The 71,806-nt window shown below is 34.3% G+C and overlaps 1 protein-coding gene across 1 annotated transcript; it reads left to right on the forward strand.

Moving 5' to 3' along the window:
* Positions 1-17,800: 17,800 nt before the first annotated feature.
* LOC147074258 (glucosylceramide transporter ABCA12-like) lies at positions 17,801-60,676 on the forward strand. Its single transcript, XM_085944054.1, has 16 exons — positions 17,801-17,907; positions 19,755-19,891; positions 21,454-21,661; positions 23,026-23,325; positions 26,858-27,076; positions 27,473-27,595; positions 31,858-32,049; positions 35,146-35,258; positions 36,593-36,686; positions 37,998-38,099; positions 38,802-38,905; positions 40,365-40,512; positions 50,567-50,777; positions 52,795-52,958; positions 58,986-59,089; positions 60,436-60,676. Exons 1-16 carry the CDS (start codon positions 17,886-17,888, stop codon positions 60,628-60,630), a joined length of 2,436 nt encoding a protein of 811 aa, XP_085800180.1. The 5' UTR covers positions 17,801-17,885; the 3' UTR covers positions 60,631-60,676.
* Positions 60,677-71,806: the final 11,130 nt, after the last annotated feature.

The raw sequence follows: 71,806 nt of genomic DNA on the forward strand, positions 1-71,806 counted from the left end.
GGAATGCTGTACTTTTGTCCTCTCATAATGTGGTCGAGGTACTGTAGTTTTCTGGTTTTGATACTGCGAAGAACTTCTCGGTCCTTTCCCATTCGATTGATAACTTCAACAATTATGTTACCCGGTCAGTCCAAGGAATTTTGAGGATGCATCTATACAGCCACATCACGAAAGCTTCAAGTCTCCGTGACATCTCTTGGTTTTGCGTCCATACATCCATACCATATAAAAGAATTGAGAAAACATAACAACATACCAGACTAACATTAGACTGACAACGTAACAGTCTCAGACCCAGGTTAAGGTGTCAATTGCTAACTTTTCGCCTCGTACTGAGCACGGCGTCGGGTAAAGCCGCCAATTTCTCCTTGGGTTGATTTTTTTTCCGGTGGATGGTCGTACTTTTTCTATACCTGTCCAATGTTATGTGATAATATTTTATAATATTTCTTCACTCTAAATCAGGGGTTCACAAAGTGTGCCCTGCGTGACTTTTTGGATGTGTCCCGCGAGATTAATGCTAAATCTGTCTTGTTTTTTATTCTTCATTACAATTAAATATTTTCTGGGAAGAATGAGGACTTTCGCTTGAGGTATATCGAAGTATAGTTAAACATGCTCATCAAGTGGCTTCTTTATTAGGAAGTACCTATATTGGTGAAAAAAAATTTTTTACCATTAGCATTAATAAATTGTATTGTATAATAAATAATATCGCATCTGTTTTGTGTATTCACACCACAAAAATTGAGCCTAGATTGTAGGATTTAGTTTTAAGCAAACAATTGCATAAATCAAGTGGTGAAAAAATTTAAATATTATATTAATAAGAGTAATAATAATGTAAGTTTACATAATGGAATAGGATTTTAATTTTTTGCTTTAGTTTTTTAAAAACAGAAAATATGGCGGCCCGCCAAATATTTTTGATTTCAAAATTGTCCCTTTGACGAAAAAATTGGTGAACCCCTGCTCTAAATTATGGCTGTTAACTAAAACTCAACTTAAATTTCAATATTACGTTTATTCTGTGGGTAAATAGCAATTTATAGGGTTTACTTACCCTCTTGCGTACGCCGTAAAAAAGCACGGAATGGGCACATGACAGTAATATTGAATTTATTTACAGGTGATATTTATTCAACATTCGCAACCCTGCAGTTGGCAATTGATTCCGCATACATCGAGGAGAGGTCCAAGACGACAATCATCAAGGTAGATTCTTATAATATACAAACTTATACATAATTCATTCATTCACTCGTATGATGGCAGAAAATAGCAATATAAAGTCGGGTACTCATCAGCGAGACATAATTGTAACCGTTCCAGCACATCTATTCTATACACAAGACTGCTATCGGCTGCTATCGAGGGTAGTTTTTCATATTTTTGTATCGAAGTACATATTAGCCCTTATTGTAACAATTACATTGTTGTTAAATTAAACTATCGCGATAATAACTGTTTACACGCAATAGTACTGACTGTCTCGTCAATCCCATTCTTCAAGCGTAGGCGACGCGCAATGTTATCATTGTATGGTGCTAATTCATAGGTTGTGAAAAATGGTAACTGGTATAGTTATATATAGTTAATATTTTTTCCGGCAGGTTTTTCACTATCGTTCTACTGCACATACGCATACATCATAACTATTGCGTGATAATTCAGAAGCCGCTGAAGTTTTTTGATCCATGCATGCAATCTTGCAACTTGCACGATGATACTTGTTTACGCGTGCATTTTCTTGCAATGGCCGCAATTATACATATCCACTGTCAGCAGTATAATGCATGCACGTGTAAACGGGGTATGAGTATCTATAAATAATCTTATAGGTAATTGAACACTTTAAAACGTTGCTTGATATTTCTAATTCATGGAAAAATTGTTTTTTTTTCAGCAATTCATGGTGCAGCGTTTCCCATATCCTTCATACACGATAGATGATCTTTTGGGCATGAAGTATGATACCTTATTGCCAGCTTTCGTCATAAACTGCTTTTTGTTCCTATTTCTCATCAACTCGTCCAGGATCATCATAGAGAAAGCTTCAGGAATGCGTGTAAGTTCACTTCGTATAAATAATATTTTTCCATGTTGTTGATAGCTGGGTTATACATTTATGATAATAGTAATTAATAGATCTACTTATAGTATAACGCACTCCGCAGCGCAGTACGCATTGAGAACTACACATGTAGGTATTGGCTGATTGTAATAATAATTGTATTGTATTGTGCATGAATCGTGATGTTCAGAAATTATATTTTCTTGGTTTAATGACATGTTGAACGATTTTGTTGTTCATGATTCCTTTTTTACGAACGTTCCTGTTATATTAATTTATTCTCTCTGGTTTAAAAAAATATATATATTTATTTCATATTTGATATGCTACTAATTGTTTCCTGCTTTTTTCACTACTTCTACTTATAATGATTTGTGAATAAAATATCGTACGTAAATAGTAAAATATTGTAAGGCCTATTATAGTGAAATATTTATGTTAAAACAGTATATGTATAATCTCTGTGATCCCAAATTTGGCATTTTGTTGGTAAATTGGCAATGGTAAATTTGTTGTTATTTTTCCCTTTACAGGAATTTATTCGAATTCAAGGAGCCCCGAGAAGGATATTATGGCTATCACATTACATAAACTGCGTATGCATACAATATGTTGTGGCTGCATTTTTAGTGTTCATCATCAAGTTTGGTGCTGATCCTCTGATCCCGAAAACTAGCATCTGGATTCTAATCGCTTCGCTGATGCTTTACACAAATTATATTGTACTGATGACCTTCGTTGTCAGCAATCTTTTTACCAAACGTATGTTATATAGAATTATTATGATAATAATTATGAAGTAGAATCCTGATATCAAGTTTCAAAAATTGCATAGATTATTCAAACAACAATGCAAAATGAAAGCTCATATATCTATCTCTTTTTTCTATGCTAAATCTGTTTGATGACCTTAACCATATTTTCTCTGTCTGTCGCTGACCCAAATAGAAATGGAGTGCACACATAATAAAATTAGAGATAAAGATTTCCCGACTTTTTTTTAAATCCTCGAAGGTTGTGAATTAATAGGTACTCGAGAAATTTATATGTTCCCAAAACAATTTTTTTGATCCGAAATTAAATCCCAGAACTCTAGCTCTTCCTTCCATTATTTCTAATCTAAAGTCGAGAGATTTTTTTTCTCTGGTTTCAATTCCATTTAAGTTAAGTTTTATTAAACTTTTAATTTTATTTCCCGTAAAAATCAACTTTTGCTTGAGCACTTAGGCCTATCGCGCATGAACGATTTACTATCGTACGGTCAACAATCGAGGAGTTGTAACCATCGTATTGCAATGCAACCCCGCGCATGGACGATCGAGCGAACGGCCGAATTGAAAATCTGTGTTCAGACACAAAATTTTACACCGATTCGAACCGGCCGGGGCCCCATTGGCAATGCTTTTAAATGAGAGCCCGCGCATGACACGTCATAGCCGGCCGAGAGTGCACTCACACAAGCATGCACAAGTGACGCGGTCGTATGGAGCGCACGCATACATCGAACCTTTACGAGATCCACATTTGACAGTTCATCGATGCGTACCATTTGGCTTTGCATGCACGTACCAATACCATTTTTACAGTTTCTTTCTTTATAAATTAATAATATATACACCCACGTTTTAAAACAGTTTGATAATCTATACAAAACCTCTATATATATTATATAAGCTCTACAAAATCCATTTTGACGTTTCTTATCATATCGCGTGCGCCATTTTTTGGTGCGGACGCATACGCATTTCTTCAGTGCGCGCGCATCGCCTCCAATGTATATCACGCCATGCGCGCTCAAACATACTGGCCGGTAATAAATTGGATCATGCGCGAGCAAACCAACGATTGTCCGAATGCTACCGGCCGGTTATGTAATCAATACTAATCATCCATGCGCGGTAGGTGCTGCTATTTTGTAAATAATTAAATAAATCTTTTGTAACATTTCGATATGTTTGTTCGATCCCTATATTGATATGAATGTAAGTATTTTAATATGATGATATATTTTATATGTCCACAGCACTAACGGCCTGTCTCGTGATGTCTCTATTTTGGATGCTATTTCAAATTTCATCGATATATTTAAATTTTGCGTTATCAAGCTACTGTTGGTCTTCAGTTTTATCAATAATTAACCCTAATGTATTGATCTACTGGATGTTTAAAATAATCGGCATTTATGAAATAAAAAGTAAGTATTCCTTATCATTTTTTCATAATTTCAGTTGTATTTTTTTTTTCTTTCTATTATTCACAACATGGGTTTACCCAAAATCGACTCAAAGAAGAGCCGAAGCATTCGGAAACTTCCGACAGCGAGTGGTCCTACCACTCTTGTCACTCTCGCTGCTGTCTATGGGTGACCTAGTATCATTGTTCTATAATCTATAGAGTCCTTATACTAACGTGTCCGCCGTATTCACTTGTCAGAGCATTTTTATTGATTTCGTTAAAAACAGATTATTTTAACGTATCTTGGAGACTCGGAGTTCATTCGATTAAGTGATTCTGTGTTATTAATAGTTGTAAATAACAATCAAAGTAAGTAAACTTATTTTGTGTATAATATTGCTTGCTAAATTGACAGTCAGTTCAAAACGACAATAATAAATAATAACTTCTTTATACTCTTCATGAGTTACATGATAAATAACACACTAACATTAACACACCTCCTACAAACGTACTGTATAACTCAACGCTACATAAGACAATGTTTAGAAATCGAAATTAGAACCAGTTTTTTTATGAAAGAAAAGTTTGACTTTGACAGCTGATGGATAACGGGATTGTATAATATTCATGAATTACACTGATAGGTAATACATTTGAAACGAGAAATGGATTATAATCATGTGGTTTTGCAAATCAATATGTCAGGCAATCTAGGATCTGATTTTGACAGACGAACGGACCACTCGTTTGAGAAATATGTTTGTGCAAAATCATGTGCTCAGGCTTTGTATCTTAAGATGGCGCTTGTTTACTCCTTACAGCACTTTCACAACTACATCATAAAAATAACAGAAACCGTGCTATTCGCCATGATTTGTAAATAAACTTCTAAAATATCATGCACCCACCCAAATGGTGTCATATTGGTCCGAGTACAAGAAATCATTTTTTACAGATATAAATTATTATGATTTTTTTTATTAAGTACTTGCTTTTCAAGCATCCAAATATTTTTTACTACCAGATAAAGTAATCTCGTATATTAATTGCATCTAAAAACTAAAATTAGTTAATCATTTCGTTATTCTATAGAAAGGGTAAGAAATAAAATATAATGTCAACAGGTATATTGACATATTATGTTGAGTCAAATTTAAATCAGTATACCCACGATTACCGAGCGGCTTACGCTCCTGCTTATAATTTCGTGGGACCCAGCTTCGAATCCTGGGTTTGATGTCATAGTATGGACCTAATAGGTTGATCAAGCGGCTAAAACCCATTTCTCGTAAAAAATCTATTAATATAAACCTTTACTCTGTGGAAGCACATATGATCCTATTAGGATCGTAGATGGTCAAAAGAAAAAGAAAGAATACTCTTAAATCTGGTGGAATAAAGTTAGTAGATATAGAAGAAAAAGTGTTGTACTTACTATATTCCTGGAAAATTAATCAGTACCATCTTATTTATAGGGGATATTTAATTAATGAATGCTAGTGATATGCTAACATGGGTATGTTTGTTGTACAATGTATAGTTTTATAATAAATGTCATTAGGTATTCATACCGTATACTTACTTAATTGCTAAAGATAATTATACGTATACGATTAAGATAACTTGCGTGAAAAGTGGAAGGTGTTTTTCTAATAAAAAATCGTTTTTAAAAACAAAATAACTAATTTTCCTAAATAAAAACCATCTTGATTGAAATATTCAAGTAAATTGTTACATATTTACGTAAAAAATATTTTTTTATCATATCCGATCCTAAGAAGATTGGAAGAGTGGGGGTTTAATTATGATTTAAACATATATTTCTACTATTTTACTATTCACACTGCTATGTAAACCCCTCTCCCGTAACCATTTTTTGAATGGGAATATGATACCTATACCTACCCCCATTTGCGCCTCGTACCTACCTAGTGGCCCTGCGTACATGCTGTACCTACCTACTTAATAACCATTATGTCCGCCATCATTACAGATGAAGGTGTGCAATGGAATAACATTTTTTCAACACCGAATGAGGACACAATTGTCTCTCTTGGATTTATATGGATCATGCTCGTTGTGAACAGTGTGGTATTTTTGTTTTTCACGTGGTACATGGATGAAATCAATCCAGGAACATATGGAGTGCCGAAATCCACGGTGCTCTACAGCCAGGTAAGAGCGAGACTCAATAGTTGAATTGTTTTTTTCTTAGCATGACAATGATTTTACAGATTGTTCCAATCATGTTTCCATTTTGACCAAAAAATCTTCTTATAATCTATTCTAAAATGTTGTAAGAGTAAGTTTAGTAGGTATATTAATAAAAAATAGGATTTCACGATAGTTTTAACAGAAGTTATACATACCTATAGAAAGAAATAAGACATTTTTATTGACTGGTCAACATTTTACGAGAAGGAAACAGCCGTTTTATATTTTGCATTATTACTGGCACTGATTTCTCAACTTTTTTCGATTTTCGAGATTAGAGAATAATTCTCGATCTCCTTCAAAGAAAATGTTCTCACTCAATACCTTTCGTCGATGCTCTTCTCGAGATTGTCATTGGAGATTTCTCAGGAAATGAGTCTCGAATTTTCTAAAAAAAAATTCGAGAGAGATGAGGATGATGATCAACTTTTCTCATTATTTCTCAACAATTCTCGAGTCGAGAAATCTCGACTACAACAAATAGTTGTAATAACTATACTAACATATTAGCATATTACCTATAACAAAAATACGGCTTTCACACCGTATTGGTTGCTGATAACTTGCGGAATCGTGCGATAACGTTTGTCTGATGTCTGGGCTGCAGAGTGAATGATGCTTGCGATTCATTTACTGATCAATTAGGATATCTTGTGACTGCAATCAGCATTCGTTTTGTCAACTAAAAATAGAAAATAATAAATCTATTTTTTACATGATTGATTTCTCTTTTGAATAGTCACGTCGCTAAATTTAATTAATTAGTTATGGAGAATTGTAAAATAACCTATTCAGTTTACATAATATTGAAACAACAAACAATAATCATAGACCACTCGCTGAAAATAATGAAGATTGGTACAATTCCAGGATAACCTGGATACAGCTGCAAACACATTTTGAAAATAGATGATATACTGGAATATTTGTTAGGATAACCTAACGTAACCTAATTTAACCTAACCTAAACTAACAAATAATCCAGTATATCGGCTATTTTCAAAATGTGTTTGCCGCTGTATCCAGGATAAACGTTTAGAACCTAAAGATTTTACTCGAACATTAACTTTACTATAATAATATAGCACTTTTTTATACACTTCTGTTACCTATTTATAATATTAATTATTCTTATATTATTATTATGTTTTGTCAATTTAGGATATACTCTCGCTTCATAAAGCTAATAAGATTAAACCAGATGATGCTGAGTCGAGCAAAACAAATTGTGTTCCATTATTGGCTAAACCAAAATTTGCTGTATCTTTAACAAATGTAACAAAAGTAAGTACATTATTATTATTTTATATAAAAATTAAATGTAATTATCATTTTGAGTAGCTACACCATCATCACGTAAAATATTACCCGAAGCATAACAAAATTCCTGCATTTATTATTCAGAAAATTAAAAATAAATTGTCATTATTTTATTGTATAGTGCCTCAATTTCAAAAAATATTTTTGTCATACTCAACTAACTAATCAAAAATGCAACTTTTAAGTGCTTCGCGTATCGAAACGCAGAAAAAAGTTCTATCGGACACCCTAATATACATAAGTGTAGGTAGGCATTTTTACTAATTTTATTATATCTTCTAAGAATGTACCTGTTGCCTTCAGAAAAATATATATAAATATAATGTATGTACTTGGGGGTATCTTGTATTGGTTAACTGCTCCTGAGACATTCCCAGGCATAAAAACTGCTGATGCTTCCCAACCAAACGAGGGCCTCGTGATACGCTCGATTAATACCGAGTGTGGTGCGGGGCGATTGGTTTGATGGTTCATGTTTGTAGTGGCTTCTTGGTCCGTTGTAGTGTTTCACCACAAACTGGATTTTGGTATCCCGAAATCATGGAACAACACCCGTTTGGTTGATCCCTAAATCTTAATATCGTGGGATTTTGGGATTGCGAGATCTAAAAAAAATGATAATTTTTAACCATAATACCTTAATCATAATAAAAACTTGTCACTGAGCTTGAAAATGTAATCTTTTCATGCAGAAAAGGTCGTAATCATGGAAAATGTTCATATGGTTTCACCAATTCCAGGATAGCGTGACCTGGGACAGGATTAAAAGTACTAATCTCAAATTTCTGAGATAATATATTTCTGTCCAGGATTAGAATCCCTAGTGTAAATCCAGAACAGCTCACCATTTTCAGATACATTTTTCTGTTTGCGTTTTCAGAAGTATAGTCCTCAGAATTATGTTTTATCAGATGTATCATTCAATCTCGACAAAGGGAGTATCACAGCACTTATAGGTCACAATGGCGCAGGGAAAACCACCCTAATGTCAATTATAACAGGTAAATAAACACAGTAACGGATTCATTGAACTTTTTGAGCCGCGAACCGTAAGGGTAATAGATTTGTTTCACAACACAAGCTAAAAATCGAAGTCGATAGCTTCTTTTTTTCCAGTTTTTTTGTCCGAGCGGTTTTTCGGCAACATACATTTTTTTCTCCAGAATTAAAGTTTATGGCCATTTATTTTTTACCTCTTCCGGCTCAAAAATCTTCAATGCAATAACATTTTCCATTCAAATTGAACAATTCCTTTTTTACTTCTTCGATCCGAAAACTTTCAAAGTATTTAAAATGATGTTTGTATATTATATTATGTATACAGTGACGTCCCGTGGGGGTAGGCAGATTGAGCATCGCTTGGGGGCGGCAATTACTCGAAGGGCGGCAAATCGAGGAGAGTTATTTGGAATGTATTGAAATAGCTACCTAAACTTAGTAATAACGAAAATATATTTCCATTAAAAAATTCAGTTCACTGGTTTTATCGGGTTCGCGATACCTAATTTACTTCCATTGCCCTTCGACGTCCTTGGTAACCAGAAACGACACATGCAGATTTGCGAATAATAAGTCTAATATTTTGTTAGTAGATAATGTATCCATACAACAAATTTCTTAGATATTGGACTCATGAAAGGATGATAAAAAAATACTGTATAAAAAATGAGGCAGCATTTTGTCGCTGGCTAGGGGAAGCATTTCATCTAGGGACATCACTGTATGTATAAACGTACCTATGCTATTTATTATTATCTCAAACGATTTCTTATTGTTGAAAGCGACCCACGTGTTGAGAACCCTTGAATTTTAAATGATACTGGATAATCAAATCAAAAGTATGAAAAAACGGGAAACATTATAATAAATTTTTGCTGAATTATATTATATTAATGTGATAAATACAGAAAATAACACTCGATATAAATAAAAAGGACTTCAAATTAAATGCATTTTTATTTTTTTTATAAAAATAAATACATAAGTATAAAAACAATAAAAATTTTATTTATCCAAAAATCTTTTCAAATCATTAAAGAACCAAATCATAATAATAAACATGACCATAAAATACGATGTAGTAATAAGATGGGATCCTTTAACGAATAAATATTTTATATAAAAAATAAATAATTGCAAATTTATCTTTAACTCAAAAACGTATGTTCCTTTGAATATTTTAAATAGCTACGTATCGATTAAGTAAAACACTTAAAAATGTAGATTATCAATAAATTGTCTCAAATCACTCAAGCTTCATATATTATTATTCCGCTATGGTAGGCTTTCCATGAATCATGATACCCACATAACATTCTTCTTTATCATACACAGGTATGATGACTCCAACAAAGGGTGATATTGAAATTGATGGCAAGAACACGAAACTTCACATGGATGACATACGTCAGTCAATGGGATTTTGTCCACAGAATAATCTAACATTCTCTAATCTGACAGTTCAAGATCACGTGGTACTTAATGCAAAGGTAATGTTTTATTTATTTCTGTGCCTTGCTATTTTATAGGAAATGGCGGATTCACGCCAAATATTTATTCAAGTTAAGTTTGTTGCAAATTTTAAGACAATCGTACTTAATAAGTGACGTATAGTTAATAATAGTCAACCGATAATGTGTAATATTGTGTCCCATTGACATGGTATCCAGGATCCAGGAAGGGGCAGTTTCGCTACCTACAATAACAGAATGAGAACCAAGTGTGAGAAATAGCTTTTGGTTTACTACTTAAATTTTGAACACTGACACCAAAATATATCCAACGAAAATGTAAGATTTTTCATGTTTAAAGTAAAAAAATTATCATGTATTGTGTAAAGCAGTGGTCTCCAAACTCAATAAAGATGTGAGCTACTTTCAGAAATTGAAATTGTATGGTGAGCTACTGATACATATTCCTTTTTTATAATTTTTTATCATCGTCCTTTAGCGTACCATACATAATATTATTATATTACTTAAAATAAATTAGGACATCGAACATCCAATAAAACATGAAATGCGTACATACTTTAATTATTTATTTATAAACTAAACACCCACGGTGGCCGCGCGGCTTAAACGTTGGACTATCACGCCGTGGGTCCCAGGTTCGAACCCTGGGTCTGGCAAGTGCACATATTGTTTTTCAATTTGTGTGTGAGTCAGGGTATGGACCTAATAGGTTAAGCAAGTGGCTGACATCCATTTCTCGTAAAAAAACAAAATCTGTTAATACAAACCTCTACTCTGTGGAGGCCCATATGATCCTATTAGGATCGGACATGGTCAGAAAAAATAATAATTTAAAAATATCTTGAAATAAGTGTGAGTAAAAGTAAAAATAATTAGTGAAAAGGATGGCATTCACTTTACTCTACATTTTTTTCAATTTTCGGTACCTAGTTACTCCCATCCGAATGCATTTATCAAGATGTACAATATTATTATGTGAGTCAGTTCAAGAAATATTTCATTTCGGAATCCAATAATAAAATTTTAAACATTTTTTCAATTCTCGGTGAGTACCTTGTCACTTCCATCTGAATGCAATTATCAAGATATACATCTGTGAATCTGTTTCTATATTTATTTTTAACCACTTTCATAGTGGAAAACGTTGATATACGTAGGTAGAACAAAACAATGCCTTCATTTTGAGCACAATTCGCAAAACTAAAATTGGATACTTTTCTGTTGGGACGAATGTGCCAAAAATTTCATATTACAACGGCAACTTGTTAAGCATTTCATTGAAACGTTCAAGAATTATTTCATTTCGGAGTCCATTAATAAAATTTGGGGGGCAAATTTATAAATAATATTATAAAATATCCTACAAGAGCTACCGTTTGGCGATCACTGGTGTAAAGTATAGTGTCATTATTTTGTCTACAGTTTAAGGGAATGAGTCATAAGACAGCCGTCGAAGAAAGCGATCGCATTTTGTCTCGCCTGAGTTTGGTGGAGAAGAAGAATGCAATGCCAGGAGAACTGTCAGGCGGCATGCGGAGGAAGGTGCAGTTGGCAATGGCGCTGGTTGGCTCGCCGTCTGTACTAATCTTGGACGAGCCCACGGCCGGCCTGGATTTCGAGTCCCGCAAAGAATTGTGGAAACTTCTTCTTGTTAGTATAACTATATGTTACAATATCACTATCATTAACCCATTTCATGTATACTTTAGCGGAGACAGGTCGCGCCGACTCGTAGGTGAATAAGCATATAGTTATTGCTACCTATGGGCCAGCTGCTCATTGCTAAATTCAAATTTCGTAGTGTCTGTATATGGGAGTAACCGAACAAAATAGAACATGATATAACAGAACACGAATAAGCAGAACATGAAAAAACAGAACAGTGACAAAACAGAACAGCCAGGGGAAAAAATAAAACATTCATTTTTGTCGTATTTATTTATAAATTAAATATTTTTAAAACTTAGGTTTATAAACGAAATACATAAAAAAATTTAATATATTATATAATCACTGCATGTTGGCCATTTGGTGTAAAAACCTCAATTTATCTGCTTGATTTTTAAGAATTATTAAACTCATTATTTCGTTGTACCCAGTCACCCAAGCATTTTGAACATATTAGATTGATTAAGACGAGATATACCTAATATTTCCACCATAAATTGACAGTTTACACAATAAAAGTATCTTTAGATTCTTACCAAATGTTATGAACGAAAGAATTTTTGATTTTTCTTTATTGACTTATTAATTTTCAATTGCGATTCGTCTGTTCTACAAAACTTTTCAATAAACTGATAGGTACATTTAGGAAAATAAATCACAAACTCGCATTTTACAACTTTTGTTGCTAAATGAGACTTTTAGATTTGAATTTTGAAATAATAGATTTTTCTGTATGTATTTAACACCTGTACCTAGGTTTAATGATGTATTTTTAATTAGTATACCCCACTAATAGCCCACTATGCCCGAGCGGTAGCGGATCAGCTTATAATCTCTTGGGTCCCGGGTTTAGCAAATTCTCGTGTTGTTCTTTCAATGTGTGTGGACCCTGACTCCTGAGTATGGACCTAATAGATTGAGCAAGTGGCTGACATCCATTGCTTGTAAAAACAAATATCCGTTATGGTATCTAGATCTGGGCAACCATTACTTACTAATCTCAGACAATGGAGCCGCATGTTGGCATGATCTGGGAAGACTTGCAAGCGTCAGGAATTCTTAGACGTGCCTCATGGTGTCATATGCTTCATCTAAGAATATGCGTATATCAGAGTTGAGTGAGGGTTTTTGGCCTGATGACTCCGGACGTCTTGAAAATCAAGCAACGATAGGCGTCCAAGAACATAGGGAGTCTCTAAAGCTTAGATCAAATTTGACAATCTTTAGATGATGATGGAGGTCTTGATTCCTTTTTATATGACGGCTAATTGTGCCCTTCTGATATGCCTGATTAAAAGTCATTGGACGCTAAAGACGCACCTAGCGCGTAACGATCAGGCGGCCAATCGATGCAATTAGCATGCTATTTAAATGTGATAATTAAAAAGTAATTATCTACTCAGCAGTCAATGTGTTGACCGGGAGTGGTTCGGGGTGAATTGATTCGTAGGGGGGCCTCTATTTGTGTTGGCTGATGGTGACGAGTCTTACTCGAATAGCTTTTCTTTTTAAACTGAATTTCGTTTACAAAAATGCTCTTTTTATTGTTACAGGATTTGAAGGAGCGCTGCACAATTTTGATTTCGACACATTTAATGGAAGAAGTGGAAGTACTCGCAGATAAAGTGGTCATTTTGAAGCAAGGAAAAAAGCAATACGATGAAACAACGATGGATCTCAAAATGAAATTGGGTCGGCTCTTACTTCAATCATAATTCTTGATGTTAATGTTATAATTAATAATTAAGAGAGTATGGTTCTTGTCAATATTGAAATTCTTTTTCATAATTATGAAAATGGTGTCCCATTAATGGTTTCTAATTCACCATCTTCATTCGTTGTGCAACAACCCGGAGTGCGTATTGCTAAAATTAAAGGAGGTGGTCTTTTAAATCTACCGTGCGGCACTTTGCCTACGAATGTAACTGGTCGAAATGAAAATACATATATTTATTGAAGTAGTAAGGCTACATTTACTTAAATGAGTACGACAAAAAAATAAAAATGGCTTGTATGAATAGTATGAATAATAGGTAATAATCATAATTCTCTCTTTTAGGTACCGGTTATAAGCTATACATTTGTTTAAAAAATGGAGATACTGACACCATATCAAGAAATATGAGAGAAATGAAACAAACTCTTGTTGATAAATCATTTGGCTCGATTATAGAAAACATCAAAACGTTTGGAATTGATGATCTGGAGCTACATATAGCAGAAGAGAACAAACACGCCCTTCAAGGTATATTTCGTTTGATACAAGAAAACAAAAACTGTTGGGATATCGAGACAGTAATCTTATCATCAACAACGCTTGACGATGTATTTGTAAGGTCAGTTGTGATCACGTTCTGTAAATAAGTACTAAAATATAAAATATAGATAGGATCAGTAGCGAAACACTTGACCGTCCTGAGCGTAACCCGGGTTTGAACCCGGGACTGGAACTTTTAAAAAATATATTTAAAAGAGGTTTTGCAGAGAATTTACGACGTAGATACCGAATGAAGTAACCAAACTCCTTTAATGAAGATGGACCGGAATATACCCCGTATACAGTAGTCACTGGACGAATTCGATGATTCAGTGATCTTGCTTGAGGAGGTCTTCATCTAGTGGTGTATTAAAACAGATCAATAACGATACAAAGAATCAAACATGATCATTTGCATTATTTTAACAATAGAAGTCGAAAAAATGTCAACATTAATTTCTCAAATTGTGTGAAAACCGTTTAACTTACCAAAAATATGTAACATACATTTTTGTGTAAAATTGAACGACTTTAATTAATTTTGGAATAGTTTTGTTTTTTTTTTGACCGATTGGAACTCGAACTCACATCATTCATTTACCTGGTGAGCATTGAGCACTGAGGTTTTTTTTTAAATTGGGTTTTTTCTAAAGAAAGAAGTGTCAAACCTTTCTTTTTTTTGGTTGTCATCAATAACAATATTCTACCACATAGCAAAAAATGTTAATTTGTTAAATTTAAAATAAACACTATTAATTACCTGTAGGCAGTAGCTAATTAATAAAAACTATATATTATTACAGAGTCACGAATAAGAGCTGCGAGGAGAAACCGTTTATACCGGTTAATCCAGGTAATTGCAATGTGTAGTAATACCTATTATGGAGATGGCTTAAAATATTCATCATGGTTTTTGTCACGTCATGGTATTGTTATGTTTTTTTCTGTTTTTTTTGTTTCTTCATTAAATACCTCAACAGGCTATGAAGCCTAATTACATTGGCAAAACTCCCAGACTGGAGGAATTTGCATATTAAATTAGGTAAATGTATTGTGAACTCACCGGGCATCGAACCCGTAGTCCCCGGATGAAAGGCCAGCGCTTTACGCACTGGACTACGATAGCCGGCAATTTTGTGATATGATATTATGATGTGACATGATAATATAAGTATCCCCAAGTAACGTACCTACCTATGTTTTTAAATAGGTAACATCTGTTTTCTGCCTATGGTGTTGCCATCAAAGTCAGCGTTCAAAAAATAACTAACTTGTAATTCATTTCTATTTTTTTTTCATTAATAGAAGTTAATGGAAGGCATCTCGTTCACTTCTTGCGATATTTGGTCATTGCGAACAACTGTTTGTCAGTTTGACATACCTCCTCAATGAACTCTCGGCACTTCTCTATTTACCATGCCTATGATCTCTATTTGCGACCAATCACGCAGTCAAATATAATTCCTATTCGTCCATACATCACATTTCAAAAGCATCCAAATGTTGTTTTATGTTTTATGCTTTCGTGCTTTCTTCGAGTGTCCACGTTTCACATTCATACAGAATCACTGGTCAAAACGTAATTTTTCACCTTTTGAAAGTTTTCTAGTGCGGTTTACATCCTCTGTTCGATTTCCTGTTAATATAATAATGTTATAGATATTTGCAATTTTATTTCCAGTCCTTCCCAGAGACTGTCATTTTTAAGGGAACGTATGGAGTGAAGTAAATTAAAGAATTTAAACATCGAAAATACAATGTAATCAAATATTGCAGAGCACAGTGGTCGGGGCACACACGGCGCCTTAGCTGTCTCATATTTAAACGCATACAGAGAGGAACGCGAGCGTCTTTTGACTTTGTAGCACAACAAGAAAATGAAAATACTACATATTCAAATACGTCAAGCCCATTGAATGCGACAAGCACATGTGCCGCGCACTTTTTTATTTATCCGCTTCTGAATGCGTTGTCATTCTATTAATAACAATAAAGTCATTGTTTAGTTGCTGGTGTGCGATATATCGCTAGCAGAATTATGTCATCGTGAATAGCCGGGTCTACACTCGGGACTTTTCCATACGTCTCACGAATTGAACTCAGGGCATGCGTCGTCGACCTTGAAATCGGTTTGAAAATGGCCGCCATTTTGTGATGAAAGTACTAACGCACTGCGATCCGACCGGCTTGGATTTCTGTTCAACACCCCAGCAGCTTCGTATTTTTTCGGTAAGATTCGGGTCGTTCGTGCATTTGGCTGTCAGTTGCGTTGTCGATAAATGTATTTATTTGAGTCTATTTGGTCATATTGGATGCATTTTAATATTGGAATATTGCGATTTTTTGCAAAATGTCGACTGAAATGATTACAATGGATTTTATTGAGAGTAAGGGCACATTGCGCATTATGGGATATAACCATAAAGACTATACGAACAAACTGAAGCGCAATGATGAATAGGTACATAGTATTGGCAGGAAAATTTGGAATGTCAGTTTTAGGGGTAAAAATAAAATGCTTACGGTTCTACTTTTCCAAGGAGCACCATAAAACAAAGGAAACAAAGAGTGGCGCTGGGGCTGACAACAAGCATGAACCCTCGTGGTTTGCATATGAGTCAAATGGCATGTCGATAATAGGGGTTAAAAATAAAATTGAGAGCTTGAGTTCGTATTTTTCAAAGGAGCTCCACAAGACTAAGGAAACAACAAGGAGTGGAGCTGGGGCTACAGCAAAAATGAACCCTCGTGGTTCTCATACGAGTCACTGTTGTGTTGTATCGAATATAATATTATCTAGTTATTTATAGTAGGTAGGTATTCAATGACATATTGTAGTATAGATGTGTCGTATTATGTATAACGCCCACGGTGGCCGCGCGGCTTAGCATTGGACTATTATGCCGTGGGTCCCAGGTTCAAATCCTGGGTCTGGCAAGTACACATATTGTTTTTCAATTTGTGTGTGAGTCAGGGTAAGACCTAGGTAATAGTTTGAGCAAGTGGCTGACATCCATTCTGCCTTTGACATCCGTGTAAAGTTCTGAAAAAGGACGTTTTCATTCGATTCTGTTGCCCTCATTATTCCGAACAATAGTCAGAAAATATATTATATCATTAAATTTAAATCTCTTAAACTTAAATTGATGTAATTACAATATACCTAGTGTAATTATTGTAATATTTATTTTGACAATCAGAATTATTCGTATGACGTTCGGGCATAGAATCTTTTATTTGCGAGGGTGAATATCCATACAAGAATAAATATCATTAATGTAATACAAAGTGCACCGATAGATGGCACTAAACTAGTTCCATGACTGGTTTTGTCGTTAGGACACACTCAATTATGCTTATTTATTACAAATATGATTGTGATAATAAGTTTAAAAAAATAACTAATATAATTAAGTATTTGTTATTCCAAATTTTACTGTTTTCTTTTAACTTTTTACACTCGTTTCCCGTACGCTCCGTGGTGGCGCTCTATTACCGTGAATAATTTTATTCATCACCTGCGAATCTTTTTCGATGTATAATCTATGACTCAACGAAGTGTAAGCTGTGATGAACGAATGTAGACAGTAAAACAGATTCATCTCCTCTGCGCATGCACAAAACGTCTCGGTGTAAAACCAGAATTTAAAAGTTGAAGAGGAAGTCGGCGTTGTAGTGACTAAATGGGGACGTAGCTAATATGGATTACAAGCCGCCGACAAGTAAAATAATATTTTTATTACTTTGTTATGAAAGGCGCTGATAATAATAATTATTTTGTGCTCCTCGCGCTCCTTATTACATAGGTGAAGCGTAATGCGCGGGTGGAAGGAGTGTCATTTTGGTTGTATTCACGCTTCACGGACCTACTTCCTAGTAAGCACCCTGATTCGCCGCTTTTGGTGGGCTTTGTCATTAAGTATCGGAGTATAAAACAATTTAAGTTAGGAATCTTGACGATATCAGATTAAATTTAGTTAAAATTAAGATACCAATTAAACTAAAACAATTCATTAACAATATTGCCATCATCATAATTATTCATACATTAGTTTTGCTAAACTATTGTATCGGCAGCGACTGGCATTGTGTTCTAAATTCAAATGTTATGAAAATTACACTGATACTAGTAGGTACCCAACAAACAGTTATAATGATGTATTTTTGACAGGTTAATCAATCGTATTTTATTTATTTATATTTGAAATCATTATACTCAGTAAAGAAAAAATGTAGCAAATTCTATTTTTGAGATTAATATTTCAAATTAATACTTTAATATTTTCACTGTGTGTATTAAATATAAAGTTATAATACGAGTATCATATAATAGCTATCGCTTAGCGCAGGGGTCGGCATTTTGTCAAGTGAGAAGAGCCAAATTGTCAAGGAAACAGGATAACAAAGGAACCAGGGAGCCGCATATAAATTATGTAATATACATTTGGCTTCCATGCATCGCTCTTCATAGCATCGCTTTTCATAGCTTCTGGCAAATAGCTACATATTTTTAATTGATTGTAATTTTTCATTCGTTATTCTGCTTCGAACTTTATTTTTTATTTGGTTCATAGATGAGAATGTTTGTTTGCATATATATGTAGAGCCAAAGATTGTGAAACTAGTTTTTTTAACGCGTCATATTATGTTTCAGGCAAACTATGCCACGTAGGTATCAAATATTATTGTTTCTATTTTAGGTAGTTGTTTTATAGCTGTCCACTTGTACTGAGAAATCAAATTGGATTTATCTCTTTCGAGTTCTTCCTGTTCAGCAGCTCTATCTCATAAACTCATAAGTTATAGATAAGGCTGCTTGAGATCAGGTGAAATTGGAGTTTATGTCTGAAGAGCCGCATGTGGCTCGCGAGCCGCTTCTGCCGACCCCTGGCTTAGCCGATGCAACAAGAAAACAGATATTATGTCAAATTATTAATTAAATTTATCGCTAATGTCTCTCCGTTTTTTATGTCGATGAAAAAACAAACATCAATCATTGAAGAGAGTGACGGAAAAATCTCTCTCCTTCGTTGCTTTTCACAAGAGTCTAGGTCTAGAACGATTCGGTGACGGCGATTGAACGCCAAGACAACTGAACGACGGACATCTGAATGCCGCACATATGAATGAAGTGTGCAAAATTAAAACACGTACTTACGTTCCGACGTGAACCAGCAATTAATATACTAGAATAATTTATCTACCAATAATGAAGTGACGCAAATGGTAATGGTTCTGAAACAAAATTATTTTTATTAATTCTACATTAATTAGGTCATTTCAACGTGTTTCGGCCAATAAACCCATCTTCAGATCGGTCGACTATATTGAAGTTGAAAATTCAGATAATATCCTGTTGACACTCTCGGGCTGTTGTGATAGAGCGAGAGAGTAAATATGTAAATATCTGAATAATTCAAAACCTCTCTTACCTCATAGTATTTCTTGCTATTAATAGTTTTGTCTACCACCTATATTTTCTGTTCTGTTGCTGCTTTACTATTCATAATTATATAATTATGGTGCATTAGCATTATGGTTTTACTGATGTATATATTATTTTTTGTAGATGACGTAACACAACAGAAAGAGAAGACACGTCCCGAAAATTTAAAAGAAAACTCTTTGGTGTTAAGCAGAGGGCTAAGCCTAACTGTAAAACATCTAATCCACACCAAGGTTTCATTGATCTTTAAAATTATCATGGTAATTATTTTCATGACTGTATAAATTGAAACTGTTGAAAAGTTCATAATAATTCGCACGCTTAATAATAAAGTGACCTAATCCAAAAAATGCGATTTTTCAGGACAGCCAAAAAACAGATTTACACATGGGGCTTCTCTCAATGAAATATTGATTTTAGGATGATTTTAAATGTTACCACAGTTTTTTTTTGTTATAATGATAATTTGTTAAATTGAGATATATACTGAAGTAATTTTAATAATGGTAATTGTTGATTAAATTATTTTTGGGGATTTAAAAAAAAAGTTATTATTTTAGGTCAATTTATTACAAAATATTCGAAATTGTTTTGAACGTTGTAAATTGTAAAACGACCCATATAAAAATAAAACATGTGTATCTGTATGTAAATGTATATCTCATATTTTGTATTATATCGACTTATGTCTTAATTAGTCATAATACATTTAAACATTTTTTTGTAAAAAAGGGACATAAGTATGAATAAGTCACTAGCATTGGTTGAGAGCTTTTCGCAGTAAACGAGAAGAGAAACAAATATTAACACAATGCTTACGGGCCCTTTTAATTAATTTTGTAATTTACGTGTTAATTTGCATTTGAAAAGTAATTAGCAAAAACACAATTTTGTGAGGCCTGTAAGCATTGGGTTAATATGATATATCCTCTCACTTTATTACGATCGTTAAGAAGATGGATTCGCAGCCCAAAACAGCAATCAAAGTATCCAGGTGCTGGAATCAAATCCATATGAGAGGCACACTTTCTTTTGTGATTCGTCTACCTGAGATGATAGAATACTCGAAGAGTCACGGTGCCAGGCCCAGTATGTGATAGTGGCACACACTCCTCACTTCCCTAACTTGAAAAATAATGAACTCCGTGTGCGCATGCCAAAAGAATCGTATCTTTATTTGCTTACTTGACAAATTGCAGAATTCCAATTGAATCCTCTGAGAATTTCCTTTCATTATGTCGACTTAGAACTCTCGCCCACTACGACGGCTAGTCTCTATGACGCGTCGCAGCGGCTGGTGAATCAGCATTATCACTAGCCGTCGTAGTGGTTGTGGGCTCTGGAAGAGAATAGCTATCTTAGTCAATTCGACAGTAGGTTATAATAATCGACCATTGCGATTCGGTTTCGACGAGAGATAAACTCTCTTTTTTTTAATTTTGCTTCATCTTAACGGAGTCGAAGAAGGTCTCTTCTCATTTAAGCTAGACCATAATAGAATCAGTCAGAATATCAATCGGTACACACCTATAAACTATAACTTTGAATAGTGTCTAAGGTTCGTATGCTCCAGTGTACACCTCCACAACAGTGTAGACTTTTCAGTTGGTTACCTTACAGATGGTAAAAAAACACTCATTATGTTTTTTTAACAACATTTCAAAACGGACTGATTTATGTAATATTCAAATTAATCAAAAATATGATATCATTTTACAACTGTCACTAATCTCAGCGTTGATCGATCGAGCTATAGTTAAATGTAGTTATATTATTAGATGTTCAGTACCCATTGAATAAATATTTTCTGTTTCCGATCTAGGTAGTGATGGCAATATTTTTTTCTTGGGTATTCGTACTACGTGAAAATTCTGAAAAGCCACTTGATGGGACAATAAAACTGAGCATCAATCTGTTGACATACCAGGAGCAGAACCCTCTCATACTGTATTCGACTGATGGTACCAATCTAAGCGCTTTCGACAATATCTTTCATGCCACATTTGAAAATGATCGAGACGTCTATTCAGGTCAGTGAAGTAGAAATAGAAATAAATAATTAATTTGGAAAAAAAGTCTATTGTATAAAGCCACATGATTTTAGTGTTCGATCCTCTGCTAAACAAGTGCCATCTCAATGTATTACATGTTTACGGCGGTGGGATTTGTCCTCCTCCACAACCGCTCTCCACTCACTCCAATCTCTCGCCACACTTCTCCAGTTACCGGATCTTCCTATATGAAGCCAGTTCACTTCTACGGCGTCTGCCCATCTCCTTCTTGGACGGCCTCTGGGTCTCTTCCGTTGGGGTAGCCACTTTGTCATGATTCTTGGCGCTCTAACTACAGGCATTCTCACCACATGTCCCGCCCATCGTAGTCTTTGGGACTTACAGTATCTTATGATTGTTCTGATTATGAAGCACCAAGTCTCACAGCCATAAGTGAACACTGGCCTTATAATTGTTTTATAAATTAGAAGTTAACTTCTTCGGCCTAGAATTTTCGACCCCCCCAGTCGCTTGCAGGCATGCCAGCATTTATTCCCGGAGATAAGGCGGATTTTTATCTCCTCTGCTGTCTTATTTTGGGTATTTAGGCTGGATCCGAGATACGTGAACTTGTCCACCCCTTCATATGCATGCTGTCCTATGTCTATATTCTGCAGTGGTACCTGATCGGGTGTGCTGACTATATACTTAGTTTTTGACTGGTTTATTTGCAGCTCAGCGTTTTCTGCTTTTATTTTCATAGTGCCACCATGGTCGATCATCCTATGTTTGGATTTGCAATTACTATGTCGTCAGCATAAGCGCACATCTGCGTTGTACTGTTATTACATACATTATACATCATACAAATTACATACATATTATAAAAAACGAATACACACAATGTCAAAACCAGTGTCATTTTATCACGTGACCTGAGGCCTTTTGTATAAACCTCTCAGTTTTGTATTTGTAAATATGTATTTCGATGTGCAGGATTCGTCCCATAGTCCCGAGGTCTATGTGTCCGACTCTCATGATAACACAAATTTCTAGATCAAAATAAATGAATCTACAGTTACAAAAGAAAGCATCACCGCCAACAATAAGGCTACTATTACCATTTGTGCACTGTGGAGAACTTAGATGTATTTTGTTTACTTTTGTTTATCTGGAGTCACATGTTTGCAGCAGCTGACTTTTCTGAAATAAATGCCTATTTGAGGGCTTCTGGAACCAGAGATAAAAGGGTCAATATCATCTGTAACAAAATCTAGCAAAAGATCAATTTTGTTTGCCATAGAAAAGTATAATAATAGTAGAATACTCCAAACTGTTCATGAATGAAAAGTAACTCAAAGTTAACATCAATATGAAATAATAGTATGATTTTAATATTTCAGCCATATTGGAAGAAGGCAAAGAAAACATCAAAAGATACTGGAATAGAATGCCGATTGCACTGTCTCTAAGTAACAACACATACAATGGCTTCTACTCTACGTCACTGCACCACACCCTGCCGACTGCGGTGAACACTCTCACCAATATACTGGCGGCAGAAATGATCCCCTCTCTAAACAGCAATTCAGCCATCTTCGTTAACAACTATCCCATCTCAGACATTGACTCAAAGGATATCTTCAAAAATAATGGAAAATCATTATTCAGCATTATGATTTGGTCCATCGGCCTAACCATAGGTAAAAAAATCATTTAAGAGTACATATACAATACAATATCAATATCTCTTGATAATGGCCTCTGCAACGAGCCCGAAACGTCGAGTAAAGAAGGAAGAAGGAGACACGGTGAAAACCCAAGAATATACTACGATAAAAAACAACCGTGAAAGCCTCAAACATTATAGTACACGCAAATTTCAATGTTTTTTTTTTAATTATCGTCTTGTTTTGTTAATTTACACAATCATTTTTCAAAGCTAAATAAACACTAGTATTAAAGATTTCTTTAAATTGAGCGAGAAAAATAGGTACTATCTGACGCTGACGTAGTTTGGTAAAAATTTATTGGTTGTAAAGTTACATTATCCTGTCTGTTTTCAAATTAATTATGTATGGTAAATTATTGATGCGCGCAATGATCTTTAACAATTAAGCTATGGGCATCCTACTTAATTGCGATGAATTTAACTAATAGTTCTTACATGAAATTCTTATCAAAAGCGTTAAATCAAGTAATAAATCAAGGTATCAATTAGGTGCCTTAATTATTATAACCGACATCCTGATCACTCCAAATTTTAGTTATAACGTATTTGTACTTGCTAATAATTTAACAATAGTTTAGTAAAAATTAGTTATAGATCACTGATTTATATCCAGAGCTGTACACAGAACCGACACCCAGAGCTCTGTTCTGAACAGTATTCATCATATAAAAATTGTGGAACCCATACAGGAACAATTTGGAACAAAGAATAGACACCTCATAAAAACATTGGGTTTCTGGTTACGGTTATAATATAGTAGTTTTTTTGTGAAAAAGCTACCATGCGCTCACAAATGCAATAACAATGTTAAATCTTCAGATACCTACGCACATTTAGCAGGCAAAGCTAAATCTGTTTTTAAATCAGTTCGCTTTCTTTTTGAAGCCGGTAGAGCATAGTCTAAAAGAGATCTCCTCATGTAATTTTACTCTCTATAAAATATCTAAAATTTTGCCATTAAATCGTACATAATTTTGAATATTTTATGGATAGAAGAATATTTTTTATCTATTATGGTTTGGTTTAGGCAGGGTTAATGAATTTAAAAAAAACTAACTGACGTCTTCTTCCACGGCGCTACATCCCAAGGTGGGATTTGGCCTCCTCCACAACCGCTCTCCACTCACTCCGGTCTCTCGCCACACTTCTCCAATTACCGGGTCTTCCTATATGAAGCCAGTCCACTTCTACAGCGTCAGCCCATCTCCTTCTTGGACGGCCTCTGGGTCTCTTCCGTTGGGGTAGCCACTTCGTCATGATCCTTGGCGCTCTAACTTCAGGCATTCTCTCCACATGTCCCGCCCTTCGTAGTCCTTGGGACTTACAGTACCTTATGATTGTTTGCTGTTCAATCAGCTCTTCCAATTCGTGGTTCATTTTTATTCTGTAGTTCCCATTTTCCAACGTGGATCCAAAGATTTTGCAGAGTATTTTGCGCTCGAAGACAGCTAATTTGTTTTCCTCGTTTTGAGTTAAGCACCAAGTCTCACAGCCGTAAGTGACCACTGGCCTTATAATTGTTTTATATATTAGAAGTTTACTTCTTCGGCCTAGAATTTTCGACCCCACCAGTCGCTTGCAGGCATGCCAGCATTTATTCCCGGAGATAAGGCGGATTTTTATCCCCTCTGCTGTCTTATTTTGGGTATTTAGGCTGGATCCGAGATACGTGAACTTGTCCACCCCTTCATATGCATGCTGTCCTATGTCTATATTCTGCAGTGGTACCTAATCGCGTGTGCTGACCATATACTTAGTTTTTGACTGGTTTATATGCGGCCCAGCGTTTTCTGCTTTTATTTTCATAGTGCCACCATGGTCGATCATCCTCTGTTTGGATCTGCTTGTAATTACTATGTCGTCAGCATAAGCGCACATCTCCGTTGTATTGTTATCTACCCATCTTATCTACCCATCCTCTTATGTTGGTTTCACGAGCTATGGATTCCACCACAAGGTTAAATACCATAGTGGATAGCGCATCCCCTTGTCTCACACCTGATTTGATTTTGAAGCTTTCAGTTTGCTCATTTTGCACACTGACAACTGCTTGAGTATCCGTCAGTGTGGTCTTTATCAGCCTTACTAATTTTAAGGGAATTCCCAATATTTTTAGGCTTTGCAGCATCTTATCCCTATTCACGCTGTCGAAAGCTTGTTTAAAATCAATAAACAGGTGGTGGAGTGTCAGGTTGTATTCGTGCGCTTTCTCCATAGTTTGCCTCATGAGATGGATGTGATCTATGGTGGATCTATTTGGTCGGAAGCCGCATTGGTATTCTCCCAGGATTTCCTCACCATAGATCATTAACCTGCTGGATAGAAGAATATTTCTTATCTATTATGGTTTGGTTAGGCAGGGTTAATGAATTTAAAAAAAAACTAACTGACACCATCTGTAATATGTATTCTAATTTCAATGAAAAAGTGTGCACTATTTTTGTCGGATCACCAATAGCATAGGTACCAAACTATTATTTTTTGGTTAAGGCAGGGTTTAATTGATTTTCAAAATCTAACCAACAATATTTGCAACTTGTAGTATTATTTCAATGAAAGCAAATACATATAACTGACAAAGATTGGTGTGCACTATTCGGTCCTGTCGGTCCTGAAATACAAATACAAATAAATGAAGGAATATCTTGTATATTCTACCGGGTTTAACTCCGGGGCTCGATTCTGTCATAATACAATTTGGAACCCTAATTCCGGGGCTTGGTTCCAGTTCTTCAAAATATTTAACCAAACTCTGTGACAGTTAGCCTAAGTAATAATATACTATTATGCCCAATTATTAATTTTCCCATATTTTGCCCATATTTTAACGCTTTGGGGCCCAAGACCTCAAATTGTTTAAATAAATCAAAATTAAAAATGGTTTTATAATTGCATGTAGATATTTATTATAAATAAAAAAATATATATATATTTTTTTATGTATAGTTCAGTTATTAAGGTGGTTACCACTGGGCAACTAGAACAAAAAAACATAATATATTTAACACATAGAAAATAGCAACTAATTGTATATAATTTAACATAATATCTTACCATAATAGTTATAGTAAATTGAACGGACTTTTAATGAATTATATTTACTTTATATTACGACTACATATAATATAAAAAATATTTAGAAAGACTTACCAGACAATATTTTGATGTTTTAAAATAAATTGAAATATCTTCATGTGACAGCACTCAAAGCATCTAACTTCGGTAGATACAATCTTTTAGGTATAAATCTGTTTTACCCGTTTTTAGATTGTGAACTTTATTTTTAATAAATATGACTTTATAGTTTATCATAAATGTGGCTACTCAAAACTAGATGGCAATGGCAGTACAAAAATAATAGCAAGTGGTTTCTCAGTGAAACCACTGGACTTTGTTCTCGTTTTAAGTAGGTATCATAAACTAAGAACAGTTATTACCCAAAATCTGTTTAAACTATTTTTAGTTGGTATAATTATAATATTGTTCCCTTTTTTCTTTTTCAGGAGCATTTATAATGCAATTCATGTTCATGCCTTTCCCAATCAATGAAGGGAGGTCATTTTTCCGAACGCTGCAGCAGATGACTGGAACTAGTCCAATTCTCTATTGGTTAACCACCTTCCTCTATGATGTTGCTATATGCGTTAAACTAAGCTATGCGGCTATTTATATTATGTGGCTTACTGATTCCGACGGAATATTCAGTATATCTGATACATGGGGTAATATGCCTTGTCATACGTGACTTCATTTCAAAACTTATTAAACTAGGAACCTACTAACTATTTTTTTTTTATTCTCACATTATAATGGAGAAATAAATTTGACGGCCAACTATGAGCTACATGTAACAATGCGTGTTACGATTAAAAAGTGTTTTAACATACCAAAGTACCATTTTTACAAGAATTCAACGTTTACTAGGTGTACCTAATTCATCATAATTCTATAAAATGGGTTTAAGTCATAATATTCACCTCATATAGAAATTGATCTTCGATGCGTACATGCATGCTGTCAGGCTTTGCGGGAACATAATTTTTTAAATTTCTTTTAGAAGTAAGGCAGGATATTAAAATTTAAAACAAACAATAATGACATTCTTATTCTCCTACTAGGTGTATTGCTCGTTCACCTGGCTGTTCATTCTATGGCAGGACTTACGTTCATGTACATGCTGAGTCTGTTCACAAACTCATCGGATATGGGCTACATCAACCTTTTATCGATCGTCATGTTTGGTAAATAATTAATTATTCACGTATTATTATTATTATCTTATATAATATGTATGCTTTATAACACTACAACAAGATACCCAATGACAGTTATGTAGAGAAACAATTATTATGTATGTACCTAGTAGTCGAAGTAAAACAATGAAATACCCAGGCTTTGAGAAAATCATATATAATGTAAATGTATTGCGAATTCTAAGGAAATCAAACTCAGAGCCCTCGGATGAAAGGCCAGCGCTTTACGCACTGGACTATAATCGTGAGCCTCCTAAAGGTGATTTATTCATATCAAATAGTGGTGTATAACCATTTTGTGTATTTTTTGAAAGTTTACTTGGTAGAAACAACCACCTGCGGGTCTATTCTATACACAAGGCTGCTTTCAGTCGGCTACGGCAGCTAAATAGGGTAGAAAAGTATCGAATTATTAACACTTATTGTAACAATTACAATAATTTAGTTATGATTGTTACAATAAATGCTAGTTTTTAACATTGGCTGTGATAGATTTTAGACCGAGATAGACAGTTTTGACAGAGCAGACGGCTAACTTATTGTAATTGTGATTGATTAGATACTTTCCTACCCTATTTAGCTGCCGTAGCGGACCGATAGCAGGCTTGTGTATAGAATAGACCCGCAAAGACACTAATTACTAAATATTGCCTCTATCATTGTATAAATTTTTGTATATTGATGAGATTTCATCACAATTCCTACTTCTGACAAATACACAACACACCAGTTTTATAGCTTATCTGTAACCGATAAAGTACACATTTACCAAATTGAAAAATAGTTTATAAATGGACGGACGATGCAACATTCAAATTTGAAAACCCATATTGTACAATGCCGTTTCTGGAGGCGGTTCGGACCCGAACCCCCCTTGTGTCGTCTATGATATATTTTATGTTATGATCATGTCATGTTAATTTCTGAGATGAGAAAAGACAAGGAATTATCATTACATAGGTATACAATTAATATTATTCCTACAATGTCTTTAGATTCTCCAGAATGACGGCACTGATGACATTATGAGATCGATGTTGTTGAGAGGTGTCTCATAGGATATTCATCAACATCATCATCAGCCTGAATCTATCCACTGCTGGATGAAGGCCTCTTCAAGCTGCTTCCACTTCTCTCGGTTGCCACGTACTTCCGCAGAACTTTATCATTTCATCGATCCAGCGGCCTCTAGGTCTACCTTGCAGACGTATTTTACCTCTTGGATACCACTGGATGACTAAATTTGTCCAACGATTGTCTTTTCTTCGAGCTATGTGTCTAGCCCATCTCCATTTGAGGCTTTTAATGAACTCTATTACATCGCAAACCATTATCTGCTTCCTTATCCACTCATTCCTCTTTTTGTCATTTTACGTTATGCCCAGCATTCACCTCTCCATACCATGTTGTGCTACTCTAAGTTTCAGGATCTCTCTTTTGCTTAGGGTCCAGGTTTCACACGCATATGTGATTACAGGAAGCACACACTGGTTGAACACTTTGCGCTTTAGGCACAGTAGAAGGTCATTTTTGAAGACATTATTCAAGCGGCCAAAAGCACTCCAGCCTAGCTTTACTCTGCGAACAATTTCATCAAATGTACACCCATCTATAGACACTTGTCCCAGATAGATGTAGCTTTTCACCTGTTCGAGCTGAGTGCCATTAATGAGGATCTCTTTTTGGCCCGCAAAGCAGTTGAACATGACTTTTGTCCTTGTTACATTTATTTTCAAACCTACCTTGTTGCTTACTTCAGCGAGTTCCTACATTCTGCTTTGGAGGTCTTCTGAGTCTTGCAAGAAAATTACTATGGACTATTATCTAATATATAAAAAATAATATTTGTGTGTTTGTGTGTTTGTTTGTTCGTATTTAATGCGCAGCCATACCGTTCATCCGATTGCGATAAAACTTTGTAAACTTATTGCTTGCATTTGCGGGAAGAGTATAGGCTATACTAATATATAAAAATGAATGTCTGTCTGTCTGTATGTCTGTCTGTCTGTGTGTCTGTCCCGTATGCGTTCCTATACCATTCATCCGATTGCGATGAAATTTTGGTAAGTGGTTGTATGCACACCCATGAAGGTTTCTGAATTAGAAAAATCATCATCTTCTTCTTCTTCTTCATTCTATTTTCTTTTATTCATATGGTTCCTATACCATTTATCCGATTGCAATGAAATTTTGGTAAGTGGTTGTATGCACATCCATAAAGGTTTCTAAATTAGAAAAATCATCATCTTCTTCTTCTTCATTCTATCTTCTTTTATTCGTATGGTTCCTATACCGTTCATCCGATCGCGATGAAACCTTCGTCAGTTGTTGTGTTAACACCCGCAAAGGTTTCTGAAATAGTACAACCATCTTCTTCTTCTTCTTCATTTTATCTTCTTTTATTCGTATGGTCCCTATACCATGCATCCGATTGCAATAAAACCTTCGTCAGTTGTTGTGTTAACACCCGCAAAGGTTTCTGAAATAGTACAACCATCTTCTTCTTCTTCTTCATTTTATCTTCTTTTATTCGTATGGTCCCTATACCATTCATCCGATTGCAATAAAACCTTCGTCAGTTGTTGTGGTAACACCCGCAATGGTTTTTGAATTAGTACAACCATCTTCTTCTTCTTCTTTTTCTTCTATTCTATATTCTTCTATTCGTATGCGTTCCTATTCCATTCATCCGATTGCAATAAAATGTTCGTCAATAATTGTGCCAACACCCGCGAAAGTTTCTGAATTAGTACAATCATCATCTTCTTCTTCTTCTTCATTCTATCTTCTTTTATTTGTATGGTCCCTATACCATTCATCCGATTGCGATGAAACCTTCGTCAGTTATTGTGGTAACACCCGCAATGGTTTTTGAATTAGTACAAGTATCTTCTTCTTCTTCCTTGGTTCCTATACCAATCATCCGATTGCAATGAAATTTTGGTAAGTGGTTGTATGCACATCCATGAAGGTTTCTGAATTAGAAAAGTCATCATCTTCTTCTTCTTCTTCATTCTATCTTCTTCTATTCGTATGCGTTCTTATACCATTCATCCAATTGCGATGAAAATTTGACAAGTTGTTGTGCGCAAGCCCGCGAAGGTTTCTGAATTAGTACAACCATCTTCTTCTATTCGTATGCGTTCCTATACCATTCATCCGATTGCAATGAAACTTTGGTGAGTTGTCGTGCGCACGCCTGCAAAGGTTTCTGAATTAGTAAAACCATCATCTTCTTCTTCTATTCGAATGCGTACCTACACCATTCATCCGATTGCAATGAAACTTTGGTGAGTTGTCGTGCGCATGCCCACGAAGATTTCTGAATTAGAAAATCATCTTCTACTTCTATTCTTATGCGTTCCTATACCATTCTACCGATTGCAATGACATTTTGATCAAGTATTGTGCCCTTGCCCGCAAAGGTTTCTGAATTAGTACAATCATCTTTTTCTTCTTCTATTTGTATGCGTTCTTATGCCATTCATCCGATTGTGATGAAATTTTGACCAGTTGTTGTGCGCACGCCCGCGAAGGTTTTTGAATTAGTACAACCATCTTCTTCTATTCGTATGCGTTCCTATACCATTAATCCGATTGCAATGAAAATTTGGTGAGTTGTCATACGCATGCCCACAAAGATTTCTGATTTAGAAAATCATCTTCTTCTACTATTCGTATGCGTTCCTATACCATTCATCCGATTGCAATGAAACTTTTGTCAGTTGCTGTGCGCACACCTGCGAAGGTTTCTAAATTATTATTATATAAAATACAAAGTTTGTTGTTTGTTTGTTCCATCCAATTTTGATTTTTTTTACTACATACCTATTAATAACATTAACGCATTCGCTGCTGAGTAGATAATGAGATTTTAATTAGCACCTTTAAAATGCACGTTAATTTCATCGATCGGCCGCCTGGTCATTACGCGCATGTGCGTCTTCAGCGTCCAAAGTATTAATAACGTTTTCATATTTTGGATTCGATTTTAATTTAGTGTTCTTATGTTTGACCTTTACTCCTATTAGAATTATTTTCATATTGCCATATTGTATTACACAGATATTTTAATATTGAAAAAATAATTACCTCTTATTATTTTTCAAATATCTAAGATAAATATAACCACGAAGCGACCCTGTGCGAAGCCGGGTACTTCAGCTAGTAATATATAAAATATGTAAAAAATAATATAAAACATTAGTAATATGATGGGATTCAATTTGTTGCTCCTTATAATATTTCAGGTGTACTATTCTCTGCGATTGTCTTCTTTGAAAAGATGTCAAAGTCAACGACAATATTTCAAGGGTACGCATTGAGTTTTCTTCTACACATACTACCAAGCTACTCATTCAATCATGGACTTCTGAAAATTGGTACCATAGGAAATGAGAATGCAATATGCCGGAAACAATTATCCGACGACTTGTGTTGTAGTAAGTTCGCATTATTATAAAAACACTGGCCTACAAATTTTTCACGCCTTTTCTGAAAATTTATGTTTTTGTTAGAATAATTAATTATAAATTAAATCAATAAAAATATATGACGTACAATCAATACAAATTATACATAATACATGATAAATAAAATTATGCTCTTGGATATAAAAATATCTCCAACTTTCCTAAGAGTGAGAGTAATAATTTTAGCAAAAACTGCAATTTAATACATTTTACTAATAACTTTCATTTTAAATACCCAATCAAAATGCATCTGAAAACATTAAAAAGACTCATTTTAAGTTTAAACATTAACTCACAATTTTAGAAAACGATATAAAAATAATACCTATGCGTTTTTGCAAATTCGATTTTTATTAGTTTAAGTATTATTTTATGAATATTTTTGTCATTAAAATCCTGATAAATTCTTTAGATTTTAGGTGAAGAATTTTTGAAAAACATGGCCTTAAATACCTACCTATCTTGTTTCTATTTCTATATTTTTATTTCTATTTTAACATTAACAATATTCATGAAATACGGTATTCTAATAAAAATCAGTTTCACAAAAATTACCAAAATATTTTAACATACTCATAATACTCGTATGTGTATTGATTATTGTTAATTGAAGTTATTAATTATATATTAAATTGCAGGTTTTGTTCGTTTGTCTAAACTCATCGTAAACTCAGCCCTAGTGGCGAATATTTATATTATAATAAAATACAAATAATAATAAAATTCTACTATAATTGACTTGCCTTGTTAGATGTTTATCTACTCAATAGTGGATAGCTTCTAGAATAATATAGAAAAAAAAATCATCAAAAAAGTGAGCAATATTATGTTTGGTTTTACCTCTTAAGGGATAATAATAAAGAAGTTGCTAAATGTAAAAATTGCAATAAAACAATAGGTGTAATTACCAGTGGGGCACATACACATCCAAGAACACTTATTAAAATAAATTATTCAACGATCATTCGAAGAAGAAAGACATGTGCCAATAGTTCAATTACATACTACCGTAAAGTGGGGTGACTTTGATCGAATTTGATTTTATATTTACGATATTTTGAAAACCGACTATAGGAATAGACTGAAAAAATAATGTAAATATTGCATTATAAATACCCACCGAATAATAATATTAAATTGAAATTTTACAAATACGTATTGAAATAAAAAATAAAATGTACCCTATCAAAGTCACACCATGGGGTGGGGCTACTTTGATACCTATTTTTTGTATGCTTTCATTAGTTTATATGTGGGACTTCAAATCCATCCCTATATTTCATTTTTTTTTCAATTTTTTTTTCAGGAGTTACAAGCTACATTAAATAAAATAAAAATGTGAAAACGTATTTTCAATCAAAAAAATAAACAAAAAAATGTACAGATTTGCATTTTAGCATTTATTCATCATGTTATCAAAAAAGTACAGGGTAAACAACAAAGATCTAGGAAAATTTTTATACGAGACCAAAATTACAATACAAAATAACCAATAAAACTTAAAATTATACAATTTGAACTTAGTTTTCTTTTGTACTGTCGCACCATCTTATTCTGAAATTAAAAACATGGAAATTAAAAAAAAATCACAAGAATATTCTTAAAATTTAGCAACTACACCATCTTATCTTCAGTATAGGTATTAGGTGTGGGGGCGACTTTGATACCCCGTATCAATGACGCCCCATACTCTAAATCAGTATGTTACACAAAAGTGTACTTCACCTCAATAAATAATTTGAATTTAAAATATGAAAAAGAAATGGTGATATCACTATAGTATTTAAATAATCATTGGATTACTACGATGATAATAAAAGGGTACTCACATTTTATAGCTCTTCAAATAAGACACCAAATTCACCTTGATGTTTACGGATTCCGATATACACCGTATTTGTAGTTTGACAGGTAGACCATAGATATATCTTTTAAAATAGACCGGTAACTTATAATTATACCGTTCCGGTGGGTACTGTGTTGCCAATATCAAAATCATTTTCAAAGTATCAAAGTAGCCCCTCGATTTCAATGTCGCCCCATTTGACGGTATATAAGTATTTATTAACATCAGCATCTCTACCATATCTTACCTTTAACTAGGTATTTCAAAAGTTACATATTTATATTATATGTACTTATGTAGATATTTTTGCCTTAAAATATAAATATTTTAAAGAGATTTTTATATCTATATATTTTATTGGTTTATTGGTTTATATTTTCGCATACACCAGCATAAATACCGGTATTTGTATTTTCATTCGGTATTGCAATCCCTCGTGAGTAGGTACTTACTATAGAAAACCGTGACACAGACATTCTTTCTGAATTATAAAAAAAATCTCACCTAATAGACTTTTTGTTCTATTCGTAAAAAGAATGCATATTCAAAAATTAAACTGCATTAAGTAATATCAAAATCATCCATCCATCTATTAAATTATATTTTCAGATAACGAATGAGCTGATAATTCTATATTTATGCAGACTGTAGATTATATTTATAAATAATACTGAGAGTACCTACTTGATGGAATTGGAATTTAAATTATAATTATTGATGTGTTTTATAATTCCATTTTGCCTTTTTTTCATCTCCAATCACTATGGACATTCACGTATGGTACCTAAATATACAACTGACGCAGATTATGTAAAACTCCGATCAATTTGAATATTTAGTAACATTGCGCCCTCTAGATTCTAAGAATCCGGAGGATCCTGGTTTAGAGTCTATTAAGTTTAGTCATGTCTCACATTGTGGGAGTCCATAATAAGTGTGGAGTGGTGAACGAATGGCGAACGAAACATAAAAATAGTGTATTTGTATAATAATATGCATATTTAAAGATTAAGTCAGAATCGAACAACGCACTGTAATGTTCGGAAGATTAAAATCCCATATCACCCAACCATTTTAGCTGCACCTGTATATGTATAGGTCTCGACTATATTAAATAATACCCACTCAACTCAACTCACACTCCTGGACTGCTTAATATACAAATTCTTAGAGACCTGATCGCCTAAATTAATTATTGTGATTTTATCAAAATATTTCAGGCAGAGATGAACAGACAGGAGCATGCAGAGGCCTCAAAGACTATTATTCAGATAGCGAGTTTGGAATATCAACTGAGCTAATTTATCTTGGCGCAACAACTATTGTTTTCATTGTGAGTATTTTTTATAGACTTGCATTATTAATTAATTGATAAGCTATATTATAATACATAATATTACAACACACAAACTTACAAACACTTTTTGAATTATATGGGTCCAATCACGAGCGGAGTGGAGCAGAATCTATGGCACATGGTTCAAAACCGTAAATATGTGGTTCAGATCATGGATAACCTCCAGCTCTAGCCCTATTCATAAGATATGACTAATTGTGAGACAAATGTATGGCAGAAGTGTCGCTCTTCTGCGCAGCCTCTCTGTCGTCACGAAGTGGAGACAAACGGATACATAGTGGCTTTTAGTCTTCGGCGTTCCATTCTGCATGTGCGGCGTGTGCAACGCGATTCGAATATTTGCTTAAAAAAGTTGAAATAATTTTTATAGTATAACAATTTAATGAATCCTTTGGTAACTACATATTATAACACAACTACGTGTTTAATATTTTCTTGCCTTTTTATCGGAAATAAGCGTTTGTGGTTAAAAAAAAACCTAATTTCTTCTATAACAATTTATATAGGTCCATATAGAATTGCAAGACATCAAAATACTTGGATGCTTTTGTCCTCTTAATAATATTGTTTTGTACTGCATCTCCTATGACGCCAATTAAATATTATTTGTTATTATGTTTTCCTAAATATCTTTAGTAGACACACCTGGAAGATGTTCTTGCATTATAGGGTTGAATTTTCTGAATATTTATATCAATCTACTGAACAATAGTTTCGCGTTTTAAATGTTATACCTACTGCCCTATTATAAAATATTTAATTAAAAGTAAACTTCAAGTTATCTTATTTATTAGAATATTGTCAAGGGGCTCTGTTAAGCGATCGTATATTCCAAGCTCTGATTAATTTGTCCTTTTTTTGTTGGGGTCATCTTTTTATGATCAACACTTTTCTGAAGCTTATGTTGAGATTTCATAACATCAGGGTTCTTTAAGGGGTGAGGTTGACAACCCCCCACGCTCAACCCCGCAAAATAATATTCGCATTCCCAGTGGAATTTTTAAATTCGGGTTTTAATATGACATAAAAGTGGAATATTGATAGCAGACATAAAATATAGCTTGCCCACTTAACGCCAGTGAGTAATGTGAATGACAGCAAATGCCACATTCAGTTGTTTTGCTGCTAATCAGTAGTGAAAATAATATTAGTACAGTGAAAATAATGTCCCAGCTGAAAATGAATATCGCCCTGAAGATGAATATTATATCATATTTTACAATAATTGTAATATGTTACGTATACATCTCAAAATACCACACGATTTAATATACCATAATAATTTATTTACATGTATGATTGGTTTGCAGACAATTCTTCTGTTAAGAGAGTATAAGAATAAATTAATGTTGTTCTGGCACAGACAATCTTATAAATATTTAAAACGACAGGATGATAAATACGGTAAGTACTCCTCAAATATTTTGTTAAGCTTAGGCATGTAGTAGGTATTACTAAGAAAATTTACCGATTTGCGAAACATGTATTTTAATAAATTTTACAAATTATTTAAAAGTATTTTAATTTGTCAAAACATTAAATTGACAAATTTAATACTTAGGTACCCAACTGTATTTCGAATTCGTAGATAAAAAAAACTGTTATAAATTAGCGTTTGTTGAAGGCTTCAATAAACTTTTATTACATGTTTTCTATTGCCCAATCGTTGATATTGCATAATATGGTGTATGTACTATTGTGTCAATCGAACGTTCGATAAAATATACTCGTATAGTGTACTATCACTATCCCTGGGACAATCCCAGCAGTTCAGTGCAAAATTCCAATGAGACAGCACGTCACTTATAAGAATGTCAAAAATTAAATTATTGCACAGGTTGAGTGTTATTGCATTAATTAGAGCACTGTTTCTCAACCGGGAGCTTGTGGCACCCTTCGGGGCACAGCGTATACCTATCAAAAGGGCCAGTGGCCAAAAATCAACTGAAAACGATTAAAATTATTGCCGAACTTTAAATTCATAAAAATACTACTCGTATATTTGAATAAAATACAACAGCAAATTTAATTAGGAAATGTTCACTGAAAAATCAAATCAAGTCCACATCAAATCGCCATTTTCGACTCTGTAAGGAATCTGAAGAAGATTTTGAACGCCTACTAATCACACAGAGATTCAATGGATATCAAATGATAATGTCTATGTCGTGATACTGCATTTTGGGACTGATATGATAACTGAAAAAAAAACACATTTTTTGGTTATAAACAGAGATGCCAGTTATTATAATGTCGTAATAACAAAAGCCACTGAAAAGGTGCCCTGTTCACATTTCCAAAATCTGGCCAACATATCTATAAACAAAACCATAGACTAAAATTATATTGCGATATGATACTCTATTATACCGGACTAACCGAATTGGATCGTCTGTAGATTTATATGCCACAATCGGCTGTGGCTTTATCTTAGGAGCTTAAGAGGATCAAGCCTGGAAAAAATTAACTGAAAATGAGCAAAGAAAACAAATATCTAAAACACACTTATTGTTTTACCTTAGAAAATAATTAAATGTGTATGTAGGTACCTACCTAAATTCATTTTGTATTTGGCTCACATTTCCCCAACAGCCAACAACCCAACTATCTACATATCTAGAATATCTATAGGTATCCCATTCTTTTGTTTCATTTTAGCATAAAATCATACCTGCATTTTGAATGTTTACTCAATATGATTTGTCATTCTTACAGACCCTGACATAACATTCAAAGGAGTGACCAAACAATACGGGAATTGGTGGAGTAAAGAATCCGTGCAAGCTGTGACAAATGTGAATATTAAAGTGTATTCGCGTAAGTACATGACATTGTCATACTGTAATCAAATAAATCAAAAATACATTTAAAAAATGCCAATATAATTCATAAATTATAAATTTTTAAAAGTGCAAAAAAGCATATCGAATAATGTGAGCCGAAAATCTGAGAAGCATCTAATCTGTCCGTAATTAGTATCTAAAGCAGCGATTTCCAAACTGGGAGGCGCGAAAAGTTTAACACAAATGTAGCCACATGTTTGCAGTTTGCAAGTGCATAGTTCATAAAACGACCAATAGTTATAAACTACATATAAAAAACAATAATATAAAAGTTAGGTTGTTTGTAAACCTGTCTGAAGATATGGAGACTAATTTTATTATACCTCACTTTTGTACTATTGTGAAATGTGCTGGCTATCTCGTGAAAAAAATTGTATAAAAGGGTCACATTTGTTTAGGAATGAAAAATTATTAAACTTGTCTATTTGGTTGAAATTTTATCATGTAATCGCTAACACCAGTCCGTCGTCCACCCGCTATGGTTGATCTTTTAGGAGCTTGTGGAGAATACCAGCTAGTTAGTAGGACTAGTATGACTGATACAGCCATTGTTTAATTCCATAATACAGTAGTGTAGTACCTATAATACCCACTGATGTTGATAAAACATTGTACATAACATTATGTAGACTGATTGTTATGTTGATTATGATGATTATAATTTTGTATTCAACAGGCGAATGTGTTGGCATATTGGGTTCCAATGGAGCTGGCAAGACAACCATCTTTAAAATGCTGGTGAGAGAAGAGCTACACTCCGGCGGAACGATCACCTTCCGGGTAATAATCATAATATTTAAATTTATATTTATTTATTTAACATGTCTTAGAACCTATTAAATAAATTGAAGATATTGACAACATGTCATTTAGCTATGAACTGCATTCACAATAAATTAGCAACACCAATAGTAGGTTAGTTTTAATTCTTAGTAAAACAAACAACTGTTACTTATTTTATAGTTAGGTACCAGGGATACAGATAACCACAAGCGCAATAATGGCAGAGCCTTGCTAACACCGCGCTTAAGTCGGAAAAAATACTTAACGAAATAAAGATATTTTCTAACATAGAGTAATCGGTTCTAACTTTAAACTCCAGAATGTAAATAGAAAGCCAGATGAATGAACACTCTAAATGGAGAAGCTTACAAATTGGAGTGCTCGATAATTTTCCGAGAAATATTAACGTGTGTTTGTTGTTTTTGTATAGAACAAAAATAATATGCAATAACAGTTTTTAAATATCTACTCAATTCATATGCACTGCATATCTACTCAACAGGCAGTCAAAGTTTATCAACGCCGCAGGTGAAAAAATCTAATTTCTACACAATATACCTACTGTCAACAATAAAATTATATTATAGTCTTTAACAAATTTGCGGACACATGTTAGCTAATTCACGTTATTGATATGACGCATATTTATATTTTAAATTTTCAACTTAGATATATAGAAATAAGTTAAGTCTTAAGATACGACACTATCTAATAGAAATAAGTTCGCACCGTGACACAAGTAGCAGAAAACATATTGCTTTAATCCAAAATACGACTTCTATTAACGGCCCACGTACGCCACGAAGGTCAACATGGAGATTATTTTCAGAGCATAAGCCTGGACATTCCGTAAACGTTGTAGATAATCTATTTATATAATTTTGAAGCCTTATTATCCTTTATATTTATTTTAAACATTTGATGACTGCATAAAGTATTTTAATTACATAAAACCTAGAGGTTTAAAAGAATACTATTTCATATAATAAAAATACTTAATGCAGTCATCAAATGTTTAAAATAAATATAAAGAATAATAAGGCTTCAAAATTATATAAATAGATTAACTACAACGTTTAAGGAATTTCCAGGCTTATGCTCTGAAAATACCATAAAAGCTCCATTTTGACCTACGTGGGGCATGTGGGCCCTTAATGTCGTGTCGTATTCCATTCCACAGTACAGGACGTCAATGGACGTTCTGTCATATCACATCTCACAAAATACAATGTTTATAGATGTCATGTTCGCGAATGTGTTAACCAGAATATGGTCTCCACAAATAGGGATTGCAATACCGGTATACAATTATTTATCGATATAAAAATACTGATTTCAAAAATCCAAAATATCGGTATTTTCTGTATTAAGTAACTAAAGCTGTATTGAAGCTGATTTTGTATGTATAGGTATGTAGCTTAGCATTAATATAGTTAACATCATTTTTCTTTTCTAGGACCCATGTTCTCTATCTTATTGTCCACAATTTGATGCATTAGATGAGTATCTGACCGGCCGACAAGTATTAACACTATTTTGCAAACTCCGCGGTGTGCCATCAATGAACATCAAAGAGCGAGTAGATGATATGCTGGAAATGACAGGTGAGCGATGAGTTCCAAATCATATTAAACCGAAACCGATCAACCGGGGTATTTATTCGGGTAATCGATCAAATTCTTTTGTTTATTATATGACATGTATTTTCTTTCCGATGCAGACCCGATTACAGTGATTGCATGCTTAATTAATACATAATTCATAAATTTTCCGACCATGTCCGATCCTGATAGGATCATATGGGCCTCCACAGAGTGGAGGTTTGTATTGACAGATTTTGTTTTTTTACGAGAAATGGATGTCAGCCACTTGCTCAACCTATTAGGCCCATACCCTGACACACACAAATTGAAAAACAATATATGTACTTGCCAGACCCAGGATTCGAACCTGGGACCCACAGATTTATAGTCCAACGCTTATGCCGCGCGGCCACCGTGGGCGTAAATTATAAATAATTACGCCCACGTAATTCATAAATACCACATCAGTTAAGAATTTTGAATTCTTTGTAGATGGGCCTCTGAAATAAATGATGTTACACCAATTTTCAATTATACTCGGGGCGATTTTTTTTTGACACAAATGATGCAATCAGTGTCTTGAGCTTCAACGACCTTAAATGGGTGATATTTCTTTCGTTTTTCTCCATAGCTTGGAATCTTTAGTTTGGAATCTTAATCGTCTTCTTCAATCTTTTGAACAACCTTAGTATCCCATTGAGTTTTATTTGCTTTGCCACTCTTCATCTATTAAGGCTCGGTTCAGACACAGCGGATTCCACCCGGAAACTGAGCGCAGAGCTTCAGTGTTAACATGGAAGTATCTGTACAATTTATTATTATTTATATTATCATTTCGTAGTTTTTTTGTAGTTTTTTTTTGTTTTGTTTAAATAGCTGACTTACCAAGGAGAGCCTTTTTTTAACATGTCCTCTCCATCCGAAAATATTTCCACTAATTTCTGCCAAGCCCGCTTTTTTAATATTTTATTACAATAGGGCTCTGGATATCCCAAATTAAATTACTTTTCTCCACTTCATCAATAAACAATTCTGTGTCCAAGCGCTCCAATTATCGCAATAACTTCGAACCGCGCGGTTCCCATGCCTCAACTAAACACCTGTAGCGTGGTTTGCATCCGCGTGGAATCCGCCGTGTTTGAACCGAGCCTTAATCAAATATTTTATTTTCTCCTCGATGAGATTATATGCTGTGGCATTTTAGTTTCAGTTTATCCTTTTATAATATTTGCTTTCTGTGTTTGTTTTTCTCCGGCTTCTCATTCACAAGTTGCACATGTTCAATCAGGTTCGCAGTTACATTGGTTTGCTCTTTGGGTCACTGTTAAATATGTTGTGTATTAAGTCCATGTTTTTAACGAATCCATTCCATCCTTGGCATCATTTTCTCTCACCAATCACCTGTATTCGATTGTTACTGTGTTCAGTAATATTCTTTGAAAAGAGGTCTCTATCAAAGTTTCTCTGTGTATTCTTGCAATAGTCGGGCAGATTCCTGAGTAAGACCATTTATATGCATTATGATCTACATTCCCTTGAGATTTTGTACACTGTGAGAAGGCGCCATAATATAATTTATTATTTTATTAAGAGTCAGGTCGGTCCTGTAAGCAGAGTCCTGGCTCGGGTTAAGAGCGGACATGCTCAGCGTAGGTCAAAATAGAGCTTTTATTGCATTTTCAAACCATGATCCTGGACATTCCTTAAACGTTGTAGATAATCTATTTATATAATTTTGAAGCTTTGTTATCCTTTATATTTATTTTAAACATTTTTGATGACTGCAAAAAATATTTTTATTACATAAAATAGTGTTCTTTTAAACCTCTCGCTCTAACGTTTTAGAATATAGTCATATTTCAGTACATGAATGTGCAGCGGTGTTAAGATTTTTTACGTTTATTAATTTTTAAACGCATTTATAAAACCATTAGTATAATTTATGATGAGATTATTTTTGTAAAATATTTACGATAACAAATTATATTGATAATCTCTGTGATCCCAAATTTGACAAGAATTAGGCATTTTATTATTCAAAAAATGGGCAAGATTAACACATTTGAAGATAATTCTAAAGATAGTGATTATAAGCTATGTTTTTGACCATTCAAGTTTGATAAAAATTCTACGAATAATGATTGCTTTATAATAATTATTCACCTAAGAATAAGGTAGTGTTTTTTTGAAATACGCCATTTCTTTTGTCATTTACATTTGTCCCTTACTTTTATTGGACGTATTGCTACAATTTTGGCTTAGCACTGATTACCGAGATTGTGCTTTCAAATTTTTTGTCTATGTCAGTGGTCGGCAAACTCATTAGTCAAAAGAGCCAAATATCAACAGTACAACGATTGAGATTTCTTCTGAGAGCCAAATTTCTTGAACTTAAAGTATATAATATATGTTGGTACACTGTTTAGTAACTTAATAAACTTTAATTAAAGTTTCTTATTATCTTAATTAAACTATAAGTACACTTGATATCATACTTAATAATGTTCGTATTTATTGAGAAAAATTAAATTGTAAGTAAGGTATCCATACCAGCGGCGGCTCCTCTAATACCATGCAAGTGCAACGCACTGCCTGCATTTTTGAAGACATCGCTCAACTTTTCATTGTTATTCATACGTGTATCACTCACTTTTCGAAGTAGAACATGTAGCAGTATTATTAACAATTCTCCGTTCATGAGCGCAAAGCGATTGCGTCCAAATAGATTTTCAGTTTGCACAGGATTACAATGAGGTCATTGTATACTGCTTAAACGGTGGCCGAATGTACCTGTAATGGCGTTTTGTGTAGAATTTTTTACACACTTTTAGATCGGCGCACGAAACGAAGGACTCTAGAAACAAAAACGCCAGTTTCTGTTTTATAAAAATGTTGGGGAGTTAATTTTTAATATTTTTACAGTTAACATGTTTAATGAATCGCCAACATTTTACGAAAACACAAACCTGCCACGCTTATTTCTGAACCACTCAAATTCATTCAAAATAATAAAAAAACACATCAGCGGTTATTTATTTGGCTAACGCGCTAAAGCATTGTTCGCTCAGAGCGTAAACCATAAACTGTGACATTTATATTTCTTTATTGATATTAAATCATTCTTGCTGTTCAAATCTTTTTTGAGAAACAGTATAAATAAACAAAGACATATTTAATTTACCTTCTGAGAAGTCAGTAAGAGAACACGGTAGCCTAGAGGTAATTATGAAAAGACGCTTTACGACTTTACCGCCAAAAAGTGTGACACGTCGTACCCTTATGGCACAGCCTCAAGGGTTCCGTCGCCATGGCCGGCCCTCACTCACCCTGCAGCGGTGCCACAAAAGCGACCTACGTGATGCAGGTCTGACATGGTGGGAGGCGCAAGAGTTGGCGATGGACCAAGGGAAGTGGCGCGAACCGACCTGGTTGCTACTAAGGCCAATTATCTTGCTTTCAAAAAATTTGCGGCGTCTTACTACGGGCGTGAAGATCTCTTCACATAAATTTTGCTGCCTGTATGATTAGGTTCGTCCTTTAATTTAATAAACAAGTAGGTTCATTTTCTTTTTAGTAATTTCCATGTGCTTTTCTCTCCCTGGCACTTTGCATTAGAGTAAACTCAGTAAACTCAGTCAGAGCTCACTTTGAGCGTAGCAATCTAAGTCTTGGGCATCTTCTCCCAGGACACTCCCAGGCCAATTCTTAGATGCTTCACATCAGTGGCGCACCCAGGGTTTATTATTGGGGGGGGGGCCGAGGAGGAGAATGTAAATTAGTCCCATAGGCTCTTTTTCTTCTTCATATAAATATTTTTACATATTTTCACAATACACGGCGATATATTTGTACAGTTTCTCCTAGTTTTTATTAAATTGGAGGCATAGTGGCGGTAACCGTTGAGCGTGTCATCAGTGACTGGCGGATAGGAAGTGAACAGCGACCATGCTGGACATGTGTACCTAGTATGCTAAAAGATTACTTAAATAATACTGTAAATGTTAAATAGTACTGTGCTACCCGCTTGGTCTAGAGCAGTGTTTCCCAAAGTGTGGTACGCGTACCCCCTGGGGTACGGGAAGAGTTTGGTGGGGGTATGCGCTGCACCAGGTTATGGCTACGCCTGGTGCAACAAACATTAATACAATATCTATGCTAGAAGGTTTATCGCATGCGGAAGAAGAGCAATTGTTGGAATTATTAGCTTCAGACGGATTCTTGCAAAATAAATATAAGGAGTGTACTTAAACATCATTTAGGTTGCAAATGCAACATGTGTATCCAGTTTTAACAGAGACATTCCTGAAATACATCTTGCCTTTTCCAACTTCAAATCTAATCTATGTGAAGTTGCTTTTTCAGCATTTGTAGACATTACGTAAAAAAAAGGAACTGCCTTTTGGGTGTGGAACCGCACCTCAGAATAAAATTAATAACCAATGAATGTTATTTTTTAAAATATAACTTTTATTTATATTTTATTATGAATGAATTTTATTTTTCGTTTATTATTATTTTGTTAATGTACTACAAAAGGAATATATAAATATACTAGCTGACCCGGCAAACGTTGTTCTGCCATATACATTATTTCTAGTGAATACTTTGGTTGTTAAATAAAAAATAACGAATGTATCGTAAGTGTGTGGGGATGGAATCTATGACAGAAAGAGGAATAGAGCGCTGTAGACGATGACCGCCGATAAAAAGAAAAAAAACATCAATCATTCACTGTCTCAATTCAAAATGAGTAATGATGTTCATAATGAATGAATTACCTGTGACAGGATCTCGTTGTTTAATGTTTATGCAATATCTGTCTCGTCCCTTCCAGAAAATTAGCGAATATTGGAGAGCGTCGTATGAACGGTGTGTGTCAGCGATGAACTCCAGATTATTGTTTCTTCTTCGAATCACGATTTCTCGCGTCGATGTGCGGTTGCCAACCATGATTCCAGCAATGTCGTCAACAACAGGCGCATTGAATCGACGCACGTGCTCTCCAGCTGGTGTTTTATCAGGATTGATGACAATAGCGTGATTGTCACTTTGCAATTCGTGCATGTGTGCTTTGAAGAATTTCAATAATTCATTGTACTCATTCAACAGGGCGTCCAGTTTGCCGACGATGCGCCTGGCATTAGGCGAATTGAGGCTATTGTAGCCGCAACGTGCATCCACATGATTGATGTCCTCACCGCCCATGAAGTAGATTTGTAAAAAAATATGTGGTTCGTTTGGCATTGGCAGCAATGAGCCTACTTTGTGGTATACTTGGCCTTTGATTTTGAACGTAGAATGGAATTGTTGAACATATGCCGTAGTATTGTGAACTATTTCTGTTGCTCCGAACGAAGTCATTTGGAACAGGTTTGAATCTGGAACCGTGCCGATGAGCAAGCCGTTCAATGGTTCTGGTGGTATCTCAATTTCTGGTAGTTGCACTTTTCCTGATGCGCAACACATCCGGCTGACTCATGTTTGAATTTGAGCGCATGTCAATGGGGACATTCTTTGTCCATAGCACCAATCAGCACTTTCGGATGAGCGGAATATTCAATATCTGGCTCGTACTCGAATGCGAGACGAAGGAACGAAGCGGATGTAAATGTTCGATTTACTTGTTGGTGTTGTCGGTCATTTGCTCTGCGTGTGTTAACTACGAACCGGCGCGCTTGGTTCCGTTCCAATTGTCGTTGTTGATTTCGTTCAGCTCGTGCCTCTTGTGGTTGAGATGCACGCAATTGCGACATGCTTACACGCACGTTTTTGTTATCTTGTTGGATTTGTTTGTCTGTTCTTTCTGCTCTACTATTTTGCATGTTTGTTGCTTTATTCGTTCGACGGCCCAAATGGCCCCCCTTGCGTCTTGCTGGCATTATGCACTGTAATACACGCACATAAAAATAGATAAATTAAAATATATCGTACAAAATTTTGCACGCACTGCGTTGTGATATGCCGAATGAAATGTCAAAATGACGCGACGCTTCTCTTAAATTCTTCTCGGACGTAGCGCCATCTGTCATTCAACAACATAAACAATTTCGTTCTGTTTGAAATACGAACGACGGTTAAATTTGTTCATACAAAAATAATATATTCGCGATTAAAAAATGGAAAGGTGGGGGTAGGAGGGTGAAAATTTGGGGTTATAGATATTTTTTTATGCCAAATAATAAAAAAAATACAAAAAAAAATGTCAAAAAAAATAAAAGAAAAATTTTCTGGATAGAGATACCCTAATCACATAGCGGTATGAAATATACTTGTTGACCTATTCTCATATCTAACAAATATACATAAAAAAAATCATAAAAATCGGTCAAGCCATTTCGGAGGAGTTCGACCACAAACATCGTGACACGAGATTTTTATATATATAGAGATTTTGATTGTTATTAAAGTACTTATATGCATTTTTCTTTGACGAGGAGTACTCAGTGTTACGAAAATTATAGAAGGGGTACACAGATGTCGAAAGTTTGGGGAACACTGGTCTAGAGAGCTACAATATTTATGCCGAATTCCACCGAAAAAAATGTTCTTTTGATTTACACCACCACCGTAGTGGGTGTAGTCGTTCTTTTCGCCGAATGTTTATTGTAGATTTTTGGTTTTTCAATATTGAGGTTCCAACATATTAATCGAAAATGGACAAAAAAGTAATATTGCATTTAAATTATACACAACCTACTCAATACAACACAGCCTAATATCTCGTTTATCGGTCATTTGTCTATTGCACTCGGTGTACCTACACCATGGCCCCCACATCCTGAAACGGGCCCTCAGGCTAGGGCAGTGATCGGTAAACTGCGGCTCTTTGGCTCCTTGAGTGCGGCTCTGCCACAGATGCTCTCTGCCATATTTGACATGGCTACAAAGAAGAAACAAAGAAAATGGAAGAGGATAACCGTAAATGTAATGTTGAATAGACCGAGACTTCGCGTTTATTCAAAACTTAAATATCTTACCGACCTGTAATTGTGTCGGAAAAAATTGGCGCATTGAAATTTAGAAAGATACAACTAAAAACTCGTAATTTTACGCTAAATATTCTGTCGATGATGCAAGGAAGAAAGCAGCTGAGGAGAAGAGTCAATAAAAATAAAGTTCTGTGTTTAATTAGGTACTGAATAAAATCTGTCAACAATGTTAATATTGCAAGTTTTGTGGTTAGTAAAAAGATTTCCATCAAGAGTAAATTAAGAAATCGATTTATTGATGAGAACCTGAAATCCTGCTTAAAATTAAATCAACAACATACGACACCTGACTTACCCAAACTTTACAAGGAGATGCAAGGCCATTATTCACATTGAGTTTGTCAGTCATTGTCATGATTCAATTTTATGGATACCTGACTTACAATTTATTTTTATTAATAAATAAGATCATTATTACGTATGATATTCAGTTTTATTCAGTGTACCTACCTATAATTTAATTAGGACTTAAAACTTTAACTAAACTTTATTAAGTAAATTATCAGTGTACCTACTTACTACCTACGTATATAATTTAAGTTTAAGAAATTTGGCTCTCAAAAGAAATCTCAATCATTGTACTGTTGATATTTGGCTCTATTGACTAATGAGTTTGCCGACCACTGGGCTAGGGTATTGACGGGCCCCCTATCCACCGCTTAGATTAAAGGCAGTGTGAAATACTACATTAACGTTTTTCAAATTGTGTTTTAGTTCAAATTGAGGGTACTTATACAGTGAATTATTGGCGATTTTCAATACATCTACTTTAATAATAGAGCTGTCGAGTATCGACACATAATAATCAGAAAATATATTGGACAATTATATAAATTAAAATGTTCATAGTCATGAAGTAAAATATCGCCGCAGGCGACTTTTTTTACTATTAAAGCTAATTTATGATGTGTGTTTATCTCACTTATCTGGTCAACCTGACACGCCAGGCCCCCCAGAGCCCGGGCCCCCAGGTTAGAGCCCTGTCAACCCTCCCCAGCCATGACCTATACCACTCCGGAATTCGGGTGGACACCGAGAATTTCATTAGGGAACGGGTTTCTAAAAAAACCTGACATTAGTGTTTCGAAATTTTTGTGTTAGAAATTAAAATCTAAGAAATTTTACTTAAAAGGGTGCTGGAGAATTACAAATCATTTTTTGCCGTGTTGTTTGTCTAAGCCCAAGGTATAGTTTATTGGCTTTCGATTTCAATGTGTAAAATCATTCTGATGATTTTCATATTTGGGGGGGGGGCAAGGCCCCCTGCCCCCCCCTGGGTTCGCCACTGCAGTTCACATCACCAATTGATGGGTCCTGTGATACTCTCGATTAAGACCGAGGGTGGTACGGGGCGGTTTTGGTGGAACTTTAACTTCAATGTTGTTTTTGTTGTTGTTCTCATCAATAAGATAACTTCTCAATTTACTCTTGATAAGGTTCATGCTTGAAAAAGATTGTTCGCATGAATATGTAGAACCGGAAAGTGAAAGTACGGCAAACTCAAGTTTTTTCAATTGATCATATGAGTCAGGAATACTATTAGAGGTGTCAAAAATCATGTCTTCCTTCTCCAGGTTTTTCAAAGCAGACTACTTGTGCTGTGAACCATGTTCATATTTATTTTTCTCCAATATGTCCAATCAGCGCAGAGACGTTCAAATGTAGAGCTCCATAATTCTTTATTTTTAAATCCAGCAATTGCATTTCAAAGTTGCCAATGTCAACATTAAGGGGGGGAAAATTATTAATTCTTTTACCTCAGCATTAAGAGTTTTTTTTTGACGACTGATGTCGCTTTGCTGTTTCTAAATTCCTGAAACCTGTTGAGAAAAGCTTTCCTCTTATTTAAAATTGTCGTTTTGAAATAGCAAATGTCAATATCAGAATGATTTTCTTGGCGATGTTTCAGCAGGCTTAGATAGCAAAAATTCTCTTTCGAAATCTTGAGCAAAAAGGGATAATTTGTTTTCGAATGAAATAACTTCTTCTAACATTGAAAAAAATGTGTTTCCTCCCCCCCTGCAGTTTACGATTAAGCTTAGATGAGACGTAACGTCCAGCATGAAATAAAATTTTTGGATCAACTGATCGTCCGTTATTTCTGGATAGTGAACACCCTTCTCAAGAAGAAATGCTTTAATTGCGATTAATAAGGAAGCGAAACATTTTAAAACGTTTCCTCTTGATAACCAACGTACCTTATTATGAAGCAGAAGATCTGCGTACTCACTCTCCATTTCAACTAAAAAATCTTAAAATTAGTGACAATTAAGAGCATTAGCTATAATGGAGTTGATAATCTTAATCACAAATCCCATAACTTTGCAAATTTCTTTTGGAAATGTCTGCGCATAAAGCGCTTCTTGGCGAATGATGCAATGGTAAGCAAGTATCTCGTGATTATTTTCTTCTTTCAAAATAGTAACACACCCTTTTCTTACGCCAGTCATACTTTTCGCCCTGTCGAAATTGACACAATTTTATCGAGTGGAATTTGATGTTTTTCCATGCACTCAATTACAGCATTATCTTTTCCACGTGCTTGACCTTTGAGTGGCAATAATCCTAAAAGTTCGTCTTTAAGACCAGTAGATGAAATAAATTGTACAAATTGTTGCTGAATCATTTTATAACAAGACTCGTCAACAGCTATTGATAAAGCTGAAACCAATTTATGATCTTTGACTTGCTGATTGGTTATATTCGAAGACATTTTGACTGTTCTATCTTTCACTATTTTAGTATGTACGTGGTCATTTGTGGTAGAGCCACACTCAAGGGGCCTAAGAGCCACAGTTTGCCGACCACTGGTCTATGTGAATAGACTTTATTGATTTAGTTACTATTCAGTATAAAACAACGGGTATTGTGTGCAGTTGAAAATAGAGTAGGTATTATTAGAGAATCGGTTTTTGAAGCTGCACGTGCAGTTTGAATCCCAAATCGCTTTTTTACTGTGTTTGATCCAAAGCAATGACAAAATGAATTGGACAAAATACTAACAATCATTCCTCGTAAAAGGGGCATGTTGATATATAATGAAGGTTCTTGTTCTCAACAATTTACCTTTTACTATTGGATTACAGATTTAATAGATTTGGCAGACATTCAAAATGGAATATACAGCGGAGGAAATCGGCGAAAGTTGAGTCTGGCCATTGCTCTGATCGGCAGAAAGGGTGGCGTGATCCTGTTAGATGAACCCAGTTCTGGATTGGATCCGCTTTCCAGAAGAATCATACACAGACCCATCTCCGTAGCCAAGGAACAGAATAGTATTGTCATGTCTTCCCACAGGTGAGTCACATAATAACAATAATCTCGCGTATCTACGTGGTAATAGCAGGAACTTGTAATGAATAAAATAATATAAAATATTAACCTGAAGGTAGTTATGATATTTAATATAGTGATTAGGGCGAGGGCGATTAAGTCTCAATACTTTTTGTCATATATAGATATAAAGTGGAATTTTTTCAAATAATTTGTTCATTGTTCGTCGATAGATTATTATTATATTGTTCAATAAGGAAGGTAATAATTTGAAAGTTGCTTTGAGTCGAGTTGGTGTATCAAAAACATTCAAACTCCGCAGTATGATCACCGATCAGTGACATGTAAATTTTTATTGCATAACGAAATATATAATGTGTGACACACCTAAATATTAGGTGTGATTTGAGATACCCCATCTCCACCCGCCATGTATATGCAGCCGCGATTTGTGCACGGCCGCCTTTCATGACGCTACAAACGTGTCATAATGAAAATATTTTAGTGCCACACTTCCTTGTCCCGATGCGATGCTTCACGGGACTGATGTAGCAACCATGCACCTTAGCGCTTAAAGAAAGAGTTTTAAAAAATAAAAAGAATCTTGACTTGCTCTGCTGTCATTTATCTTTAATGACATGAAGTGTTATCTGTACCCATGTACTGAAACTCTGCCGAAACAGAGGAGTCAAGAGTTGAAAGTGATGAATCTTAGGAGGGATCGGAATTATTCCATCCTCCATATTATGACGCAGCAAATTTTTCAAATGCCTCAAAGTTGGCCTTGATTGATATCAAGTCGGCGATGGACCCTGGCAAACAACTCCGCTCGGTCGGATCCCATCAATAGGCACCCTAGAATAAAATCATTATTTAAAGTAAGAAGTACTTGAATTAGCGGACAGCGACACTCGCTGATCTCATCGACAAAAGCCTACAGGACGACATCATCAGACACGCTTCCTGTTCTGGCAGGGGTGCTACCCCTCGACCTGCACATTCAAGTACGAGGATCGATCACCCTCCTCTTGAGAGGGATCAACACCACCATTGAGGGCGTCCATCTGACGCCTCCGCCGTGATCTGAAGACATACCTTACATGCATACTGTCAGCACGTTAGCCTACAAGATAGCACTCGATACATGGCGGTCGAGGTGGCCGGCATCCACCAAGGGACGAGAAACGTATCTGTTTTTCAAGATGTGTCCTGCAGGCTTCAGATGAGACAACTAAGACCAACACACTGGGTAAGCCAGTAACTGACAGGCCATGGTGACTTCGCAGCAGACACGACCATCAAAGTATTAGGTGTGTCATGACTTATGCCCCGACAATATTTTTTTTAACATGGTACATGGAATGGCGTGTGATCCGCACCCCGCAACCTCAATTCCTTCGACAAAATTGATTCTAAAAATTACATAACTTATTTCAGCCATCACAAACCCATGTCCATAAACTTCTAACGATTATGTGGAGCAAAAATAAAAATAAAAACCATTTAACGTTTGGTAATTTCTGTATTCATAGTTAGGCACTAACATTACAATATGAATTCATACATTTTAATTTTCAGAACAGTAAAATAACGGTTACTTTGACAAATAATTTTTCTTTCGAATTTGGACAACTAGCATTCAGAGAATCAGTGGGCAAAGCATGTTCCATGTTTAATAATTTTACCCGATAGGGTTTTTTAAAATGAACCCAAATCTCAGTATGAAACTAAAGCCATTATAAAACAACTGAAACCGTGCTTATCTATATACTGATAATACTGATATGAATAATTATGGCTCTGTTATATTTTACTCTTCTTGACACCGGTATTGTCTTGATGCCGAAGCATCGAAGTATCGATCCTTTGTTGATAACCCTACTTGTTGCCCTTACCCCTCTTCCCCTATCACTAATACTTGAATGCTGAAGCCTAAATAATCAATAGAAGGGATGCTAGCTGAAAAAAATGTTTTACATTTTTTATTGACATTCAATATGGCTGGTATATTAATTATTACATGTCATTTTTTTATCAACAGCATGGATGAGTTTCAAAACATGTGTGATGATGGCATCGTCTTAAAGAATGGAGAGGCTAGCAGTTTTGATGTGGGCTTGGCAGAACTGATGTCTAAAGCGGGAATTACAATTACCATTAAATTGAAGATTGCAATTGATTTATCGAGTGACTGCGCTGTAGAAGGTGAGTAATACTTTTCTAGATATTAGTATGGAGTATGTATCACATCTACATTGCACGGTTGCACCGACCACACATGGTAGAAGTGATACATAGAGAGGCTGTGACAACATGACCATACTGTTTATTGGATTTTGGTACAATGTTACAGGTACGAAAACTAAGCCATATAAATTGAATAATTATAAATTAATGGTTAATATAATATTTGGTGTTAACGGTTGCCTTATCAGTGATTTATTTGAGTATAAATAAATTTTCACACACATATATTTAAAATAATATAATAATAGCAACTTGTTATTGACGTCTGTTAATACTAACAAAAACTAATACTTTTATTAATATTGGTGGGCGTCTACAACAATACTTCTTATTGGATTATTGTCATGATCCTGATAGTTGAAATAGTGCCGTAAATGGTTGCGGTTATGTCATCATACCATGCATCCGATTGAAATGGTGTCACTTTATGCCGTGCGTCTTCACCCTAAAATCAGGTCTCGGGTTCAAGAACGCCTGCTGCCTGAAATTTTTAGTTTGTTGTTTGTCGTGTAAACCAGTGCTCCGCAACCTTTTCTCACCCATGGCACACCAAAGGTATTCCCAGAATTCCGCGGCACACCACAGGTAAAACAATTTATACATCAAAATATGGACCCCACATGATGAAGCGGGCCCCCTACCTATTGCTAAGGTCAAAGACAGTGTGATACTCTAAAGTAGGTAGTGTTTTTCAAATGGTGTTCGAGGTCAAATTAATGGTATTCATTGTATGTTTAGCTATTTTTTGTATTTATTAATACAAACACTCCCCAATCGGATATTTAAAAATATTAGTTTTAGCGTAGTAATATAGCCCTATTATTTATAAATATAATAATATTTTTGACCATTAGAGAAAATTTGTAATTTGTGTTTATCCCCCCCTTCACGCCCCCCTGAGCCTGGCCCCCCAGACTAGAGGTCTGACGAAAAAGAAACCCGAAGTTCTTATCACCCGTCAAGTATGACTGCTTATCATTTTTAATTATAGCTTGAGTTGAAAAAAGTTGCTTACATAGGTATATGTCGTATAAAATGGGAGCTGAACTGCGATAGCCTTGTCGGAAATCCGAGGATATTTTTTATTAACCATAATACAGAAAATACCCAATGGAACATCGACGAAATTCATTTTTAGCATCAAGTCGTTCCTCAATTCAACAAAATTCCTTACGAATATAATTATAGTGCTTCAATAGAATTTCCGGCATTGGTTGCAAAAGGGTTTCGAATCCAGTCGTATTGATTGTATTAAAGTCATCATCATCATCAGCCGGGGTCAATCCACTGCTGGATGAAGGCCTCCCCAAGCTTTCTCCAACTCTCTCGGTCCTGTGTCGTTCGCTGCCACGTATTTCCGCCGAACTTTACCAGTTCGTCAATCCAGCGGCTTTTAAGGCGACCTTGTGGCCGTTTCGTACCCCTTGGGTACCATTGGATGACGGCATTTGTCCAGCGGCCGTTCTTTCGGCAAGCAATGTGCCCCGCCCATCTCCATTTCAGCTATTTGGCAACGTCTATTACATCGCGTACTCATGTCTGCTTCCTAACCCATTCGTTTCTCTTACGGTCCTTTCGCGTGATGCCCAACATGCACCTCTCCATGCCTCGCTGTGTGACTCTTAGCCTTTGGACATCTCTCGTGTTGAGGGTCCACGTCTCGCAGCCATACGTGAGCACGGGTAGCACACATTGGTTGAACACCCTACACTTAAGACATTATGGTAGGTCACTCTTGAAGATACTATTCAGACGTCCGAAAGCACTCCATCTCAGCTTTGTTCTTCGAGCAATTTCATCGTGCATGCTTCCGTCCATGGACACCTACTGTCTGCGATAGACGTAGCTGCTGACTTGCTCTGGGTGCCAGAAATACAGATAATCGCAGGGTCCGAAAAAGAGTTCCTCATCACTTTTGTCTTTGTGACATTTATCTTTAGACCGACCGTTTGACTGACATCCGCGAGTTTTTGCATTCTACCTTGGAGGTCTTTCGGGTCTTGTGAGAGTATAACAATATCATCTGCAAAGCGCAGGTGACTGAGGTGCTCTCCATTAATTGGAACACCTTTTTCCTCCCAATCAAGTTTCCTAAATAAGTCCTCAAGAGTAGCGGTGAATAGTTTAGGTGAAATGGTATCACCTTGCCGGACACCTTTGTTAATGGGGAATTTACACGACCGTTTGTGGAGTTTCACGCATGCTGTGGCATCACTGTATATACTGTTCAATATGTTTATGTAGCGTCTGGAAATTCCTTGGTTGCTAAGGGCGTCTATAATTGAGAATTTTTTGATGGAATCAAACGCCTTTTCATAGTCTATAAAACCAAGATATAATGGCAGTTTGTATTCCTGGTAGCGCTCTATGATTTCCCTGACGACCTGTATATGATCCATAGTACTGTAGCCTCTTCTGAATCCGGCTTGCTCTCTTGGTTGGTTCTCGTCTAGAACTGTTTCGAGACGGTTTGAGAGTATTTTCGTGAAAACCTTATACAGAATTGGCAGTAGACTAATTGGTCGATAGTTTTTCAGATCTTCAGTGTCTCCTTTCTTATGGAGAATAATAATGGAGGCATTTTTTCATGACTCTGGGATGTTCTCTGCGTGCAGACAAGACGTGAACAGACCTGCGAGCACTTCGCTCACCGTCCTCCCGGCCCATTTGAGAACATGGATAGTCAGCCCATCTTCTCCCGGGGCTTTCCCACTCTTCATGCACATTATAGCATAGTCCACCTCTGTGGTAGTAACCTCGGGAAGAGGATCTCCATATTCTCCGTTCACCGGGAGATCTGAATTGATGTCAGTGTCATCTTTGTATAGAGCGCTGTAAAACTCTACAACAGTGTCCAGTAGATGATCCCAGTTACGCACGATACTTCCATCTTGCGCTTTTAGTGTCGTGATCTGCCGTCTCCCTATTGACAGATGCTGCTTGTTCTTATGTAAGCTCCTGTATGAAAGTAATGATGGATTTTCTTTTGCAGCAAAGTTATAAGTTTTTGGGCCGGACCCAAAATGCATTGCTTGTTTCCAATGGTAGTGAATTTATTTAATATCCCTATGGTAGTGAAGCATATCAATATATTTTCATTCTGACCTTGCATTTTTTTTATTAATTTTATTCAGGTGCTCAAACATATTACCAGCCATGCACGCAAATTTGGCCATTAAGTAAGTAATGTATAATATAGAAAATTATTTTCATTTTTGACACAATGCGTCGTGGCACACCTAGCATCGTCTCGCGGCACACCAGTGTGCAACGCCACACCGGTTGCGGAGCACTGGTGTAAACCATGACGATGTCATAACTATTTTAAAATTGAGACAAACCAATTGTTACAATGAGTTAATTGTCAAAACTGTCTATCTCGCACTAAAAGTTAACACAGCCAAGAAAGGGGCTGTTAAAACATAGCACATTGTGACAGTTTAGACGGTTAACTTTTTGTAATAATTAACCGCCTCAATACATAAATATGATAAACTACCATCGATTGCCGGCCTCATGTATAGAATAGACCCACTGATAAGTAACTATTAAATTTAAAATAACAAAATGTACGTGTAGTCTAGTATAATAATATATAATTCATTGTTTTTCAATACTTTAATTAACCCACTGCGACAGATGAAACAGTGACTTATTCTTTTCAACCAGAGAGTTCCACAATTCCACTGGTATTTTTAATACACTTTTAAACACCATCATATCTTCAGCTCAGTTGGAGCATATGGATACCACATGGCGCCTGTCTGAGAATCCCTGTCGCTCGCCAGTCTTCTTGCGTCTTCATCACGCAATCATATAAAGAGAATTAGTTTGTTCCCACCATTTCTTCTAACTGAAGCCTTGCGAGGTCTGAGAGGCAGATATCGGTTTCCTGGATAATTATTTTTCTAAGGTTGGATCTTGTAAGTACATTTACGCTTTTTCCCGCATGTAATCTTACTAAGTCGTCGCTATAGATTGGTTTGTCGAATATCCATTTTTATCGAAATGGATCTTTTAATGCAGAATGATTTTTTTAATCTAAATGGACCAGAACCATCATACTCTTTAAATTGCTTTGTAATGAATACAGCATTCATATGCTAAAAAACAACAATTTAATTTTTTCCTTGTATATAAATATAGGATAAAGAAATTTGTTTTTCGTCTCCTGAACATTTGACATTTGGTCTATTCGACAAACCAATCCTACATTTGCATTTATCTTCGCTTTTCAAACAAGTCTTTCGAGGAAAAACAGTTAAGATAAACCTCCTTCCGGAATCCAGATATTGTCCTCATGGGCCTAACTAAGAAATTCTAACTTTATTAGAATCATTTGATAAAATCAAAAGGGTTTATCGAGTGACTAATCTCTAGGGGGGTATACCCCATTTCCTATTATATACAAGTGCTCTTACTTGGACTCTGAGCCCAAGTCTCGTTCTGATGTAGGTGAATTCTAAAGTTACCTAATTTAACTCTTAGGGCTTCCAAACCTTCTTTTACCTGTACCGCCAGACCCTGAAAGTTCCGTGGGGTCAGTATGGAATGGGGATTGGTTGCATAATAAAGATATGGGGAGTCGAGGGGCATCATCTTGTGACGGAGTTTTGTTTCCTTGCGCTTGTACTTTTGTTGCCAAATAATGTAGGTCTTCTGAGGTTCTTCTGTCAGTCTATTCGAGAAGGTCTCTGTATTTTGTTAAGGTTTCGGAAATGTCGCTTCAATCATGATAATATGTGTTTGACAATTCTCAGGCATCTCTATTCTTTGCAGTATCTGTGAATTAGATTTAGTTATATCAGTAGGCCATATTGGTGACGCATACAGCATGGTTGGCTTAATAACCATGTTGTATGAGAATTGCAAAAGTTTAAAACGATTTTAAACAGTTAGGCATAGGTAAATCCCCACTCCTTTCAAAACATCATTAGTCTCCATGATCAACAGTCAACAGTATCGCCTCCGACTTACACGGTCTCTTTGTCTCTCACGCAGGGCTCGAAATGGACCGGAACGCACCGGAGCGCCGTTCCGGTTCATAAAATCTCCAAAATTATAGCTTCGTCTTGTGGAAATATTAATTTGACCGTCTGAGCTAGATATGTCATATAATAAAAAATCTAACAGACTTATTTTTATAAAATACATACACAATTAGATAACAACGTTAATATTGTCATAAAATTATCGAGCGCTCCGGTTCGTAAAAAAATCCATTTCGAGCGCTGCTCTCACGATTTTTCCTAGTCAGATACGAGATATCTCGTCAGATAGTCCAAGTTCGCTACACCAGCTACGAGATATCTCGGTAGTACCAATAATTCGGTCAAAACAAATAATATTTAACAAATAACATATAAGTTCATGATTTAACCATCGATTTACGTTGAATTTTGTCAAGTGTTACAATTGAGATTTTAGACATGTCATAGTTTTATGATTTTTTTTTCGCAAATTATATTTGGCCTGTTAGGTACTGCCAAGGCCTTTTTTACGGCAGCTAAAAGGTTAACGGCCACGGGTGGCAGTCAGTCTTGCTAACCATATCGGATTTGGATCGCAACTTTACAAATTTTTGCCATAGTTTTTATTGCATTACCTACATGCTGTTCGGTCTGTATCTAGCAGGCCAGATTCAGAAAACTCCCGGATCTAATCGTGTTTGCTACAGAGGATAACAATAATTGCTCTGAAATGTATGATATGTTATTTATTAAGAATATTTTGATCGATTATCATAGATGGGCGGGCTTGTTCACCCAGTCGTACTATGCTTCAGAAGAGGTGTTTGCTAAACGGTGAGACTTCTGGCAGTGTCAATATGTAAAAATATTATCATGTAATTAATATGAATATGTAGTAGATAGGCAGAATATATAGGAACAATGAAGGAACCAGAATACATTAAATATGTGAAAGGTTTTGGTTCACGATTTGGTTCAGCGGTGTTTTAATGATGATACAATCACTTTTTTACAGATTCTGCAGAAACGGCCTCCGACAAGATCGTTAATGAACGCTTATCACCATTATTACATTCCATTAAAGATAATTTCGACTTTCAGCCTGTGAAAAAGAATACAGTAAGTTCAATTTTTAACTATTTTCCAACGGTTAGGTACTAACATACATACATACTTCCCAAAATAAAATATTATATTATATAATAGTACTAGCTGTCCAGAACTACTCTCTATGGGAGCAAATATGGTGTGGTGTGAAATTTGCTATTTTCTAATGAAAATTAAAATTGGTGTAGTGAAATTTCAACTTTCGGTTTCAATATTACATAAAATTGAATAAGATGTAATTAAAAATTTATTCGTAAATGCGTTAATAACATTTAGCTTGCCAACTTTACACGCATTTGTGTTAGATAGCAATTTTTAAGTCTATACTGACTAAAAAACTGAATATGAGACAGAGAAAGAACAGTTTTTAAATTCTCACAGCATGTTGTTTCGATAGGTTTTAACATTCATTTTTATTCGACCATGTCCGATCCTAATAGGATCATATGGGCCTCCACAGAGTAGAGGTTTTGTATTAACAGATTTTATTTTTTACGAGAATTGGAAGTCAGCCACTTGCTCATTAAAATGAATAGAAATTCCTAGCACTTTTAACTCTAAAGATAAATTACCGGCAAGTCATTTTGCACTGTGGAATCGTTTGTAGCAAATTTCACACTATCATCATATCGCTGGCATCTGCTATAAAAACCAACACAATTTAAAATGAATTGAACAGTCATTTCCATCAATGAAATAGGTATTTGTAAATATTTCCAAAATATATCCATAATATAATAATTTAATAAACCATCTCTTTTATTCAACAAATAATTTACAAGATTTGAGAATGTAACATCACATACTTACTAGGAAAAGTCTTGTTTGAAAAAAATATGACAGCTAACGGGACTTACACCAACTGTATAACAATTAAATTCGCACCAATGTGCTTTAACCAATTAAGCTACGGGCATCCTACTTGATCACAATGAATTTAACCAGTAGTTTTTAGAACTCATGAAATGCTTATCAAATTGCGTTATTGTTGACTATCAGTTTTTGTGTTTTAAATTAAGCTATCATTAATTGCCCTGTTCCATCCCCATTACAGAGAGAAGATGAACGTGACTTATATTTCTTTCGGTACATATCGCCTATTTACTTACCCAGTTTTACACAATAAGCCTAGGGGGGAACTTTAATGTTGATATTAATTATGACAAACTCTCTGATGCTGGTTTTAAAACAAAGATTTTTGTTAATTCTACAATAATGGATACAGCTATTTCGGGCTATGAACCGATCTTTAGAGCGATATTAAGATAAAATATTATCTGAAATAACTTAGTATTATAACGGAGTTCTTCCACATAAATGACAATTCAATTTATTCATTAATACTAATTATTTTTCAGACGACATTACTGTGCCTCATTAGCACTGACAATAACGAATATGCAGACATTTTTCAGAAAATGGAACAAATTAAAGAAACATATTCTGATATTGTGGATGACTATATGATAAATCAGAGTACTGTAGAAGAAATTATTTTCTATACAGGGCACGAAATGGAACGGAACGCACCGGAGCGCCGTTCCGGCTCGTGAAATTTGTAAAATTATCGCTCCGTCTCGTGGAAAAATATATGTTGACCGTCTGGGCTAGATATGCCATAGAATAAAAAATCTGACATACTTATTTTTATAAAATACACATACGATTTCATAACAATGTAAATATCTTCAGAAAATTTGTCAAGCGCTCCGGTTCGTAAACTTTTCCATTTCGAGCGCTGTTTCTATACCAACAGAACGTTATTGTCAGATAATATTATTCAAATTGATGTCCCCCAAGACTGACTACATGGAACGTTGTTGCATTTGCATCGATCGGTTTGATATTGTTATCTTCTTTGGAATGAACATGGTAATGTATGTATTTTAAAAGAAATTGTTTGAAAACACCTCTTTGGTAAAGCCTTACCTGCCAGATCAGATCCCTTATAAACTAAAACAGTTAAGTATAACATTTATAGTAATTCTGTACCCTAGAACTGAACTATATTAAGTGCCATATCCAAAATTTCTCAGTAGAGCCATTTTAAGTTTATTGAAACATATTTTTTCTTCTGTATTAAAGTTTTGGCAAAAGTTTTATAGTTCTTAATTTTTTTTGAGAAGACATTTGATTATTTTATATACTTATCACAGTATATGTGCATATTTCAGTGTTTTAACTTAGTTATATAGAAAATAAACACTTAATACTATTTAGCTTTAAGAAAAAAATATTATGTTACTTTTAGTACTGCTTCAAATAGTATTATGTGCCATTAACATTCAGTGAAGGAATATATTATGTTGAATAAAGTACACTCAATATTGATTTAAAAATGTATATTAATTAATAATATTACAAAAATAATGTGTGTTTTAATAATAATCTCGAACAGAGGGATTGAAAAACTGGAAATTTATTAATATGATCTCGAATATTTTGTTTAATAAATTCTGGTATTTTTGTTGATGGCGGTTGCTTTCCTCTTTTATCGTGTTCAACATTTCCTCCAACAGACTTTTTAGATAGTGCAGTAGTAATAAATGTTTGTGAAATATTTAAGGTATTTAAAAAAAATACTTTGCACACTTTAATAGACTGACCATCTAATTCAAAGTAGTATTGACGTGTATGATTTCTTTTATTGACCCTTTTATCATTTGTTATTCTCTTCCTTTTTATCGGTACGGACTTTACATTTAACGCAACAAATTGCCGTTTGTGGTCAATGTTTTTTCACTTTTCCAAAATGCCTTGTGAATTTCATTTCTATGATGAGCTGAAAAATGTATGGAACATTTAAGGCGACATTCTGTCTTGCAGGGTGTAAGAAACTCTTTGTGCTGGGATAGTTTGTGTTTTAATCGGACGTTCCTCTCCTGCTGCTACTTTTTGTTTTCTAATGTTATTTTTCCAATTTAATGGATTTCTTTTTCTTTTTTTTCCCTTTCTCACATTCAGTTGTGATTCGTCCACGATATTAGTCAAATTTTGATTATCTGTATCTGAAATTTCCGAAACTGATACATCTGATTCAGAACCATTCTCGCTTTGATGGTAATCAGGATCGTCAGCTATACAATCTTCATCGATATGTGTAGATGTTTCATGTACAATATTAATGTTATCGCATTGGAGAAGATCTGAAGTCTCTGAAGCGAGAGTGGGTTGTATTGGTGCAACCGATGTTTCCAACACTTCATAGTAAACGATGTTACCACTCTGACCAAATTAATGCATACAGATTATCATCACACACAATATCACTATGGCTTATTTCTTGATAACCAGCCACAGTTTTGTCGACATAAATCAAGTCATCTAGGGGTGAATTTATTTGCCTTTCAATTGATGAACTCCCTGCATCTAAAACGAAAATAACCCATTATCAATCTTAAAAAATGAAAATATGAATACTGTATTTTTGTTTCACGGATCTTTTGTCAAACCAAATTAATGGATTTAATAGGTACTATGACATTCGGCTAAAACAAAATTAAACAATACTATTTCCAAACTCGAATAATCGAGCTACACTATTATCTTAAATATCAGCCAGGTTTAATGTACAATTTAATAACATTGTTTGATTTCATAAAACTGATTATAAATTCCTACCTTTCGTTTCTGAATCGTTGTTTGACACTGCGGTAGTAATTCATCACAGTCATCAATAATATTATTGGTTTGTATTTTTCTGTTTACTTCTCTCCGACATTATTGTAATTAACTTTTCTTATTTGGAATAAATGTTTCAATGCAAAACTGTTTCAAACATTCGCACAAAGGAGTTAATACAACAAAAATGTGCGGTCGTCTGTCAAGTGTCAAACATTGTTCGTACTAACTCCGCAAGATAACACTTAATACTGTTTAATTGTATTGGTTGTTTTGACTGAGTGGACTTAATATCAATAAATAACAAAACACCCACAACTAAAGAGTATTAAAAGACTTAAGTATTCTTTGATTCCAAAATCAAGATGCACTTAATATTCTTTAAAACGCAATATCTCAGAAAATAATTGATATAGGAGTTAATACTGTTTACCATGCGAAAGAAGAGGCAAAATCATGAAGTTTAGAGCAATAAAGTGACTTTTGAAAATTTTGGAGTTAATACAGTTCGGTTCTAGGGTACAGAATTGTAATGTTAATTGATCCACCCCATATCAGTATAATATATTATTTTTTATTAAATATTGATAATCAGGATAGTGCATTGAGCACCTACCTACCTACAAATAGGTTTAAGTTTATTAAATTAATTTGAATGTACTAATGTCAGTCGTCATCACTGATCAATAGAAATAGCGGATACTATAAAATAGTTTTCTAATTGTAATATAATTCGTAGTGATAAAAGATTACATTAAATTATATACGGTGGCATAGGTATATCTGCAAAATACTCGTAAATTACTTCCGGGCACATTCTCGATGACAAGGACTCTCGCTAGTGTAGCGTGTAGCGAATTGTTTTGCATTTTTTGCAAGGTTTTTTTGACTACTGGTGTTAGATTTGAAATTCCCAAAAATCAAAAAGCAGGTTACTATGATCTAAAATGAATTTGGTATTTTCTAAGCCTGAAGAATCATTAAACTTTCTAGGGAAGATAATATTTGCATCATTTTGATGGCCCATCTTATTTCCCTGTGCGACTCGGAAATAACATTAATAATGGTAAAGAACGGACCTAGAGATAATAATACAGTCAGCCATTTTAAAAATACTTAATTGACATAGCACATAGAGATCAAAAAATGTTGACAATTTTCCAAAATTATTAGTCAACTGCAAATTTTTATGCAAACGATTATTAAATAATGTTGCAACCGAAAAGTGAAATCCAAGTCGGAAAAATGTGTCATGGTATGGTTCAAAAGATAAACAATTAAAAATTAAATGTTGAAATGTTGAACTCTGCACGTAGATAGATATTATGTACTTAGAGCGATTTGCAACACTGCCGATGGTTGCAAGCCCGAATAAAAGAGGAGGAATGTCGTTGGGTTAATCACCCACATCATTACAAAATTGATTAAGAAAACTAAATCGGGGATTTCTAAGCTTTAAAATTTAATGATGGATTGTGTCTTGAGGTTCATTTTCAAAACCAAAACCGAATTGTCTTTTTCATATTATGTATTGGCAAAAAAGTGTAAGTACTACCTTAAAAATCAAAGGCAACTCATTTTTACGTATTTTCGTCAAAAATGTTCTACCTTTTAAAACCCCATTCATATTTATACGTTTTTATATATCTTATTTTGGGGCAGCGATTTTATGCTGGCACCCGGGCGGCAGCCACCCTTGGTAGGGTCCTGATCCATATTCATTTTAGTCCTGACTTGAAACAAATTAGCTCCAGCATACAAAAAAAATATTCTAAATAGATGTCGCCACTCAAAATAGTATGTTATTATTATATTATAAATAATTTTGTTATTTACTTGTGATATCTTTTTTATCTAATTGAAATGTTTTATTTTATCACAATATTATTCTTTTTTTTATTGTTTATTATTATAATTAGCGTTTATGTTATCAACATTAATTTATAAAAAAGTTATTCTAAGGCATGCTGTTTTTATCAAATGAATCATTTTACAATTATGTACTTAGAAATATTTTTCCTTAAAGCCCTTTTTATATCAATGTCGCGTTACTCATTAACTGACTGAAGGCGATGTAAGTTGTCATCGTATATTACATTAATATCATTTTGGGTATTTTGCTATATTTACAACTTTTGTTGTCACCCCGGATATCCCAATTGAATACGACAACGGTGCCCAACAGGTCAATCATGAAACCAGATTTAGTCGATCCTGATTACGGTTATCAATTTTGAAAATAATATTGACTTCCATATTTTAAATTTACAAATCTAGCAAAAAAAATCGAAGCATGCAATTTTTGATAATTTACTTTACATTGATTAATTAATATGTATCAAAAAACATTAAAAAAATATATTTTTTAATTATAATAGAATAAAAAATAAAAAAAAATTATGAAATACGAATTCATTAATATTATTATTACTCGTGTTTATCGTTAAAATTTTGTTTATGAAGCTTTTGACTATTCATAGTTTTTATGTTTATTTTAAGAAACATTGATTATTTTATAAAAGAATAAAAATGCTTTTAGATTGAAATAAGTATATTTCTTTTTATTTGTTTGATTTCCTTTTCCTACTTGGTCCCAACTGACATCTAAATAATATAAAATATGCAAAGTTTGTTTGTTAATTACATTTCCTGCCCAATTCCGAATTTGCATTTATGTATCAGATAAAGATTCCATTATTATGTGTTCAATTTTAAGGTGGTGTTCTTTTAGGCGATTTTGATGTATTTCATTTTACTATCAAATCCAGCTGTCTCGCTAGATCTTGCAGACAGCTTGGCGTCTTAAAGACTAGAAGAAAGTATTAGATATTAATAAAATTGTGAAGTAAATCTAATAAAAATTAGGTATATGCGTTGACGGCGCGGCGCCTTGGTTTTCTACTTGTTTCAGTTGTTTCCACTATTTCTCCAAAAACGTTTTATGAAAATTTCCCTGTGTGCTTTGAAATTCTCTGCTTAAGAGTGAAAAAATAATTAATTTGAATATCAGCAATGCCCCTACTGAATAAATCACGACATGTTCACTTTATATTTTCCTAAATAGGCATGAAAATGAAAATAGTTATTTTTATCACCACATTTGTCAGTTGGGGAAAGAGAATTGATGTCAGAATTTATTGTAAAATTGAATTGACTTCAAATAATATATATTCAAAATTTTACCTCAGCAGATTATCTCAATTACTATATTAATACCAGAAGAATGGAATTAGATTAATGAGGCCTTTATCCAGCAGTGGATTGATTCAGACTGATGATATAAATAAAAATATTATATCACTAATTCAGATAAATATAACAATACATAGGACCGGGAAGAGTACAATCAGGTTAGGGAGGCATTTATCTAGCAGTGGATTGATCTTTGCTGGTGATGATTATGATTTAAATATTATGTGTATTATATCGCCATTTAATTATTGAATGGTTTTTAAATATTTTTGGGTTATATTACCTAATTAAATTTAAATAATTTTCATTGGTTCAAAGAAATCAGTCAATTGTTTGTCAAAAATGTGATATTGCTAGATGGTAATACCATAATTAATACACAATGTTCCATTTTTTTTTTAAATATGGCTGTGAATCTTAGCTTGAATTTTAACCCATCGAAATTTGAATATTGATCGGGAATATACCTACTTAGTTCATTTTATAATGTGTTCAATTTAACCGGGATATATTTATAAACGTATAGTGTATAGCGTTTAAACGAAGTGAAAGTGATAAAAGTCAACAGTTGAGTTTAGATAGATTTTAGATTAGTGTGCTATCCAAAATACTTTCATATAAATAATAGGATCATTTCCTTTAAATAACAATTAAAAATGACCACCAGCACTTTTGTTTGTTATGCTGGGTTAATATTCATTAAGTAATTAACGTACCTAATGCACAAAACAATGAATACGTCAAAGTACCTATACTTACATATTAAAAAAACTGTTATGTATACTTAATGTGTGTTCAATGAATGAATTCATTTTTTGATTATTGCATATTATTTTATTGTATTTTTTCGGAAAAACATAATATTAAATTGTTGTTTGATTTAATAAAACGCAATTTTTTGTAGTACTTATTCCACTATATTAAAGTGGAATAAGTACTACAAAAAACAATTTTCGTTTTATTAAATCAAACAACAATACAATGCAGTCAACACAATAACAGAAAAAAAGACACATACAATGTTGAAGCCTTATTATTTCTTTGTAATTTATGTTAAACATTTATTTGATGACTGCATAAAGTATTTTTATTTCATAAAGAAGCATTCTTTTAAACTTCTCGATTTAATGGTTTAGAAAATAAAATAGAAACCAAAATATAACAGAAAAAATACTTATAATAACAAATAACTACATTAGAAAAAACTGAGTTTGAATAGAGTTTGATTTATTACCCATGTGTAAGTTGCCAATTCATTTTATTTTTTCACATAGGTACCTACATTAATAAAAATGACAAAGATTGGAAAAAACAATGCTTCGCACTTTTAACAAAGTAATTCCACTATGATCTCATACGTTTTACGGCATTAGATTTATGAATCGGAAAGGCCATACACCTTGATTTGCCTTACTATTTTAAATCTCGCTAACCCATCCCAAGTCTTTACTATCAGAAACAGCAATCTCATACATATTATAATATATGTAAACACATAACACAATATTGATTTTACAAAATTTTATAAATGAAAATCGTTTACATTTGTAAATAGTTAAACATAAATTAAAAATTCCACAAAATATGTACGATGCAGGTAACATCCGTAAAGTGAATTTGAGAAATATAATAATAATTAAATCAAGAAACATTTAGTTATACGTTTCGGCCATTTACATCTAAGCTGTCTTCTTTTTATAGAAAGAAAATCATTGTGCACTACCAGAAAATGCTATTCTGGAGATTACTCGGGCATATTATTCAGAATAATGTTTTAATTACTTAAATCTTTATTTTTTTCAACAAAATATATTATTTTTTATTTTAATTGAAATTGTATTTTATTTGTTATCTTTTCATAAATAAATAAAACTGCTGTACTCTCACATTATTATTTACTCCATTAAACCTACGTATTTCCAAGATTGAACGCACACAATATTAACAATAAATGTCTGAAATAGTATAAATTTAATAATACTAGATTTATTTTTGACCGATTTTATCAAAGTTATTTGTATATATAAAATTTTTATATTAACTATGAAAAAAATGCCAATCCCGGGACCAGTCACGGGATCCCGGGATTATCAAATTGTAATCCCGAAATCCCAGGATTGAAATTTTGGCTCGGGATTGGATTACCCAATCGGAGGTATGTGTAATTCTACAGACGACTAGTTTGTTGAGAAAATATACAATTCAAATAGAAAAATAATCGTGTAAAAATAAGTCAATTGTAAATAAATACCGTGTTCGACAATATACTAACTACGTAACAGACTTCGAGTTTTCATTTATAAATACCGATTATGCTCTTTTACGGCATAATACGAACAATTGAAATAAATTGTTATAAAAAGAATATTAACATCCCGGGTTTACATATATCCCGGAGCTAGCTATGAACTCCGAGTGAATGTTATTACCCATTTATATCGTCACTATCGTCATCAACCTGTTGGGTCTTATAAATTCCTATTCTTATCAGATTTGGTCCATTTCTTTCGGATATGCAATGCTCCATTATTTATCAACATTTGTTTCTATATGAGTGTCCCACAGTGGCGCACTCAGGATTTAATATTGGGGGGATCCTAAGGAGGAGAAAGTAAATTAGTCTCATAGGCTCTTTTTCTTCTTCATAAAATTATTTTTACATATTTTCACAATACACGACGACATATTTGTACAGTTTCTTCTAGTTTTTATTAATTTGGAGGCATAGTGGCGGTAACCGTTGAGCGTGTCATCAGCGACTGGCGGATTGGAAGTGACTGACAGCGACCATGTTGGATATGTGCATCTAGTATGCTAAAACATTACTCAAATAATATCGGCTGTGCTACCCGCTTGGTCTAGAGAGCTACAATATTTATGCCGAATACCACTGAAAAAAATGTTCTTTTGATTTACACCACCACCGACTGTAGTGGTCGTTCGTTTCGCCGAATGTTTATCGTCGATTTTTGGTTTTTCAATATTGAGGTTCCAAAATATTAATTGAAAATGGACAAAAAAAGTATTATTGCATTTAACTTAAACACAAACCTACTCAACACAACACAGACTAATTTCTCGTTTATCGGTCTTTTGTCTATTGCACTCGGTGTACCTACACCATGGCCCCCACATCCTGAAACGGCTCCTCAGGCTAGGATATTTGGCGGACCACCTACCAACCGCTAAGATTAAAGGCAGTGTGAAACACTACATTAACGTTTTTCAAATTGTGTTTTAGTTCAAATTAAGGGTACTTATACAGGGAATTATTAGCGATTTTTAATACATCTACTTTAATAATGGAGCTGTCGAGTATCGACACATAATAATCAGAAAATATATTGCACAATTATATAATTTAAAATGTTTATGGCCATGACGTACAATAACTTTTTTTTACTATTAAAGCTAATTTATGTGTGTTTATCTCACTTATCTGGTCAACCAGACACGTCGGGCCCCCAAGCTAGAGCCCTGTCAGCCCTACCCAGCAATGAGCTACACCACTCTGGAATTCGGGTGGCCACCGAGATTTTTTTGACAGTTCCATTAGGGATTGGGTTTCTAAAAAAACCCAACATTAGTGTTTCGAAATTTTTGTGTTAGAAATTAAAATTTAAGAAATTTTTCTGAAAACGGTCCTGGAGAATTACAAATCATTTTTTGCCGTGTTTTTATTTGTCTAAGCCCAATGTATAGTTTATTGACTTTCAATTTCAATGTTTAAAATCATTCTGATATTTTTTTTGTTTGGGGTGCCAGACTTTTTTTTACTTATACGAGGTATAAATGAGAACTCTGCCATTCTAGGCAGTGTTGACCTGTGTGTCCCTGATAACTATCTTAGAAATAGGGAGCATCAGTTTTTTATTCTCCCAAGCTGCAGAACCAACCTGCCACTGGTAATGCCAATTGGGAGGGCGATAACTATGTTCAACCAAATTACTTTGGGTGTTGATATACTCCACTTACGTGAGAGTGACTTTAGGTGGACGCTATTTTATATTTTTTTTTAAATAGGGTCTCCTTAGCTAACTCGGTGTACTTCTTTGAACTACTTTAGATGCATAATTGTATTTTCACTGCGTTTGTATGTTTATATTATGTTCTCTTTTTATATTTTCATTATAAATAATACTTATAATAATAAAATATTACTTTTCTTTTTCTTTCTTCTTTATAATACTGTTTCATATCATGTTGTGAACGTCTTAAACTTACAATTTGTAATGTCCACAATATGTAAAATAAATTAATTGAATTGAATTGAATATAAATATACAAATGGAATGTCCAGGCTTTGAATCTCTTCGCAATTTAACCTCTCCTGATAATTTTTGATTTGGTTTCAATGTATTCGGCGCTTAGGAATATCAAGGAGATAAATGTATAAATAAATGCATTAGAGCACCACAGAATCGGAGCCTTCTTGAATATTATATTCACCTGATAACTACATTTTGATTCGGAGCGTACGTATCTCAGCACACAAAAATATCAATAAGGTAATTGATTGTATCTAAAAATATATAAGTAGGTAGTAGTATATCAGGGCTCGAAATGGACCGGAGCGGCGTTCCGGTTCATGAAGTCCACAAAATTATCGCTCCGTCTCGTGGAAAAAATATTTTTATCATTTTAGCTGGCCTAGACCGTATAACGATAAATCTAAATACTTATTTTATACAATACTTATACATGTAAGTAATTAAATATATAGAAAAAATAGAGTGATCGGATTCGTAATTGTTTTCATTTCGAGCACTGGTATAATATATCGTCACTGTTCTGGCAGAAAGCACTAATTCGAAAAAATTACATATTGAGTTAGTACCAAAATGTTCCTTGTTTCAAACTTTACCGTCTGGAAACCTTCTTAATAAATAAACAGTCTTTATTTTAAAGTCACCCTTTTTACGATTACTTAATAAACTCACATGATAAACCATTATTTCAAACATTTTAACAACTTCAAAGTCAAATTACTCAAAACTAGTATTCTCCAGCTAGTGTGTTCTGCCAGAACAGAGACGAATGTAGTTATTATTATTTTATATAATTATATACTTAAGTAGGTATAAAATCGATTTTTTTGATAAGCTATTTTAAGTTGTTCACGCTGACATTTTTTAAACTAAGATGTCGATACTTCATAATGAAGTGACAACATCGTTTACACTCTACATCGTTACTGCTCTCAAAAGTTGTTTTAATATTTGGCCACCCTTTATAATGTTCCGTACCCATTCAACGCATGACCTGCCTACCCCCACGGGACATCACTGATTTTTGCAACAAATTCGCAAACAATCGGCATTTCGTGGCTATCACTCTTTCATAAGATACTGATATCAATTTTATTGTATACTGATGGCACATTATCGATGATTGTGAAAGGAGTAATGTACGGTGTCTCTCTAATCTACAAGGATTATAATCGTATTATTTATCTACATAATCAATTAAAAAAATATTTCAATAGAATTATCATGAAAAAGAGATTTAGATACATAAATATATTATTATTTAAAATCAGTAGAAAATAACAGTTTCGAAATAATGGTAGGTATGTAGATACCTACTTATAATATCATTAACACAAAATGATAAGAACAAACTTAAATTGATTGATTGTACCTATTTTTGTCAAAATGAACTCCTATTTACGATGTATAGCAGTGGCGAAAGGTGGAGGTAGTTTGTAAAAATCCGACATAAATGGTGTACATTATTTTGTTAGTCGTACGTATTTTTGTTTTCATTGAACTAAGAATACAAATTTCAGATGGTGTTGGTTAGTTATTAAAATTCAATTAAACCCTGCCTAAGGCATACCATAGTAATGAAGATAGGTTGTGAAGGGAAAAAATAGTGCACACATTGTTAGTCCTATTTGTTTACTTACAGTGAACG

The sequence above is a fragment of the Rhyacophila brunnea genome, unplaced genomic scaffold (genome assembly GCF_057557595.1).
Source record: "Rhyacophila brunnea isolate RB1 unplaced genomic scaffold, BYU_Rbru_1.0 scaffold_16, whole genome shotgun sequence".
Classification (NCBI taxonomy): domain Eukaryota; kingdom Metazoa; phylum Arthropoda; class Insecta; order Trichoptera; family Rhyacophilidae; genus Rhyacophila; species Rhyacophila brunnea.

Excerpts from the sequence above, each read along its gene's own strand:
- LOC147074258 (XM_085944054.1), top strand. The coding sequence starts at position 17,886 with ATGGATTACAAGCCGCCGACAA. Across the intron at positions 17,908-19,754 it reads GGATTACAAGCCGCCGACAA|ATGACGTAACACAACAGAAA; the intron begins GTAAAATAATAT and ends TATTTTTTGTAG. Across the intron at positions 38,906-40,364 it reads GCGGAACGATCACCTTCCGG|GACCCATGTTCTCTATCTTA; the intron begins GTAATAATCATA and ends TTTCTTTTCTAG.